The sequence below is a fragment of the Mercenaria mercenaria genome, chromosome 11 (assembly GCF_021730395.1).
Source record: "Mercenaria mercenaria strain notata chromosome 11, MADL_Memer_1, whole genome shotgun sequence".
NCBI classification, from domain to species: Eukaryota; Metazoa; Mollusca; class Bivalvia; order Venerida; family Veneridae; genus Mercenaria; species Mercenaria mercenaria.
In genome coordinates, this window is record NC_069371.1 from 62,601,507 (window position 1) to 62,673,595 (window position 72,089).

The window sequence follows — 72,089 nt, forward strand, 5'->3', positions numbered from 1 at the left end:
ATTAGTAATTACCAATGCTGCTCGAAAGTTATACAATCCGAAACCCTGAAACAATATAGCTCTTGTACATGTAATAATAATGTCTCAGACTGTAAAATACCATTTGAAACTGCGAACCAATGCAAACCTCGTATATGCACAAATGACGTCATATATGCTAGAACAAATGAAGCCAGTGCATTGAGCACTCACATTTCTAATAAACAGTCGAATAATATAAGTTATCACCGTGATTCCGTAAATTTGGACGATAAAGCCGATCCTGATAGTAGTTCATCACCTCGCAATAGTGACTATAACATGGGCTCTCTCACTCATACAGAAAATCAAATTAAAATGCTATCTTTAAATGTCTGCGGTCTCCAAAGTAAACTATATTGCCCGGAATTTCTAGATTTAATTAACCAATACAGTTTGGTAGGAATACAAGAATCAAAACTTAATGATTTAGACTCAGTAGAGGTTAAAAATTTTGTTATACATGTTAAAAACCGTAAATCAATCTCCAGACGAAAGTCAGGGGGACTAGCGCTACTAATAAAGAATGAACTGTCCAAATATATAACTATTTTGAATACAGAGAGTACACTCGTGCTATGGTTTACAATATCAAAACTGTTAACGAAAACTGAAACAGATTTACTCTGCGGTGTAGTATATATACCACCAGAAAATTCTGAATATGCATCTTCTGACCCTTTTCTGGAAATTCAAACCGATTTTAATAGTTTTGTTAACAAATACTCTGCTTATTGTATTTTTGGAGACTTTAACTCGAGGACTAAATCCCTTAATGACTATATTATATTCGACAATGAATTAAGTGAGATATTGCATTTAGATGAAATTTCCGATGAATATAATTTAGAAATGTCGAAATTTGATATCGCGCCAAACATAAATAAAATACGATGCAATAGCGACAATTCAGTTAATAATTACGGATATCGATTAATAGAATTTCTGCAAACTAATAATTTGTATATAATGAATGGAAGAATAAACGGTGACAAGAATGGCTTAACAACATGTAAAAGTGTAAGTACGATAGACTATGTCATTTGTAATTCACTTCTTTTTAAAGATATTTGTTCAGTTAGTGTACTCGACTTTTGTCCGCTCTTTTCTGATGCCCACAACCCGGTTGAGTTTTGTTTTAGTTTTGAAAATAGTCCGGCAGTGAAACCCAAAATAAATAAAAATCCATCAATAAAGCTGTGGGATAAATCTAAACAAAACGACTACATTAATACATTAGATAATAACAAAATACGTGAAATCAATGAAAAACTTTTAACATTCACACTTGTAAATGACTTTAATCAAACTGAAGCTAATGAGATCGTTAACGATATAGCTTCTTTATTCATAGACACTTCTGTCAAGGTATTTGGATATCGAAATAAATCAATAACTGAAAATAAGCAAAATAATAACCAAAACGCACCGAAATGGTTCGGATTCAAATGCAAAAAGGCTAGAAGAGATTTCCATCGAGCCAAATACCTATATAAACTAAGAAAATCAGAAGTAAACAAAACTAATCTGAAAACAAAAAGCAAAACATATAAAGATACATTAAAATTATTTCATAACAAATCAAAATCTAAAAATATTAGAAAACTGAAACGACTTAAAACTAATGATCCCAGACAATTTTGGAAAATATTGAATGAGAAGAAAGCAACTGCTACTGAAGCACCCATCGACGATTTATATAATTTCTTTAGAGATGTGAACTACGCTGACAATATTGAAAATAATGATTTAAATATGCATTCAGATAATACAAATAACCATGAAACTGAAGAGATATTAAATGTAGAAATAAATAGAATAATTACAGAAGATGAAATTGAAAAATCAATAATGGCTCTTAAATCAAACAAAGCTAGCGGATATGATAAAATAGTCAATGAACACATTAAACATACGTATTCCCAAATGAAAAATATTTATGTAAAATTATTTAATCTCGTTTTAGATACCGGTGTTATTCCAGAATCATGGACCATTGGAATTATCAATCCTATTTACAAAAATAAAGGTGATATAAGTAAACCAGAAAATTACAGACCCATTACATTACTGAGTTGTTTAGGAAAACTTTTTACGTGTATATTGAACGAAAGAATCACAAAATATGTTGAAAGCAATAATCTTTTGCATAACACACAAGCAGGATTCCGGAAAGGCTACTCTACATCAGATAACATGTTTATTCTACATCAACTTATACAGTCACTAAATAATAACAAAAAGAAACTGTTTTGTGCTTTTATAGACCTAAAACAAGCTTTTGATATAGTTTGGAGAGATGGATTATGGTTCAAAATTGCAAATTTAAATATAAATGGAAAATGTCTTAACTTAATTAAAAATTTGTATAAGAATATAAAGTCTTGCGTAAGGGTAAATTCTGAACTATCAATTTTTTTCCCAAGTAACATAGGCGTACGTCAAGGCGAAAATTTATCGCCCTTATTATTTTCTATGTTTCTAAACGACTTACATGAATACTTTAGTACTAATGGAAGTACTAACGGCGTAAATATACCAATAGCACATGAAGATGGAACAATAGATCTAATAAAATTATTTATACTTTTATACGCCGATGACACAGTCATTATGTCAGATTCAGAAACTGAACTGCAAAATGCACTTAACACATATGCAGAATACTGTAACCATTGGAAACTTACTGTAAATACTTCGAAGTCAAAAGTTCTTATATTCTCAAAAGGTCGACAGCGAAACTTTAATTTTACTTATCATAATCAACCAATTGAAATCGTTAATGAATATAAATACCTAGGTATATATTTCAGTAGAAGCGGGTCTTTCTATAAATGTAAGAAACATATTGCATCGCAAGCAACAAGAGCTATGTACAGTCTATTGAGAAATTCAAATCGTTTACAACTGCCAATAGATATGCAAATTGAACTATTCCAAAAAACAATCAAGCCAGTTCTACTGTATGGTACTGAAATTTGGGGATTTGGGAACATAGATGTTATAGAAAGGGTTCAGTAAAAATTTTTGAAACACATTCTTAAAATGAAACAGTCAACTCCGAGTTATATGGTCTATGGTGAAACTGGATGCCCCCGTTACGTTTAGATATTGAAGAACGAATAATTAGTTTTTGGCGCGAATATGTAACAGTGACAACAATAACCCAATGTCCAAGTTATCTTCAAAAGTATACCAAGGTATTATATCAACATCAAAAACACTAAATGATGACAATTTCAAAAAACAATACCCATGGTTATATAATATTAAGCAAATCTTTATAAAGTGTGGTACATTTAATATATGGAACGATCACACATTCCCGAACATTAAATGGCTTAAATTGACAATAAGACAAAAGCTTAAAGATCTTTTTATAAACGAATGGCACTCCAGCATTGAAAATTCATCCAAAAGTTCATTTTATAGAATATTCAAGACAGAATTTGGATTTGAAAAGTACCTAGCAAAATACTCAATTTCTTCATGTTTAACCTTTGCAAAGTTTAGAACTAGGAACCACCGAATGCCAATAGAAACAGGTAACTGGGCAAGAATTCCTCAAGTGACAGAAAGTGTATATCATGTGATAAAATAGGAGATGAATTTCATTATTTGCTAGAATGTCAAGATCTTAGACAAGAACGAATTAGATATATTAAACCTTACTATTACAGAAGACCAAATACTCTTAAACTGTCCCAACTAATGACATCTGAAAACAAATCTGAACAAACGAAACTGAGTAAGTTTATGAAATGCATCCTTTCTAAGTTTGTACGTTGATTAAATTATATCTTCTATGTAAGATTATAGACTATACTTTTACTTGTTTTTGTCCATTAATTTAATGAATTGCATTTGATCAGTCTTCTGTTTCGTTTCGTGGGCTTTTAAATAATGATCTATCTGAAATTCCACTTTATTTCCCAATTTCAATCCGAATCATATTACAAATAGTTTGACCACACATGCCACCTATATCAATTAATTTGACTTACCTATACCATACTGTCAAACTTAACAGACTATCAAATGCTGACAGATGTTTTGTTTGTTTATTTTTCTGTGTGGCCCTCCACAATTATATTATATTTTACTATTTTATTTAAAAAAAAAATGATATCAAGGTATTTCATCATGCCTGATATAAATTATACTTCGATAAAGTAGATCGTTGGAAACCAATTTATAGATGTAGATTTTGTTTAGTGAGTATAATCATTGTTGTAGTGAATATTTTCTTTACTTAAATACACATAAATATAACTGTTTATATAAAGAGCCTCGATTATAAAATGTTATATGTTTTACCTCATGTTTTCATGTATGCCATGAATTGAGAGAATAAAAGAGTTTGAGTTTGAGTTTGCGAGTACTTTAATTTTCAATTTATGAAAACGTGATGAATTAAATACTTCAAGTATGAAATACCTTCATAATGTTTGAATGAAAGAAAGATCGATGTTTTAATTGATTTAGTAACACCGAGTAAACTATGCGTCATAAACATCAATTAAATATTGACAACTCGGGACTTCAATGATGATAAAATGTGTGTGAATAATATTTGATTAAATGCTATTATTATAGATATGTTTGGGTATTTCTTATGTATGTATTTTTACACATACTTGATAATCCTAAATGTTTGTAATTTATTCATTAATATATTAATTAATTATTTTATACAACTTGTACAATTATCATAAAGGATAATAATCTCTTTCATCCTATGTGTAAGAAACCATAACTTAAGTACACCTTGTCCATTTTGCCTGCAAATTTTCAAACTTCTAAATTCCGGAAACTTCCAAATACCGAACTTTTATGCTGGTCCGGAGGTCGTTCGGTTTTCAGAAGTTACACTGTATATGAATATCATATGGCAGCGTGTGTGACATTGATATTGTCAACCCGAGGGCAGAATGTCACCTGAGGCGAAAGCCGAGTGGTGGCGTTCTGTTTCGAGGACTGACAACATCAATGTCACACACGCTGTCATATGATATTTATTTTATTATACCGAGCAAAATTCAGCACATAAAAAGTTTAAAAAATGTTTTTAATTCATTTAATTCAACAGTTTCATCTTTTTCGCGGCAATTGGCCTTTGTAAACATTTAATAGTGACGTCATCACTATACATTTTGTATGTGTACAAGGGAGGCAATCATTTTGCTAAAACATTGAAGCAGTTATTTGCCCTTATAAGACATTCAAAATATCAGCTCGGTAACATGACCTGACAGTCACTTTCGCTCGGTGACGTGTCAGAAAGGTTGAAAATGTTTCTGATAGTCAAAATATCTCTTTTTCGGGTAATGGGATTTTACCATTGTAGCCAAAAGTGAGGTATAATAATATGTATTATAATGAAAAGGTCAACCATCGGGGTCAAGCTGCGTCCACTATAATCCTATGGGAATAGATTGTGCATACCTTGTCGCAAAGTTGTTTTTATGTTGTTTTGAAAAAGGTTTTTATTCATCAACACCGATTGATAATCAATACATAATCTTATTTTTATATTTAACGTAATTTTGACGATCATTTTCTTCAAGTACAATAGAACACAATTGTCTTCACAAAATCAAAATTTATAAGTTCAATACATTCAATGATATAAAATACACAATCAATGAATAATATAAAACACAAGGCATTTGGAGATAGATTGTTCGTTTCTCTTTCACAATTTTACTAATTTTTGTTTCAGTCCTACATGTTGTAAAATATCCATTTTGTTCTCGTTTTTGTTTGTTTTAGTCTTAGATTGCTTTTCTCACGTTTTGAAGTCAAAACCCAATTTAGTTACTCTAAACAGTTCATATAAAAAAACACAGCATTACTAGCGAAACACAATTTCACATTTTTTTTCTATTCTTAATATTTAAACAAAAGTCCAGAGCTAGAATGCAGCTTTTCCTCTCTTGCCCACAGGGGATGAACAAACTCCGTCATAGGTCCACAATGTAAAATGTTTTAGTAATGTAGCTAGTAAAAAAGCTTTATCGAAATTGCAAGCAGAACATTTATTAATGTAGCATTCCCCTTGGCAAAAGCGTTTTGATTTAGGGCTGTTAGTTTGTCATTTATTGAATTATTTGATTAAGTGGTATACAAAGTTGAAAAATCGTTTGCACTGACTGAAGATACCCAGTAATTGTTAATTACGAAATTATCCAGGATTTCGCTAGAAACCACGTATATTGTTTTTTCACACTTTATTCATAATGGGTGAGGAAGCAATCAAACTGACTTACTGATGGTAGGTGGTTCGACCCAGGTGCCCGCTTGTGGTGAAATAATGCCTGAAGGCGCACTCACGGGTTCTTCCAGCATCAAAAATTAGAAAATTGCAACAAAAACCTATAACTGAGTCGGCGTGACGTTAAACAAACATATACACACACACTCACACACACACGCGCGCGCACTTGAATACAAAATGAATTTGATATAGCTAGCTATCTCCAAAATGATTGATTGTAATACAACAATACGGATATAGACACAAGAGAAAAATGAAGGCGATCCATCTAGATTACATTAATTTTTTGGTTTGTCCAGATTATGTCCGGTAACATATACACGGTGGGGAAACCACGTGACTAAATCGGATAACGTGCACGCAAAAGTGCTAAAAATAGGCCCGCTTCAGGTATGTTTTCTCACTATAACTTTTTTGATCCGCAATTGTTTTAAACGAGATAACGTGTATAAACCCCGCAATCAAAAACTCTTTCAGCGGATATATGTAACTTAAAACTCCCTCCCGTTTTTTACGTAAGCCTTGCCCAACCGATTCGAAAGATGCAAAATATTTTGGTAACGAACACGTCTGTTCACAAGTTAAAAACCTAGCACAGATTCTGCAGAGAATTTTCGCTGGAATTAGGTTTAAAATAAAGCTTGTCATTGTCAAAAGTCCTGTACCAAATATTTAACATGAATATTAAAGATATCGCAAAACAAAGGGTGCGGTAACGTAGACGTTGCGTTTTTTCAGGAGGTGATGTACACGTCATTTTTCCCAGAGGGTAACGTACACGTCAAAGACTATTAATCATGCATGTAGAACATCTTTGTCTTTAAATGACTGAAATGTAAACATTTTGATATTATTGAAAAAGATGCAGATGCTGGGAATAGGCTGTTTTTCTTTCGGTAGGTTAGTATATACAGAAATGCTACAGTGAAAATGAGTAGCGTCAGTCCTCATCCTAACTTGGAAATAATGACACGTTTACTGCTCTTTAAACGTTCTTGTATATCTATACATAAATAGGTCAAATGATAAAATTTTAAAATTATTTTGCTCTAAATCCATCATATGCGCAACCGACCATGTATCTTTGAGTGAAAAAGTTGACAGTTGCTTACGGGGGATGGAAGCCTAGTACTTGGCCTTTCCAGTTAGTTGTCCGCACCATATGATTCTGACTTTTGAAAGAGGACGTAAATCAAAGACAAACAAAAAGATTTTATTTTATTTATTTTGTTGGGTTTAACGTCGCACCGACACAATTTTAGGTCACATGGCGACTTTCCAGCTTTAATGGTGGAGGAAGACCCCAGGTGCCCCTCCGTGCACTATTTCATCACGAGCGGGCACCTGGGTAGAACCACCGACCTTCCGCAAGCCAGCTGGATGGCTTCCTCACGTGAAGAATTCTACGCCCCAAATGAGGTTTCGAACCCACATCGATGAGGGGCAAATGGTTTGAAGTCAACGACTCTAACCACTCGGCCACGGAGGCCCCTACAAACAAAAAGAAGTATTAAATACGTATATAGGTATCATTGTTGCACCGAGAGTAACAGCAGTAAAACTATTATCTATTTATAGCATGAACAATGAATATATGTGCGAGGAGTGCGGAATGTCTTTTCGGAGAAAAAAGTAATTTAAAGGCGCACGAGAAGAGACATAGTGGAGCGTGTCCCTACACCTGTTTTGGGAAAAACTTTTTTGGACGACTCATTGTCTGAAAACAACAACAGAAAAAATTTGTTACTTTTCTTTTTGACATGTTTGTATTTTGTATATCATGTCCAATAAAAGTCAGCGTAATAGAACTTATAGCCGCAGTGTAAATTTATTGTCCAAAAATTATTGCGCTTCAGTATGAATAGCAAGATCGCACGTGTCGTCTGCTTGGGACGAATGCTAGAGTAGTACACATAAGAGAAGAAGAATGACCTCTATTAAGTATCAAGTCAATCCTTTATATTGTTCTTACTTGGAGTCCAGACAAGTTTCTTATATATACAGGGAGGTAATTAAAAAATGATGTCAGTAAGAGTTATGATTCCTTATCACTGCACTTCCTTTCATTGACCTGTATTAATGTGCAAAGTATCAAATCAATCCTTCATATAGTTTTTGGCTTGGGCTTCAGTCAAGCTTCTTGCTTTTCCTTTTCATGCATAAAGAGAGGTGATTAAAAATGGGGTCAGCTGAAGTGATGGTTCTTTGACATTGCACTTTGCTTCACTGACCTCTATCAATGTATCAAGTATCAAGACAATCCTTTGTATGGTTTTGACATTGGCTCCAGACAAGTTTTTTCATACATAAAGGGAGGTTATTCAAAAATAAGGTCAGTTAGAGTTATGGTTCTTTGACACTGTACTTCCTTTCATCTGACCTCTATTTATGTGCAAAGTATCATTACAAGTCAATCCTTTATATAATTTTGGCTTGGGTTTCAGACAAGCTTTCTATATAACGATAAAGGGAGATTATTAAAAAATGTGACCATCACACTGCACTTCCTCTGTCAATGTGTAAAGTATCAAGTCAATTCTTCAAATAGTTTTTGACTTGGGCTCTCGACAAGTCTTTTTTATAAGGATAAGTGGAGATAATTGAAAAAATGGGACCACTTAGAGTTATGGTTCTTCGGTACTGCACATCCTCTCTCTGTGATCGATCATTGTGTGAAGTAACAAATTAGCATCATTATTACTTCTTGAGTTATGCTCCGGACAAGAAACGTGACGGACGCCAGTCAGTCGCCAGACGGACAGACAGACAGACGACGGAAAAGTGTTCCCTATATGTCGCAGCTACTTTGTAGCAGGCGACACAAAGCTATCTAAGTCATCTGTACTTGTTTAAAAAAAAAACTCACATGTTTTACGACATTTTCTAACTTTAAAATGGCAAATGTAAAGTCGCAATCCAATATAGATTACTTTAGTTTAATAGTTAATTATAATCTCGTTAATGTTTATACCTGTACAATAAATTATATAATAATGAAATCATTATCAAAATATATAAGGTGTTTGAATTTGTGAATGAACAACCTAAACTTAACCGAGGCTGTTATTTTAAAGCTTTGGATGTAATTGGCGCATTTATAGATTTATATTATCAGAATATGTCAGCATTTATAATTTAATCCATCATGGAATGGCTATAGTCCTTAGATATGCAAACTTTAGGTCAATACTGATATGTTGTTTCAGTAAGGAGCTCTAAATGAATAACTAGCTGACCAACAAACTGTCACTAACCTACAGAAAGAATAACATATTACTCCCGCACGATAATTTAAACGACAGCGTGTTTATATTATTGGTTGATTGTTATTGTCCCATGCATGACTGAACTCACAAAGGTTGTCAGTGATACAAATTAAGTGCATGCTGTCATATAATACAAAAATATTTTCTGTATTGTAACGTTTTAATGAAGAAAAATCATGGTTATCAAACATGCTATCGTTCGAGTTAGCGTTATATACAATATAAAAAATGTTTACAGTTCAACGGGTCATCATGACGATTTGAACATATGGATTTGATTAAACCCTGATGACAGACAGAACTACATGGTTTATTCCCAGAAACATAATTGACTTTTGATATTTGGAGAAAAAAAGTCGACATTTAAAATGGAAATTGCTAACAATGTCTACTTGTCAAAATAACATACACGTTTAGACCATAAAATTCCAACTGCTACTCATTTTCACTGTAGCATTTCTGTATATACTAACTTACCGAAAGAAAAACAGCCTATTCTCAGCATCTGCATCTTTTTAACAATATCAAAATGTTTATAATTCAGTCATTTAAAGACAAAGATGTTCTACATGCATGATAAATAGTGTTTGACGTGTACATTACCCTCTGGGGAAAAATGACGTGTCCGTCACCTCCTGAAAAAACGCAACGTGTACGTTACCGCACCCTTTGTCCTACAATATCTTCAATATTCCTGAATAGTCATGTTAAATATTTGATACAGGACTTTGGACAATGAAAACCTTAATTTTAAACCCTACATTTCAGCGAAAATTCTCTGCAGAATCTGTGCTAGGTGTGTAACTTGTGAACAGACGTGTTCGTTACCAAAATATTTTATATCTTTCGAATCGGTTGGGCAAGGCTTACGTAAAAACGGGAGGGAGTTTCATCAAGTTACATATATCCGCTGAAAGAGCTTTTTATTGCGGGGTTTATGCACGCTACCTCGTTTAAAACAATTGCGGATCAAAAAAGTTATAATGAGAAAACATACCTGAAGCGGGCCTATTTTTAGCACTTTTGCGTGCACGTTATCCGATTTAGTCACGTGGTTTCCCCACCGTGATATAGAAGAAAACAACAAGTTTTACAGCTGGAGTGATAGTGACGTCAATAACGTCGCATGGGAATGACTAAGGTCTAAAAGAAGTAAGGTTACTCTTAGCTAGCTATTTGTGTTAGTTGATTATGTGTTGAATAAAGCTCTGGTTGATGTATATTAATAAAAAAACTATTCTTTTCTTTTTCTTAAAATCGCGTTTACAGACTGCTGTTCATATTATAATGGAAAAACAGTAAATGGTTGCTGCGAGTAAAGTTCCATAAATATTATGTGTCCGTACGTGCCAGTGATAAGGTTATTCGAGAAAAATTGTGTGACTAAAAAGGATCTTGAATAATTAAGAGATGGGAGAAATTGTTTTCGAGTCTTTGATGAATAAAATTATGAAGGTAGCGAGATTTTGCTAACATCTTTCTGCCAGTATATCTATGCATCTACCTGAATATCACACAACAACTATTAGAAAGGTTAGTCCTACACGGAAAAATGCATTGTTTTCATTTCTGAGGTGAAAGGCGGTTGCTTCCATGGTCTAAAACGAATAAAAATCCACATACGACTGTCTGTCACCAGATCAGTGCGTTACAACATTATGTATGTTAAAGTAAACATTTTTACATATTTTTGAATATTGTTTATAAGAAAATATATGCTGATTACATTTTACAGAATCATAGAGAAAAGACAATATGAAAATCATGTGAGTTCGTTTATATAGTTCCAGATGTACTAAGATTCTAAATCGTGTTAGCCCCTTGCCAGTATATAATGAAATCGCTCATGCATTCCGGAAGATTCCACATCACCCGGTGTATGTACTTTGCATCATTTCCAACCAGGTATCTGTAAGATATATAAAATAAAGTGTTGAAACATATAGCTTATAGGACAGAATACAAAAATAACTGTATGAAAATAGTGCTGCGCATAGCGGAAAATATAGTTATACATGTATTAACTTTATTCAAATCAATATGAATCAAGTCACCAAAAATAATATTGTTCATTTCGCCGCGTCTATGGACAATCTGACTGTAGGTTTGAAGGGAAGCGAGTTGGTGTGTCTGAAAATTGTTTAGTCAGACGGGAAAGTTAGTAAAGGCGGCAACAGTTTGATGTAGACAGAATATTCTAAATAACACAATACAGATAATAAAATGGATCAACAGTCTTGCAACATTTTGGACATTTGATAGATGGTCAAGGCATTCAATCGTTTATAACAATGAACATTTTTATCAGCTGTCTTAAGGATGTACGAGCGTTTTTTAGGATATCCGCCATTTTGAAAAATGTTTCTTCGAATATTGTTTTCCAACAAAAGCTTTGCCAAAAATTAATGCTATATAATTAAAATATAGCTAATACTGTACCATTAAACCAAATAGATTCTACTTTTGGCGAAAAAAAAAAATGTTCACCCTTATTATTGGCTGGCATTTGCCTAAAATTAACGTTAGATTTACAATGGGGTAAAGGTAGGTAATTTCAAATATCTATTAAAGTAGATCCTGTTTGGTTTTGATATTTTTTTTTGTAGATCTAAATACGTTTTTTTTTTCATTGTAAATAAAATGGGTGGGATAATTATATCAACATGTAAAAATGAAAGAGATTTGTTTGTGATATTTATGCTTATATAATGCTAATTTCACCTTGTATTCACATTAACCTGTAAGACTTGAAATCCCTATAACATTAAGTGGGATATTACATGTTTAATAAAGTACCACCATTTTTTCAATTTTACAAATTTTCAGAAATGCTTAAACAGTGAGTGAAGAAAATGCCCTATAAAATTAAAACGAGTTTGGTGACCTATGTTTTTTCTTCTCTTGTATGTCTTGGAAACTAATGTTCTTCAAGCTCACAGAATATGAAAAAAATCTTAACGTTAGAAAAAATTCGTTCCTACGTCCTTAAGTATTTTTAGAGTAAGACTCATGACCTTGTGTTTACAAAATTTATGGAACAAGATAAAAAAATAGTGAAGCTATCTGTTTAGATATACCCTCAGGTTAATTAATTTTCATGCATAAATACATCATATAATTACGCATTTCGCCATTTAGATAATACATGCAAACAAATGGAAATGGTTGGCACTAGGCGGACGCAGGCAAGATAAATAAGCTTAATGTAAATACCAGAGGACACTAGCCTTTAGGTGGTTCATTTGCCATTACTAGTAATCTAATATTTGTACATTTCCAGTGAACAAATAACGACTCAGAAATACGACGTTTTAAAATGTGTGAAAAACTTCAAACTGCTTGGATGCAAGATTGCTTATCAGTTGCACCCAAGTGCTGAAATTGACAAGGAACAGGATGGATATACAATGGTCTGGATCCTTGCTTGTCGATAACTTCGTACAGCGCCGGCCACTTGTAAAATTATACATTATTCTTTATGTGTAATGTATGACGTTTTAAGATTCTATAATGGATGTGATAGTTTGTCGAAATAAAGAAAAACTCCTACCTCTTTTTAGGGAATTTAGATGTGATGGCATGTAAATAGGCATCTACAACAAGATGAACCTTTGTTGACGCAAATTTAGCGAGCATATCACCTGCTCTTGTGACTACAACATGAAATAAAATCGTCCTGGCATTAGAACGTATCACAATATACAAATATTTAGCACTTACTCATATTTACCAATACATACTTTTCACTATTTTAACTTTAAAATATTATAGTTCCTATTTTGTCGCACAAACTTATAAAACTCTTTCTTCTTTCATGCGATAATACTGAACATATTACAGAGGTTAGGGATTTATATCTGGCTATGGCGGATCTGGACCCTAGACGGCGAACTTTTGATTTGTTATTGAAGTAGGTTGCATATACATGAAGGCCATATCTATTTTTAACAACATTTTAATTTTGATCAAATTGTCTTTGTGATGGATTTCTTGTTTGATATTTTTTTTGTTTTGAAGAATAATTTCAATATAATTAAGAGATCCAACATCGACAAAAAGGGTTAATTGTGTGTATTTTTATTACATTTTAAATAAAAACAAGTAAATGGTTTATTGTTTGTAATTGCGTCTCTTTATAAAGTTTTAGTTATTTTCACCCTGACCTTGCCAAGCGAAAAAAACAACAACGTTTGGGGTGGGAGTAGTTTGGGGCGTTGGGGGGTGGGGGGGGGCGCGAAAAACACAACGTTTAAGGGGTGGGGCTTGTGGGGAGGCGAAGAGCAAAGACTCACTAAACAGCAGGGTCGTAGAATGAAACTCCACATATTTGCGGGGTCGTGGGTATTAAAACGCTAAAAAGCGTCTTTTCGCTGTGCGATCCCGTCAAGATGTTAAAATGCCTTTGTTCACCGCCCCCAGCTTCGCTATTCAGAAAGTTTTCACCTTGTGTCCCGGTCCCTCCGTTATAAATCTAGACTTTTGGCCCGCCTTTCAAACGTCTTAGATATTGTGTTTTTGCCTTGCGACCCCGGCGTGCGAAGAAAAAGTAATTAAATAGCTCTGCAAAATCATGATGGTTAGTTGTTAGTAGATGGTAAGTAAGATGGGCAAAGGTAATTCGTCAAAAAGAGAGCGCTTATTAGCGACTCCGCCATTATGTCTCTTAAATTTCACCCCACCCCGCTAGTCTTTTTAGTCCCACGCCCTGACTATAGCAAGTACCTTGCTATTTGCTAAGGCAATTAATTCAAACCTGTTTCAAAGTTTAATTACTATTTTCTCTCCTCAAGTTTAACCAAAACAAAATAATTGTAATTTTACCTGTGTTGATATACCATCCGACAACAAAGATAAACAAAGGGTGGTCTTATCAGAAAGGCTTGACTGCACATATATATCCAGATACCCAACAAAAAATGAATTGCATTTAATTACCAAAAGTTATTATTAAACTACTCCTTATTTCCTACATAGTTTGTGCTGTTTCCTGTTCTAATAGCTCAACACTTCCTTTTTTTCTGGACTAAAGGCAAGAAAAATATGGCACTTTATCACCGATGTCATAAAAGTAAACACTTAATACTAGTAAATGGTTTCCTGCATGGCATGTCAAACGTTGCTAGATTATATATGTATGTTATTATTATTGTATGTTTGTTATTGTTATTCAATGTCGTGTCATTCATATTCTAAAATTTGCTATTGCTATTGTATATGTCGTTATTTTAATTGTATGTTCGATATTCTTATGGTAAAGGTCATTATTGTTATTCTATGTTTCGTTATTGTTATTGTATCTTTGATATTGTTATTCAATGTCGTGTCATTCATATTCTAATTCTTACCATTGTTATTGATATTGACATTGAATAACAATAACAAATATACAATAATAATAACATACATATATAATTTAGCAACGTTTGACATGCCATATTCCTGGTCAATAGTCAAAACTAATGTTCCTCTGTGCTTTTAATTATTTTGTATCAACTTTGTTTCACTAATGACCGGCAAGTCATTCAATAAGTGAACTGTTGTACTGGAATGAAGTGCATCATTGAATATACTGAATATACCAACATGTACGAATGAAAATGACAAGTTCATACAAAAGAACTCACGTTGGGCTAAGGCATCATCAGGAAGTTGCGATCTGACTTCGGCTGGTAAACCCAAACCCTTTGCTTTGTTTTCAGCCAACTGCTTACTAGATCCCCAGATTGGCGTAATGAAAAATCCAGGCTCGATAATCTGTACTTTTACCCCTGTGCTATAAAGATCTCGTCTACACAGGAATAAAACAAAATGACTACAATTACTAGGGCATTTACAAATTCTGTCAATAATGAATTTCGACGTGCGGAGAATGTATAGTAAACAGAACTTAGTACAGTAAACATTTACCAGCATTACAGAAAAAGGATCTTGTTTCCTAGTTTCACATACTAAACTTGTGTTCTTTACATTTCCTTTTAGATACACAATGCCAACACTGATATAAACCTTCATTTTAAAAGACTTATAGGTAGTATATATTGCAGAACAGTATTAACGTGCTTTTGCCGTTTTCTCACTTTGTGCACTATTGCAATGTAGGTATGGTGTTGCACATTATGTCTTGAAACTGGCCACCATGATTTTTTTATCAGGGAACCAACTGCTTTTTCTTTGCGCTGGAGAGTCAGAAATGCACGTTATTCAGAATGTGCATTGTATGATACTGAGCCATAATAAGTTCAACAATGGCAGATGACGTTCTTTACATGTTCACATGTCACCGAAAGTTAAAAAATGAACATTAGTCCAGAATTTATCAGAACTAAACCAGAAAAGCACATTCTTGCACACCCTATTGGCGTTTACGGTGATTTTCCGCATGCTGGCTAAATCTATCTGGTTTTCAAATGTCATATGACTTTCGTTTTGTTTATGACAACTAACAGTTCATGCATGATTATGTCTTTGTTTGAAATGCGATAAAAGTCATATATAGTTCGATTTCGGGGTATGCGATGTTTTTGTACTTTTAATAATGGAATGGCCCGTTATTTAGGTAGTGTTATTCAGTACAATAATGGTGGTTCTTACCTAAATATTGCAGAGGAAATTATGCTGATTTCCCTAATCGGCTTACGAGTCTATAAATTTAACTTTCAAACGTCAAAATCAAACTATACATTGGTAGTTGCTCTTTATTCATTAAAGTATACTTCTGGATTCAAAACAAATTATTTTAAGGGGAAAAAAACGACATAACGTTACCCTGCAAAAGATAAAACTGAAACGAAACTTTGTTTTTGTGCGTGAATGAAACGCCATGACGTCCCTTTTGTTTATGGATTTCAATTTTAAGCGTTTTTCTTAAACACTCTACTAAAAGAAAGACTGTTACATTGAAAGAGTTTCGTTTTGCTTTATTTATTGTATAATTTGTAAAATACGGTATGCAAGGAGAATAATCTACCAATTGTTGTAGAAGCTGGTGGGAATAGCTGGCTTTCGGTTTACTGCTCACTGACAGACAGTTACTCGGCAGACCTCGTTACCGCCGTTATCGTCGAACCGGATTTTCCCATACCTGCATCTACAACTAGTGTATTGATTTTCAAATGTGTACTTTTATCAAAGTTTCTTACAATACATCTAATGCTAATAAATGTTTAGGAAACAAATAAACAAACATTGTAAATAAATAAATAAACATTGTATCCGTGAGCTAAACTCTCTGAATATTTTCAAACAAAGTCGCTTCTTATTTCCTTTTCAAATGCTCTGCCAGAATGTTATAAAGGCGTACCTGACAATGTGATAGATAGTTACCTAAGTACATCAGAAAAGGCCTCTATGCCATATTTGGAAATGGCGTATGACGAGCTTAAGAATGCAATTCTTCCAACAATACTTGATGTATTAACAAAACGCCCCCTTTCTTTCAAAACTAATGGCATGCATGCTTTTGTTACCATTATACAGCCGTACAGATTTACAGCAAATGTGTTTTCGTAGTCCTGTCTTGTATGCAGTTTAATGGATCCAATTCCGCCCAAAATACCAGCATTGTTTACAACTGCCCAAAGTCCTGTCAATATGAAATCAGAAAAAAATAAAAAAGTTGATGGTGCTTAATAGAGATTTTCAGCTTACTTCGACGCGTACTGCGGACCACGGACTACGGACTTACTATAGGGGTTTTCTCAAACTGTATATGAGGAAGTTATGCATAACTGAACAGTTGCATATTTAGCATCCAGTTCTAATGCCGTAATACTGTTTTCATTCAAAATATCTGAGAAAAGATAGCTATAAGATTTATCAATATCCGTTTTATTGTATATGAATTACCAATATATTTTGTCTTACAAACCTTTTTAACAGTGTGGGCGCAATTTTAAATTTTTTCACACTTTTACTATTTATATCGCTTTTTGATTAATGTCTTTCGACTACCGTATTAATGAACAAGAAGCTAGAGGATCTGTATTGCAAACTTGTTCTTTTTTATTTGAAGTGCTGCAACTTATTTATATGATGTTCTGGCAAGTATTCTCTAGCAGTAAAAACGGCGGTTGATTCAACGATCAACATGCCCTATAAACCAGAATTTGAACCAATGACCTTCTGGTGAGGAGACAGACAATCTCCCCCTGCGCCACAAGATGTTCACCCGACCCATATGCGTAGGGGATCACAACAACATTTTTGGTATCTAAAATGTATATAGTGTATATTGAGCATGGGGTTTCGTATTGTAGCACGCGCTACGCTGAAATGCTATTGTACGACGCACATTTTGGAATATGCACGATACGATGCGTGACATTGTAATACACCGCGGTAAAAAAAATGCCGCGCGTGGTATTATATATTCTTAACTATTTCAAGTCCTACAAATTCAGTTTTATACGATACTGAATTCATTCAGTATTCCCGGTCACCCTGTCATATATACGTGATTGCTACATTATGAATTTTTAAACCAATATAGACCTTGGGTTTTCATAAGTTTAAATCTTTGTTCAAGTTCCCTGAAGACAAGTATCTACATGTACACATACCATTTTTGCATGTGTTCGACTTAAAAGGCTTTGTCAATAATGATAAAAGGCTAGTCTCGACTTCTAAGCTTGTTGTATCAAATGAGCACACAGAATTGCTCAAATGGCGTCATAGGAGTTGATTAAGTCAAAAATATAACTTTGTTGACAATTCTATGCATTTACTGGCCATAAAACATTTTTGGAATATTATCGGAATTTTGACCTTGGACGCTTCCCAGGCTCTTTCTTCACGAAACAATTTTAGTACTCAGCTGGGTTTTAGATTGAATTGTTGACAGCTAGTTTTAATGGTACATAAAGATTAAATTCCAGTTGAGACTGACAATCCATACTGAAAAGTCACTTGAAAATAGTCATGAATTTAAATATTAAATTGTAACATGCAATATTTATATCAATGACAATGTTTCATTATCAAACTCGGCTGGGAATCAAAATGTTTTGAAAACAGAAGCCCAGGAATTCAGTCTTTGCGTGATCTCGGTCATCAAGATCGAGCCTGCCTCGATCATTTTTCAAAATCTGATATCAGATTATGTTTATATAAGATGATATTCTTTTTTCTTTTAATTTTCAAACATCCTGTAGTTTTGATGTTACTTTATTTTCATTTTTATATTATAGTCAATTTTATTTATTTATTTATATTTTTTGTAGACATAGCAAAAAAACGTTTTCCAATAATGCATATTCGGGGCTGATTTTTTAACCTTAACAGTTCGCTTTCTGCCCAACGCTCGACCCTCTGCACCGGCCCCTCGGCGTCTATCTGTGGCACTCTTCCTAGCGGTATCTATCGTGAGACCTTCCTCCTCCACATAGCTTTAAACTGTTTCAATGTATTCCGGTTGCCACTTTTCAAACGTTTGGTCTATAATGATACTCCACGGGTGCTCTGTTTTATTTGCCTCACAACTACACAGTCTTCCCTCACAAACTATAAAAGCTTCCCTCACGTCTCCCTCACAACGATGTCTCCGACGACGACGACGAAACAGAGCACCCGTGGAGTATCATTATAGACCAAACGTTTGAAAAGTGGCAACCGGTATACATTGAAAGAGTTTAAAGTTATGTGGAGGAGGAAGGTCTCACAATAGATACCGCTAGGAATCGCGTTTTTCGCGACATGAGAGACAAATATAGGAAAACGATAGCGAAAGCCTTTGCTAACGCTATGCTATGGTACCGTGCTCTTAAAGAAGATCCTAATTATAGAGCCATTAAGGAAAAGGCATCGGATCTGGAGTTGATGGATGGATACCCTATTGAAGATGCGTGGAAGTACGCGATTAACAAAAAGTTTTATCTTTTTGAAAATGTTCTAAAACGATACGAACATCCAGAAATAAGGGAAACAGCACCAGTTCAACAGGATGGAGCTGGAGTTGGAGCTGGAAGAGTGCCACAGATAGACGCCGAGGGGCCGGTGCAGAGGGTCGAGCGTTGGGCAGAAAGCGAACTATTAAGGTTAAAAAATCAACCCCGAATATGCATTATTGGAAAACGTTATTAATTTAAAAGTGGTTGAAAAAAAGAGACAATTAAACTGTAAACATGACTTTGTTTTATCTAGCGATTACTATTATTGAATGAGGAGGGTATTTATTGCTATGTCTACAAAAAAAAAATATAAATTAATAAATAAAATTGACTATAATATAAAAAATGAAAATAAAGTAACATCAAAATTACAAAGTTTGTTGACTTTTTTCCACCAGGTATTTAAAAAGATATCAATTTGGGTTGTGCTCTGTTGTAGGGCATTGACCGAGGTGACCTTGACCCGATGAGTCATCCGAAGATCAGGTTGCTCCTTTTCTTCAATATTAGGGTTGGGCTCTGACGTCACCGAATGTGTCTGAACTCGTTAGGATCCGATTGTTTGGCTGGAGATACTGGCATTGTTTACGTAACAATAGATTTACTGTTATTTTGGAATGTTGGGTGCGCTATTGTCGTATATTAGGGTCGGGCTATGACGTCATGGGTTTTTCCCGCGTTAACCACGCCCCCACATGATGACGTCATAGGTCACGTGATTGGCTCCAGGACTCCAGGCAAATTCCGAAATCGATTGTTATATACTACTGCACTGCGACTAGATTTGCATCATGTTCTGCTCTTGTTTTACCAAAGACTAAAATGTCATCGAATATGACAGAATTGAGAACTTCATATATCTCATAATCTTTCTTTGAAAAAAAGATCCATGTCTGCGGAAATCCCCATTGGTAACATCAAATATCTGTATCTCCAGAATATGGAATTGAAGGTAGTGAGGAGCGAGGATTTTCCGTCGAACCTTTTCTTTTTTTTTTTTTCGAAATAATAGCGCCATTTAACTGACCCGGGACGGTATGTCAATATACACACTTTTGCTGCCAGAATCTCATAACTTAGACAGATGTGGAATCAAGTCTCTGAAAATGTATGAATCTTTCCCGTTAAATTATCAGCGCTACCTGACCTGATTCAAACCACCGAACGTTTTATTCAGCGCAAACATAAAATATCATGAATATTGATCATTATCTAAAATCAAATGATTTTGAGTATGTTTTTATAATTTACTCTGTGATAAGCAAATCGACTGATTGAGTTTTTAGATATTTCCTTTTTCTACTCACGAAAGAAGATGCCTAGATGCAAAAGGGTAACCACTTTTGTTTGGCCTAAATAAATACCTAGCCATAACAGCGTGTTACAAACATAAATTACTAATAAACTTTGATAATATGGCAGTTGAGTCCAATATGTCCAGGGATGTTCAAAGATAATCCATCATAGATCTATTGTAAAGCAAATATTGGATTTACCTGTATTGGAAAATATTCAGTGTCGATTGGATTTAGGTCAATTGCCACATTATCAAAGTTTATTAGTATGTATGCAGTGTTTATCGTTGATCGTAAACAAATGTATTTCAGTAAACCATCTGGCCGTCATTTTACACCGTCCGTATACAAATGCGTCAGATCGTTTGCATTCATATCAAATATAAAGAATATGAAAAAAAAACATTAACATGCGGATATTACAAAATGTCTGAATTCCGAAGTAGAATATTTTTCTCATTCAACTGGGTTCTTATCAATTAATTCAGCATGTAGCTAGTAGGATGGTTTGGGGTAAACCTGTGTTACAGGTGTGATAATAATATTGTTGCGTGTAGCAAGATATACATATCCCGTGATGATGATAAGCGTATATACTGATGTATGTAAAATGCATATGTACAGGCATAAGAATTTTCCTATGTTTAAAAGAATTTTGAGAGTATAAATGACCATTGATATTCTTAAAGTCCAATAACAGTTGAGCAATGGTGACTTATGTGACAATCGGTAAATAAACCGTGCATTCTCAATGAGTAACACACTTTTAAGCGTACGTACAGAATGCAGTCAATGCAAGTGCATACATCAAATAAATTATGAATAACGAGCCTTACCTTTTCCATCTGGTAATGCCCTCTTTACTATTTCCATTGCCTTTTCAATACTAGCATCCTTTGAGACGTCCATTTCAACACCTTTCAATTTCTTGGAACTCGTCGCATTGAAGTTTTCAACAGCAGTTTTTGTCAAACAACAAGCAAACACATTAAAGTTTAATTTGTCAAGCTTTCTTGCTAATTCATGTCCGAAACCTGTATCGCATCCGGTAATAAGTACATAGCGCAATTCATAGTCGTCAATTTTCAATTGCCTCAACAGCCATTCAAAGAAGAAAGCAAAAACCAAAACAAAAGCAAGCAGCAGCAGAATCTCCATACTGACGTCTAAAACCTTAAACACTTTTGAGTAAAATGCATGCAGATAATAGATGCAGACATATATTGGCCAACCAGCTAGATCATTTTACATTATTTAGTATCCAAACGTGATAACGATAATATAAACAACGATTTAAATGTCAGCATCTTGTTAAATTAGATATTTTGATAGCCAACTTTTTGAACTTGAATATCTTGATTTACATGCATATGTAATTTTATCTTTAAGACTATAATGGTTTACTTTAAGCTTGTGTTTAAATTCAACCGAACATTAGGAGGAAACCATTGTTTGTTATACAAGTTTGCAGCATTAGTGAGATTGAGGGATTTATGAAGTGCATATACTGGTGAATACCGCATGACTGTATTTATAGTTTATGATTAGTGGACTTCCCATAATGCAACAACGACCCATGCATAATTATACTTAAATCCACATTCCACTGTCTAGTGCGAATGCAAACAGAATAATATTTCATTGGCATTTTTATCTTAAACACTACTTAGAGTCGGCGCTGGAATAATACGGATGTCCACTCTGAACACGGTATAGTAGATGATTCTAAATACAGTTTACAACTTGAAAAGGAACCTATAGTAATTACCCATCAAAGAGTGACACTTTGACATTCTAGGTCTGACTACTAGGTAAAAATCCCAAATCTATCAATTTAATGTATAACTGTTAGATATATTGTTCAAACTTATACGAGCTTTTTATACGAAATCATTGTAAACTAATCCTACTAGGCCATTTATCATGTTTTAATAAATTGTGTCTTAGACAACAACAAACTCAGAGTATGTGCACTCTCCTTTTCAGTTTCGAGTACTATTTTAAAAAAATATCCCCACTTACAATCCGAACAACAATTTCTATTTTATAATCAAATGAGTCGAACAAGATGCACTGTACCTCTTTTTGTTCTAGTTTTATGTTCATTTTTTTTATTTTCTTTGATCAAAACTGGCATTCTCTGAAATCACACCAGCCTTGAAAATTTATCCTGGATTTTGGATTTATTTTAATTCCCATTCTTTTGTCGTAAAATCATGATACAATGTACAACCGGAGTTAAACATATCATATACATATTTTTCTTAGAGTTTGAACGGGCAATAAAAGCAATTGTAATTTCGGTCATTCGAGTACAAACGAAACAACATTACCATTGTCAAAAGCTTTTCAGTGGCCTGCTTGTTATACAAGTTTGCAGCATTAGTGAGATTGGGGGATTTATGAAGTGCATATACTGGTGAACCATTGGGACGTGAAGCAAAAAGTAAACAACATTCATTTAGGACGGGTCACTTTTGGCTAATATATGGTAATAGCTTGCTTTCAGTTTTGCCAAACTATTTGTCATTAAACGTAAAAATCCTCATGGGAGTTGAAGTCTTTTTCGATGTTGTTGGACAAAAATCATAGGGTACAACCGACGTGGAAAGGAATTCATCTGAAGAAAATTTCGTCATTTGCTTACTGGAAAAAAACTTTTTAAAAGATGCATATGGTATTTAATTATAAACGTTAAATCAATTTTTTCACTAATTTTTAAATAAAGGCACTGCCTTAGCAAGCGGCTAAATTTTACAAAGGCAAAAGGAAGATGTGGATGTTGAGCAAACTAGAATAGATGGTAAAGTTATTGCGCCGACGAGGGAAAATAATCTATTTTCGTCACTGCTATGAAAGTATTTCAGGCGACTTTTCACATTCAAACCCCTTGACCGGCTAGGGATAATTTTCAATCTAAAATGTCATATATAAGTTATAATCGGTGTCTCCAGCTTACATGCTACGAGGGCCTTGCAAAAAGTTCTGTCACCAATGGGCTTACGTAGTTTTATCCCAAGATGTTTTTAAACGCTTCATTGCACTTGAATGGTGTTTCCAGTAGCAGACGTCATCCGTGTATTTCGTACAAGTTGCATTTCAAATGACCGAGTTTACACTGACAAATTTACTATTCGAATTGTACATGGACGAAAAGACGAAATTCGTAGCAATATTAAATGCTACATTAGGCTGAATATAGATTTAAAGCAGATACTTGATGAATTGTGTGGTATTTATGGACCCCAGGTCATTTCAATGCGCAAAGTGGGTTAAAGCTTTTCAAGATGAGAAATTATCTGTCGTAGATGATATTCCTTCTGGTAGCTTGTGGTCAAACTGGATGCGCCGTTGTCGGTGAAAGAAATAGCCAGTTGTACTGGCATATCAGAAGGAAGTGTGCAAACTATTCTGAAAAATGGTTCGGACCTGAAAAAGGATTGCCTAAGGCTGTAATAGTCGGATTGTTTCTATCTTGCTAAAAGGTGACAAAAACTGGGTGCAGATGTCTGAGCCACAGAGAAGGGCTGATAATAAGCAATATAAGCGAAAAGATAAATAACGTCCCTGTATTGCCAAGCCGGACCGGTTTTCTTTGTTGCAAGTTCAGGATAATCTTACTGCATCTGTATTTTTCGCTGAATCTGAAACAGTTTAACAAGTTCATGTGGTGAAACAATTTAACTAGTCCAGGTGGTGATTCTTTACATTGTTATACATGTTTTATCACATTTCATTCATTTTTATAATTAAAATCATTCAGACAACATATGAATACATGGTGTTAAACAAATCTTCCTGTTTTGTATAGAAGTTAAATCTGATTTGTCCTTAATATTATCATTTTAGATAATGTTTATCGTGCCTAGTGGCACTTCATAAGATGACGATTTTTAAGACTGCTTGACAGGAGAAATCTTAGCCGTTTTGAAACTTTTACTCTGATACGAATCTTACCAAGTGTTTCCTTTAAAACATGTTTACCACGTAAGTTAACAATCATTATAAAATCCTGAATCAAAATTTAAACTTAACTTTGCAAAAATAATCGTATAAAACTACTATCAAAATACAGCTTAACAATGGGTGTTCGGATTTCATTACTATTTCACGCGAGTATATTTTGCAGCGTCATTTAAATATATAAGTGATTCGTAATTGTGCACGAATGTTAGAAAAAGACAGTCGCCTTAATGCCGTAGATTATTCAATAGCTTTCAGATATGAAGTTCAGGAGGCTAAAAAACTAACACTTTTATCTAAATGTGTCTTAAAATGGAATTATATAATCCAGTTTGCATCCACACACAGTATGTATCAGTATGTGTATTATTTGAAGGTCAAGAGGATTAAAAAATAATGTTACAATAAAATTTCCTGCAGAAGTAGATTTAATGTTACATTAAAAATTAATATACATTTATTTTACTAGTGTAAACACACATTTGGAATATTATTGTTTTGAAATCTATTAATGGCTCAATTTGGCTAGAGAATACTGCATGGCTATATTAAGTGATAATGAACAATGGACGCAATGGCTGTAAATTATCTTCTTCTTATATCTGCACGCCTCCTTCTTTGTTTTCTGTTTTGTTTATTACAAATTATTCAACAGAAAAAACATGTTTCTACATTCATATTTACTTCCCATAATGCAACAACGACTCTTGCATAATTATTCTTAAATCCACATTCCACTGTCTAGTGTAAATGCAAACTGGGTTATATTTCAATGGCAATTTTATCTTAAACACTACTTAGAGCCGGCGCTGGAATAATACGGATGTCCAGTCGGAACACGGTATAGCAGATGATTCTAAATACAGTTTTTAACTTGAAAAGGAACCTATACTAATTATCCATTACAATGTGACACGGTGACATTCTAGGTCTGACTACTAGGTAAAAATCCCAGATCTATCGATTTAATGTTATAACTGTTAGATGAATAGTATTGTTCAAACTTACACGAGCATTTTATACGAAATCATTGTAAACTAATCCTACTGGGTAATTTATCATGCTTTTAATAAATTGTATCTTAGACAACAATCTCAGAAGAATGTGCACTCTCCTTTTCAATGTCGATAACTATTTAACAAAATATCCCCACTTTCAATCCGAACAACAATTTCTATTTTTTAAGCAAATGAGTCGAACAAGATGCACTGTGTCTTTTTTTAGTTTTATCTTCATTTTTTTTCTTTGATCAAAACTGGTATTCTCTGAAATCATACCAGCCTTGAAAATTTATCCTGGATATTTTAATTCCCTTTTTTGTCGTAAAATCGTGATACAGTGTACAACCTGAGTTAGGTCGTACGCCAAGTTACAGCCCTGACATTAAAAAAAATGAAGTGTTGTTTTCATTGCTCTCAAAGGTAAAATCAAATTGCAAGGAGGATTTACTGAAAATCTTCTCGATTTCTTATCACATACTTTTAATAATAAACTAACAGAAAGAGATTATACCCAAAATAGATTTAAATCTCTCCTGGATAACATACTTTTGTTCTATTTTGGTTCCGGATATGTTTATTGTAAATATTTTGGTATCTCATATATTTGTTTAAATCCATTTTTTTTTTTGTTCCCTATATTCAGTAAAATATTTCACCTGATGCAACAGGCTTTAGAAAAATGTTGTCATTGCCTGTTAAAGTGTAGTAAAACATTTTACATAAAACATAGATTTAACATGAGAATTATACCCAGTGTTTTATGTTGACGATTGCGCTGGTGTATTCTCTTAGAGGGTCTTTTTGTTGTTGTTGTTGTTGTTTCACCTCCTCCGTTGGAGAACAGCGTATGAATATACAGCAGTGAATAAAATGTTTGATGGAGTTGCCTACTCCTGTAAACAGATTGCGGTCATGTTGGTAAACATGTAATCAAAATATCTGAGCAATATTTCATTGGACTTTGAATATATTTTTAGTTGTTAAAAAGCTTGAACATTTTGAGACGTGAACGCATACGACGCTGAAAAGTGACGGATAGCTCCACTAGTCGAGCTAAAAAAAAACAAATATCCATCAATCCAGACAAGACACACCAGCATTATGTCTCTCTGAGGTGGGGAGATATAATTAAAGAATGCAGAGTTTAAAAGCTGTAAACAAACAGTCAAATACATCAAAAATATACTTCCATTCAAACCGATGATAGACGTACCGCCATACAAGACAAAATCCCCTACTAATAATGGTCATTACCTTAGGGTAGGCAGTCATTTTACATAAAAATCAAAGAGGAGGTAGTTTTATATCCACAATGGGAAAATCAGCCTTGCCCCCCTGTCGATCATGTTTCTGAGAAAATAGAATAATTTGAAGGAATTTGGTAGAGGGTAATTTGAGAAATATTTCAGTTTGTGAAATTATTTCAAAATCAGACATGTGGTTCCTGACGAGAAGATATTTTTCTTTTGGCTATTACGGCAACCAGTTTTCAACAAGGAAAAAATAGATTTGTTTGGATCTGAAAGGGGATTTCACAAGGAACTTTCCTGTGAAGTTTAGTTGAAATTGCCGTAGATATCAAAAAAATTGTGATCGGCTGGCGGACGGACGGACGGATGGAAGGACATGGAATGAACGTTAGGCTAAAAGCTCCACATAAGATAATAAAGAGTGAAATGTTACTGGCATGCTTGCCCACACAAGAATAGCAATTACAACATAATATATACGGCCAAACCGGTATTAAGCAGCCCAAAACAGGAATGATCCCATGCGGCTGGCAAAGGCAGATTTCTACCTAAGTCATTTCGCTGTGAGGACAAAACAATTTTCCAACGACTAAGTTGCTTAAGAATACAAAATAATGAGTAAATAAAACAACACAAATAACTTTTCGGCCATGACTTTATTTCTCTAATCATTGATATGTACATGTAGAAAGTAGTATGTTTAAATTTATAGAAACGAAAACCAGAGGTGAAATGTCATAGCGGCTTATAGGCAACACAAAATAGATAACTCTCATGCTGTAGATGGCGTATAACGGACTGCCTGTATCTACCACCTTCTTGTAGTAATAATTATTTTTTATTTAAAACCGAATAGAAATCAAATACTCTATTATTTATAAAACATTACATGCTGAATATCACTGAGACTCTGCTTGTATTAATAATATAGTCAAATCATGAAAGATAATTTAGTTATAACGTACGTGATATTGATATTCCGAGCGCTTTCAAACTTGTTTGTTTGTTTTGTTGGGTTTAACATCGCACTGACACAATTATAGGTCATATGGCGACTTTCCAGCTTTGATGGTGTAGAAAGACCATAGGTGCCACTCCGTGCATTATTTCATCATAGGTGGGAATATATCTCCTCCGAATACAGTAAGATTACAAAAATGAAGCCAGCACTAGGTTTTTGTACACTTCTATTAAATTATTTACGTGGAGGTTCAAACTTTCCGATACGTTTATTCCTATAGTTTACAAATTTCAAAGACATTCCGTTCTACATGTTCTGGATCAAAGAAGAAGCATGTTGTTTATATTTAAAAAGTTTTGAAAAAATGTGAATCCTTATTGTAATATTCTGTGCTGGATATCTATTACCTTTACTATAGTCTCAGATGTCTGCCTAATAAATCAAAAAGAAAATAAAGTTCTAGCTTTCATTCGAAAATTGTTGCAAACAATACTAGTAAAGGTAACAGATGTAACACATTTATCAACATGAAATAACTTTTATGTTTCAATATTGAATATCATTGTATCATACGCTCAATTTGAAAGCCCCTTATTAACCTTCAGCCTGCTGGTGGCGAGCGATTCTGCCTTTGCGACCACTGTAGTCTGATATGGTCTGCACTGTTCGCTATTCAGTCAGTAAATTTTCAGTGAATACCCCTTTGAATAATAAGTGGTATTGGTCAAACTGAATGATTCACCTGTTTATATCAAAACAGATCAGCAGGGTAAAGGTTAAAATGCACAGGTAACTCAGTATATGAATAACGTTCACAGATTCCATAACTATGTACACCGACCAGTCATTCATGCGCTGTTACGCAGTGTAAATTTGTATACTGTACAATGCTGCTTGACACTTATTAATTAAATACTTGATTCAGAGTAAGTTAAGGATGTAGGAGCGAATTTTTTCTAACGTTAAGAATTTTTTCATACTCTGTGAGCTTGAAGAACATTTGTTTCCAAGACAATCAAGAGAAGAAAAAACATAGGTCACCGAACTCGTTTTAATTTTATAGGGCATTTTCCTCACCCACTGCTTTAGCATTTCTGAAATTTTGTAAAATTGGAAAAATGGTGGTACGTTATAAAACATATAATATCCCACTTAATGTTATAGGGATTTCAGGTGTTACAGGTTAATATGAATACAAGGTGATGTCAGTATTATATAACCTTAAATGTCACTAACAATTCTCTTTCATTTTTACATATTGACATAATTATTCCATCCACTTTATTGTCAATGAAAAATACGTATTTAGATCTACAAAATAATTCTGACGTTAAGATTTTCAAAATATTTTGCAGTGAGGTATCAGTATGAAATTTGAGATTTTGACACGAAGATCGTTATACGATGTGTGCTTTATGTCGAAACTTTAACCACTATAGGACTGTCACAGGTTCAAGCATCAAACAAGTCCTTTGACAAGTTGCCTGGCTTGTTCTGTCATGTACAGTGGATGATTCAGGACATTTCGTTACGTCGCGTTGGCGTTTTATGCAGCAATTTTCGTTGTGTTGTTTCGGCTCGCGCGCCAGCGCGCCATAACGTTACTAAATGTGTTGTGTTGTTAAACACTCGCAACTTTTATAAAGCTTTCATTTTGGTGTGTTGACATATTGAAATGAAATATGTCGTTGTTTCGTGCTGGCACGCGCGCCATTAAGATATTTCTTGTTAGCGTGTTTGAGTGCGCCTCAAGACGAAAAAAAAATGTTTCGTTGTCTCGCGTTCTAGCATGCATTAGGATTACACAACAAAATATGCTACAGCTGCGCCAACACGCCATAACGCAATCATTGTTTATGGCGCGTACACAGACTTGAAGTTCTGTGGCGTTCTACTTTCCGTTACATCATGTTGTAAGTTTCGTTTCATGAAAACGACACACAAAAGTTCCGTTTTGCGTTGGCGCGCGTGCAAGAACGACACAACGACAATTGCTACATAAATCGCGCGCACACCAACACGACATAACGGATTGTGCTAAACATCCAACATAGTCACGTGTGAAATCTTCTACATATAAGATTCATTTTCCTGGAAACATTCCTGTAACTTAAGTTTCATACATTAAAAATGCACAGTAACTTTGGTTCTCAATAGAGAAACAACAAAATAAAGATCAAACAGTAGAAAATGAGCAATTTGTCTCCAACATAACAAACTGAATTGTTTTCGCGTTTGATAAATCCCGAACCATCTACACATATCCTCGCACGGGTCGTCGGAATACCTCCATTTTGGTCATCCGAGAACGTTGTTGTAAATTCTCCAAGATACAACATCCGGTTTGTTATTTTGTTGTGTAGAGCATGGTGATCATACAATGCAAATTCCGATGTGTTCAACTCTATCTGGTCGCAGAAATATAGTTTTGTTATGGGCGTTGGCTTCTTGATGGTTTTGTCTGAATGGTATATATATTCGTATTTCGGAAAGATAACTCTAGTATTTTCTGTTGTGGGACTGCTGGAAATCGAAGGATGAACGTGAAAGCGATCAGTTATGTGTGACCAATCTGCAGACATTGATATCGAAGTTCCATTGCTCACTTTTAACATCCATGACCGTTTAAGAAACAACTGGATGTTATATAAGAGTTGTTTTGGATCATTTATTGGAAACGAATTAATCATTTTAACAGTCAGTGTATTGTGCATCTTTTCATCAATCAGTTTCTTAGATATGCTCCCTATTAACCAGTTCCTTGGCCATATATGAGAGAGAGGCAAACTGTCTTCTAAATTCAATGTAGTGTTCTTGAACGTTACATCTACGTCAAAGGGTTCGTTTGCTGTCAGTTGTATATACACTATACATTGTTCGATGAACCATACTTTTCCCGGAAGTACGCATTTGCCACTTTTGTCTCGAAGTTGACCGGATGGACAGTATGTTATTCGACAAAAGTCAATTTCCTGAAAAATTGGATAAGAAAATAACAGCTGCAGATGTTTCAAGTTGGACAGTTCTGTTCAATTTTCCAAATAATTGTGAAACATGGGCACACCACAGTTTTCTTACAAAACACCGATTAACAATTCGGAATGCCTATGACATTCACTGATTAAAAACTATTAATTACTAGAATGGAATCGTACAAAAAGATTTGTAATCCAGATGTGATAAGGTAAGTTCTTTTTCATTATATTGTTCTTCAATTGCATAGGATCCTCGAAGATTGTGCGTATAAACAAATAAATGGTACCTCCTAAAGAGCATATTAAGTAGACTAACTTTTAATTGACCAACAACCTGAAGCCAACATAAGTTTAAATCTTTAAAGCTGTAAATATATTTAATACACATCCATATGGATTGCTTTTCATAGCTTTTATTATCACTCTTTGCGACAACGTTTCGGCCCAGGACCTTTATCAAATCACATGCAAAAGTCAGAAGAATTGCAGAATATGTAAATTAATCTATGACTTTGGCATGTGGCATGATAAAGGCCCTGGGCCGAAACGTTGTCGCAAAGAAAGCTGTAATAAAAAGTGTAGGAAAATCTATCAAAATCAATTCGGAAATAAGGCAAAGCGAAGGTTTAATTTAAAGTATTACAAAGGAACTATTTACTGCTCCAGAGGAAAAGTGAAAATTCACGAGAACCTATTCAACTGAAAATTTTACATTAAGTGCCACCCACTGGCACCAGACCAGAAAGAAAATGCCTCTGTATATGTTATACCCTACCCCTAGGTATCATATAAGAACCATGGTCGTGAACGGGAAAATAAAATTATACTATCCCATTTCAATCGCGTATTTCATACCTAAAAGACGCAGTTCTGTAAATGTGTACTATTGATATTAAACAAGTGGTAATTTATCTTCCGTTGTGTACCTGTCACATTTTTTCAATACTTCTTATCTTAGAAAAACAACGTGTAGTTTATAGTTTTTTCAACGGCACACAAAAAAACTTGCTTGAACTTCCCTGGTGAAGTTCTGGTCTAGATTACAGACACACTCTGATTGGCTGATATCCCGTCGTCATTTTACTACACGTGTACGCTTAAATATTTATATGCAGCATAAATGTGCAAAATGAATTAAAAAAACAGAATAGATGTATACCAATGTATGATTTCAAATTCAAAATCATATACAAGATGAATTTCATTCATCATTTCGAGTCTTATCGTAACACTGTGAATATATTGCATTCTGATTTTGTTTGTTTACATTTCGCTTAACATATGCACACTGCCTTGACCTCTAGACCGGATGTTCATTAGGGGAGTTCAAGCAAGTTTTTTCTGTAACGTTGACCAAAGCATAAAATACGTGGAACATCTCTGCAATATGTAATACTGAGACAATGTGACTCGTGCACGAATAAAGATAAATTATCACTTGTTTAATATCAATAGTACACATTTACTGAACTGCGTCTTTTAGGTATGAAATACGCGATTGAAATGGGTTAGTAAATTTTCCCGTTCACGACCATGGTTCTTATAGTATACCTAGGGGTAGGGTATAACATGTACAGAGGCGTTTTCGTTCTGGTCAGGTGCCAGTGGTGCCACCATACCTGTTACGGCGAATATTGTACTTTGCAAATTTTCCAAAATTATACCTTTGTAACCACAAAAAGCTCGATTCTCGAGCTCACTATAATAAATTACCAGTGCAGGACAAAAAGAAAAAAATAATACAAATATCTAATCCTTTCCACATCAACAACTGCCCTTATTAGAATGAGAAACTTTGACTTATGCATAAAGTATTCATAATGAACTGGCAGTAAACTATTCTTCAGCCATATTGATCTTTCATTTGTACGTATTAAGGTAGAAGAAAAATATATTATCCATCAAATCAAAACTTACGTTTGTATGGACATTTCATAACATAATCTGACAAATCGTAAATCCAGTCGCAATTAGCTTCCATAATAATATCATTAAAATCGAACATAAAAATGAAAAGTTTAATCAAGGGTAGTTAAAATAAGCATTTCATTTCCTTTAATGGATTTTAGAAATTTTTTTTTTATTTAATTAAAAACCTAAAGATTTTTATGGAGTTACAGATTAATCCCATCTGGTGTACCACCTCCACCCCCAATTTAACAAAGGGTGCCTCAATCCCCCTACCAACACCATTGTTATATCAAAAATCGTAATCAATTCATTCCGTATACGAATAGATAATTATCATCTTAAAATTGCTATCTCTATTTCAGTTAATTTCTTATTAATATCAAAGTTTTCATTTATTAATATCAGAGGAGTTGGGATGGAGATGGGCGTAGTGACCGCAGCAGTGAGAATTGGAGGGGTCGGTGGTCCGAGTAGGTAGGGAGGTGGATGTTCTAAATTCACATTCTTTATCCTATGTTAAAACATGATCTATAATATTTGTTGAATTTAAGTTTATCTTTATTATTCTATTACCTGAAGGTTGCTGATTTTTGCGCATGGTGTATGTTCTGTTACGATAAGAGTATAGAAATTATATAGAATATTAACACGAGATGGAGATATATTAGGTAGGCACTTTAAATAAATAAATGCCAGTAGTAATTTAAATTCTTGATACGACGCTGATCTTACGAATTTATGGGTTTATTTTGTATGAACATCATTCTAAAACGAAATTTTCATCAAATTTCAAAGGATCTTCTTATAGATTTAATTTTCAATTTTAGGAATGCGTGATATAGTTATATTGGATGTAAGATAAAGCCCCGCGACAAAACTTATTTGCCCGAGTGCGTGCTAATGATGGCACTGAAAGTCAGTAAGTCGCATCAGATTAATATTATACTCTTGAGACTATGTCTAATTAGATGACATCCTTGAAATCACAAGCAAGTCGAATGTTATGTTCTTGATCATCAAGTTGACCTCAGTTGCATAATAATTAAGTAACAGTTTCCGTTAATAACTTAAAACAGCAACTTCAGTGACAAAGAGCCGTACTGTAGCTTAATAATTTATAATATCATTCAAGTCGGAGAAAACAATATATACTACTGTTATTTGAGTGTTATTGTGCTTAGTGGGTGGATCTTGAAAATGCTTGCGGACGAAAGAAAGGGGTATTATTAAAAACATAATTATCTATCTTAAATCAAGGCATTCTGTTCAATAAATTGTGTCATCAAAATCTTTTTTTGTTGTGACAATACAATTCGTAATATAACGATGATTTAATATACGTTTACTTATTGTTGAGAGGTCTTTTTGCCACACTTTAAGAGCGTATGCAGGTTAAAATAAAAATATCCGGTTAAACAACAGGGCAACAAAAGGCGTTGTAAAGTCGTCTATAGAAATCCATACCAATTTACAGCTTACATAAATCTCAGTATTTTAAAGAGATTTTCTTTGAGGGCTCTTATTTAGGGGTACATCCAGACAATACATTAAAACAATTATCTCCTGCTATGTGTGAATTTATGAGTGGAAAACAATTTATAGTAAAATGCAATATGTGGTTTGTTACATTGTTACTTTTAATACTTCTTTCAGATTAAGTTGTCATGGTTCTGGACAGTTCACAATAAAGAGCACATGATTCTTTTTCGCTCGTAATGTTTTCTGAGTTTTAGATTCTCGGCTAGTCTTGGACTTTCAGCTCATTAAAAGTCAAAGGACAGTTTAAAATAGACACTTTCAAAGTGAAAAAAGACAGATACTATTGATTTATTTACCTGTGGAGACGTTTGATATAGACCATAATTGGCGAAAACCAAACATCAATGAGAAACTGCCAATACGAGGTTGTCCATTTTGCTTCAGATATCTTAGATGGTCATTTTGTAAATTGCAAATAGTTCTGTTTTACAAGGAGGTAAAAAAAACTCTAATAGTGGTAAATAACCGTTGAGGTCTTAAGCTATTATTGTATTTTGAAAATAAAGCCTGAAAGGTCCACCTTGATATGTTTAGGTACCATCTTTATGTTACAGTTAAATTAATTATAGCTAAGATATCCTAACACATATTTACGTATTAACTAAGCTGGTAAAATGCATTACAAGCATATACATAATGTAATCTGAAAACATTATGGTAAAATAATATAGAAAAATATGATGTTAAAATACATCGATTAAATAGTTCCTACCAACCTTGCCACTTTTGAATATAGGACACACCTTCGGAATGTACGAATCTGACTGCTTGTTTGACATTAAGACACCGTCGAGAAGTATAAGCAATTTGTTAGAATGTGGAGAACGACCTGTCTTAGACAGGCATGTAGATGTCTTGCCTAAAACTATGCCGTTGCAGATATGACAAAATACGTTCGCATACATGTCGTTCTTTCTATAAGGCGAGACAAGCCCGCTAGTACAAGCCGCTCTGATTTCGGCCCTTGATAAAGGCAGTGTTCTTGGAATTTCGAATTTGGTCTCTAGACAAGTGCTTATCAAGTCTGTAAAACATGTTTCTGATCTCAAGTCCGTGTTATCACCTGGATAGTTAAACTCAAGTTGACAATTCTGAGGTAACGATGTTAAAAACAGGCTTGACATATAAGTAGCAACATCTGTCATTGCCTCAACGTCGCTCGTATATTTACAGGAAAGGGAAAGGTCCCATAGTTTACCATCTGTTACATTTGCTGCAGCGGCGCATGCTGGGTTTTTGTATATCTTTCGTGTTTCCTTTGAAAACACCGGTAACAAGGTTCCCCAGGGTGCTACTTTTTCATCTCCGCACTTTGCCTTTGATATGCTAGGAATGTCCTTATTGCCGTGAAGTGGGACATCAGAAATCATCTTGTAAGACTGATAATACCGCCGATCTTTTTCTTGTGGCTGTGGTAGCATCGGAAAAAGGCAAACATTGTCCGATTGATTATTATTCGGTTGAGCTTGGAAACTACGTGGAAAGCAGCAGTCCCCCTTTTCGTTACAGTCTGGTTCACAAGAGCAGTCTGAAAAATACAGAACTTCTTGATGGTTTTTTTTTTTTCTTTTTTTTTTTTTTTCTTTTTTTTTGCTTTCAACAAGTCGAAATCGCCCTTGAGCTTATTAGAATATTATTTGGATTTTCTCGATTTCTAAAATAGTACACCATTGAATATATACAGTCTGTGCAGTCTGTGCTAGGGTGAAATAACAAACTATATTGCCATGTACACATGTAAAAAAAAAGTTACGTTTGAACTGTTCCGAGCGGATTTAGACTTTTTGAGCAACCGATAGACCTGCAACAACGTACATGGTCACATTACCGGCGTAAACCGGCTTTAGACGTTTTGTTGCATTGGATCTATCACAGTACTTTTACCTGATTTCAACTTTGCTTATCATATCGGGGATCTGGGCTGATTTGTTCCGGCTGCTAAAACTGTCTGCAACAAAAGTGTTTGCTCCACTTCCGGAACTTGAACATGTTGAAACACTTAGTATGCGCTGGAATATGTCTTCTTGAAATTGACATAAGAGCAAGGATGCATCTTACTGGTGTTTATGACGTCGAAATGAAGTGAAAAGAAAGGCTTTCTTATAATGTTTTATCTCTGAAAAGGATATGAACGATGGCCATTACTAAGTAAAGGCCGTCTAAGGCTTACTTGTACAACAAGAAGTCGCATCTTGTTGCAGTATGGTTCCAGGCATCGCATGAGAGGTCTGGTTTCCATGACAAACACTGGCTCCTGGACAAAGCTCGTGCAGATATCTACGTGCTATATTCTCTGGTGAAAGGCTGTCGCCGTTTGTACTTCCGACAACAGCATCTGAGCTGCTTACCAAGAGCAGGACTAACAGTATTATATTTTGCTAAAAAGTAAATGCTCAATATGTATATATATGTTTATGTGTATATATATGATGTGAATAGAGCTGGCAATTACATTGAAGGCATGACCTCCAGAGATTTTGGCTAAAAATGATCTTTTCTTTAAACTGAAATTTGGTCATAGTATGAACATTAGAAAATGACTTTTTTTGTTTCTAAACTATCTTTAAAATGCGAAATCAAGGACAAAATGCCCGAGTCGGGGATAGAACCCGGGTCACCGCGGCACGTGAACTTTTCCTGCGGTCTTGACAAATAAACTGTGGAAGAATAGTTATATCACGTTAGTTAATAAAGCTTTATCATTAATGCAGTGTACCTCCGGTAACACGTTACAAACGCTTTTCAATTTCGATGGAAAAAAGTAGGAAAAACAACTTAGTCTTATGTCTTTCCATAACATATAATCTGCCAGTAATTCAGTTTCAAAGCCTTCTTAACAATAGCAGTATTTTTCTGATATCTAAAAATCTCCTTTTTTTGTTATTTCAGTGCTTTTAACAAATTACCAACTACCTTCCAGAAAGCAGTTGGATATTCGTGCGAAATGAAAACTGATCAACCTATACATCCAAATTGATAACGTTTGCTAAACTTTGTTTGGTTTAAAGTTAAAGAAGTAAGCGAACGTGCCAGTAAATTTTGAATAACAAATTGGCAACAGTATGTAGTTTGTTATTCGAATTTCAACTACCTACTAACTTTAACCTCATATTGTGGAAAGGCGTACCGCAAACAAAACATGTTGTGTCCCTAATTAACAAGTAAAATGATAGAAATATATTGCCTTTACTATAGAGGAATATCAGACATTCTAGCGAAGGGATACTGCTTTTGCAGATTCGTTAATGTAATTAACAGCTCTAATAAACAGAATAGAATATGTCTAAATAAATATTCAGCTCTGTTCTGTTCTGTTCTGTTCTAAGACTAACAAAGCTCAACTGCTTGTTGCATAAATATGAACATTCATTATTATTTTGAGGCTGAAAACATAGACTCTTTGCGATTGAAATACAACGCTGAAATAATTAAAAATGCTTGTTTTGCACATATTAGTTATATAGAAGCGAAATTTTGCAGTTCATTTTTGTAATGAAATGTGCAACATGCCTATAAAGCCCCACTAGAACCGGCAGAAGCAAAACTTTATTACAATAAAATTGAACGTACTCCATGACAATAAAATATGACAAAACTGAACCAAAGTAAGGAGAGACGTTTTACTATCAATACAAGACACTTGTAGACTGCTATTGTAATAGTTAATAAAGTCTGTGAGAAGATCCTTCGGAAGCATAGAGCGCAACCAAGCAACATAATAGCAGACTCGGTAGAATATTTAGAAAAAAAATGTCAAAGATACTGCTTTTCATTAATCTATACAAAGTTGTGAGCTAAATGACGAGCTGTTGAATTCTGGGGAAAAAATCAAAATACCGTTTCGTCAAACTCGACCAAATATATGCAATTTAATCATTATATGTTTACATGCATATAAAAATGGCTCAATGCATATTACTTACTTACATTTTAAAGTGTGTATTCCTATATTTAGAATATATATATCAAGAATTCCTTCCTGTATGCGATATTAACATTTAATTATTATGTTTTAATACATTTCAGTAAGCCGAATTCTGCAACACCTACACAAGTTCTTCTTTATGTCATTTAGTTTTTGTATACAAACATAGGCGTAGAAAGCAGATTTTTCTCAGAAATAACAATAGATAAAGAAAGAAAGTCCATCTTAAAGATCGTATGAATGTACTAATAAGTGTGTAAGGTGATGTATGTTTGCTTATAAGTTAAAGAATGCTTTATGTTTTGCTTAACCAAAGATTGTCAGGGAAATATGGGCAGTTACAGTCAGTCGTCCCTCCTCCCATTTCTTCCCTCACCCCAACTTTGAGATCGCTCCCACGGCAATGATTAAAAGAAGGTTTAAAATAAATACAATATCTCTGTTATATATACAATGACTATCATAATTAACTGTAAATTGTTTAATATGCACCCGCAAGAACTATATACTCTGTACTGCATGTAAATATTCAGCCTAAAGAACATCCTTTTTAAAACCTTTAATTTGAGAATAACTAAAACATACTTTTCACAAAAAAAAGCAATTTTCTGTTAATAAATAATTATGTCATTGATTTGAATAATATTCTTAACAATTAGTGCAAATGATATGTAAGGACATACAAAAAACAGCAATAACTTTGTTATCCCGCTTTCTTCAACTGATGTTATTACATTAGTTCATCAGACTCTATGAATTACGAACTCAGTTATTGTATAATAGCAAGTATTTACGCGCCTTAAATTTAAAATGTCTTTGTTCATTACTGGTCCACTACCGTGAAACGTTATTTATACGTGACACCAGTTAATAACGTATACGTTGTTAGATCTACATAGAAATTATTACTCGTATTAGATGTTCTTAAATTACCCTTTCGCGTTAAATTAGCATTAATTATATCATATGAAAGGTATTTTCGAAACGCAGATATTATGATTTTTAAGAAAATGACAAGCATTTCAAATGTAAAAGTAAAACTTATCTTGATATAATTACTTTGATTGGAAGTCCTGATTTTTGTTACATATGCTTATATTACGTATTCCTTTTTACTCGTACATCTCAGCTTTTTAATATTATCTCTTATCTATCTGAAAACTGTAACAAACGTGTGTTTTTTGTAGATTATGTAAATACCTCACAGAATTTAAGAATACATAACACTGTAAGATTTTATAGTATAATAACGACCATTAACGCATACTTAAACATATATAACATTAAGACAGGAAGACGCACTAATATATGATAAGAATTCAGTTAACAGAAAACACTTATTTGGATAAATATTAATTTATAAGTTGTTAATAGTAATAGTTTTCTCTGAACAATTAAAGAATGTTCAACGGTTACACTTATAAAGTATACCATTATATAAACAACACATTGTCAAAATAAAGAGAATGACAGTCTTACAATATGTGATATTATAAAATCTTTCACTGATTGAAGGTGCGGAAGGAAATATCTGGCTGGAATTAAACTGTTTAAGCGGTAACGAGGCGTTGCCGAGTTACCGTGAAACAGTTATCCGAGAGCCAGATATTTTCATCTGGACCTACTACTAGTGATAGATTCTTTTTCTTGCATACATTCTTCGGTTAACAGAAGAAATAAAATAAAACATTGCTTTTCTTTTAATCACGTGAGACATCTCACACCACGGGGTGTTAGCCGTCAAAAACACGGGAAAATTCTACTAAAGAAATAGTTTTCAATGTCGTAGATAAAGTACTGTTATAGTATGAATAAGATTTAAGCAAATTAATTGCGAAACCGTAACAGAAAAAGCATGTCATTTATATAGCATTGACCTTGTTTAACTTACATCATCCCCGAGTCGCTCTGCATTAAAAACGCTTACAACGCGTTGACAATATTTGCTTTCTAAAAATAAATCATAAAAATAAAAACCGAAATTGTAAAAATTTCTTAGCTCTTTCTTATAACACTAAAATTTGCTGTTATTTTGTAAACTGGAATAATGACTTCCTGAATGTAGTTTAACTGTTCCGTATATAGATATGACAATTTGTGATCGTTTTAAACAGCTTTTAACATAAAATCGCTTGCGGTAAAGTATCATCATGTCGAAGCAATATTTTAAGAAGAGCATAATCAATTAAAAGTGCTAAAAAACTTACATTTCGTCCCTGAAAACGTGGATCTATAAACATCATTTTTTTTTTGACAGCAGACGGTATTCATACAAAAAAAAACAAGTTTAAATACTATCCCCTGGTATTCTATTAAATAGTGCAGGATATGAAATAAATGGTCAAATGGGAATACCATGTCGCTCCTATTTTGCTGATATTATTACATTTTCATATTTATTAGTTTACCGGCGTCCGGTTGTATTAAATAGTGTGATTTAATCTAGAATATCTGTCAATTCACTCTTAAAGCTGATAACTATACGTTGTTTGGCAGTTATTCTATATCTGTTACTTAATACTTGTTACAACGTCTATGTTGTCGTGTCATCACCAGTCATAACGTGACAAGATTGTGTCAGTAATGACATTTTAGAACATAACAGAACAAACATTATATAAATTGGTTTTTGCCAATGTGCTGTTAAAGCAAGTGTTAATGCAGTGACATTATTATGTTCTGTTCTGTCCAAATAAAAAAGAAGCTGATTATGAGTTTTACTTCCGTTTCGTATATAAAGTTTATTCAAAAATTTAAATGCGGAAACGTTTTCCTCGGTATTACAACGACAGAAGTCTCCCGAAGACACTTTCACAGTTTTTCACTAGCGGTCAGAATTTTGATGTGTTTTCAGGAAGTTTCTACTAAATTAGAGCATGCAAGCTCAACTTTAAAATTTTTTTAAAAGATTTCTAAACAGTACTGGTATAGCTTGGCACTCAGTATTTAAACGGGTTGTACCAAGAGGTAGAATAAGCACAGTTAAGTATCTGTTACTGGAAACATTGTTGGCCGCACAAGACATTTGGAGTTCAAAATATAGCTGACATTAACCTTCGTTACTTGCACCTAAATAAAATTCAACACCTTAGTATTTTTACGATAAACAACAAATTATTAAACAAATTATAAAGAATTTTATTTCTCTGATCAATTAGGCAACTAGCATGAAGCGAATCTTCACGTACCATCTATAACTAATATAAGTAGGGTGTAGACTTTTTGTTTCAATTCAGATCTGCCAAAACACAAGACTGCACATCGCGAAGATCGATTCTGCATCAGAAATATCTTTTTTGTTTCTTATTTGAGTTTTCTTCTTAAAAACTATATTATTATAAATCAGAATAAGTTAGACAGTGATATATTTTGTATGAATATTATATATAGAGCTTTGTTTACGATTTTCTGAAGACAGTACGCCTTTTTCTAATTAATAAAGTATTTGAGAACAGTCTCATTATGCGCATTTTATTAAATTTCTGTCTGCCGCTTTCTTCATCTTCAAATCGCAATGATATCTAAATGTAATACGACCCATCTTTGCAATCTCTGTTATCGATGTATTTTTTTCGGTTTTTTTTCGAAGTGGCATAAGACATGATTACAATGCATGAAAACCTGTGTCTTCCTGCGACCCAAATATTCGTCCATGTTAGTGATCAGTCTGAAGGAATCAGCGACTTTGTCTAATCTGCAAGCATGGTACTGCAATACTTCAATTGAAAAGGTTGATTTTGTCATTAAATACCATATTAAGAAATAAGTGAAATAGAAACTCTCATAAGTCTGTCTAAAGTATCAAACACATTAGTCGGTATGTAGAGAAATGTCTTTTAATGTGTGTTTTTGGTGTTCTGCGCTTCCGAAAACTCTACCCTTACCCATTATCTTTAGTAGATACGATTATGCCATTTAATGCTTATATGACAATTGCATGCACGTGCACAGCGCTGCAAACGTTCCGTTAGGGATGTTGTATTTTTATATTTACACTACCTCTATGCTTTAACTCTCCGCAAAGTTCATAGCGAAGAATAAATTTTTCAATTTTGAAACATTTTTCCTTTCCCCTTGCCGACATTTGTTTTAAATTTATGGCATAAACGGGTGGTGGTTTCAATTTTAATGTTCGGTGGTTACAGGCTACAATCATTCAACACTGTCCAGTCACAGTTAATTCTGCCAATCCAGTACTGACCTGTCACGACTCAGACTGTTGATCAAACAGTGACAAGTCACAGTTCATTCTATCCGTCCAACATTGACTTACAGCATATCTGGTTCTGTTGGTCCAACACCGACCAGTCACGGCTCGTTTTGCTGGTTCAACACTGTCCAGTCACGGCCAACTCTGATTGTACAACAAGCCGCGGTTTATTCTGCTGGTCCAACACTGACCAGTCACGTCTCATCCTGCCTTCTCCCTGACTATGAGCGGACATTGTCAAAACAGCGGCCGGTTATCACTAAGCAGTGATGACGTAACTTCCGCGCCTTTCCTTTTGCTGATCATATGAAATTAAAGTTATTATTTTAGCGAATTTAAATACTGTGAAATCATTAATATTCGTGGGGGAAAAATTTTCGTGGATTTCGTGGTTGAGTCAATCAACGAAATTTAATCCCAACGAACAAGGAAATTTCCCATTCATTTTATGTTCAAAAGTTGAAATCCACGAATTCATATCTCCACGAATTGCCGTTTTGACCAAAACCACGAAATTTCATGCCCACGAAATTAAATGATTTTACAGTTTAAGGTTTAGGAGTATATCACCAAAACACAGAAATATTTTATAAACGAACAATATTTTACCTGACCATTACATGTTCTGCCGTACTGTCCCGTACTGAAAATATTCTGAAAAAGTTGTCCCCCTGAAAATGAATGCCATTTGTAAAGAAATAAAAATAAACAATCGTTGAAAACTGTGTTTCACCTAGTTATGTGAAATTTCAACACTCGCACGCTATTACAAATGCATCAAAACAAACATGTGTAACAGTTCCTTGAAAATGGTGAGTTTTTAAAAGCGCTTGACTGTCTGGAAGTGGGGCCTGTTTAAACAGCTCTTTTTTTCGGAATTCAATGCTTATATCAGTATACTGACACTTGTTTTGTAGAGTAATATAAGTAATATACACGCTATCATTACAGAAACAACAAAACAATTGTCAGTATACTAATATAAACATTGAATTCCGAAAACAGGACTGCCTAAATGGGACCCACTTCCTGGCAGTCAAACGCCTTCAAAAACTCATCATTTTCAAAGAACTGTTACACATTTTGGTTTTGATTCATTTGCAATCGCATGCGAGTGTTGAAATTTCACATAATTTAGTGGAAAACAGTTTTCAGCAATTGTTTATTTTTATTTCTTTACAAATGGCTTTCATTTTCAAAAGGGGGACAACTTTTTCAGAATATTTTCAGTACGGGACAGTACGGCAGAACATGTAAAGGTTAAGTAAAATATTGGTAACGATGTTATTCGTTTATAAAATATTTCTGTGTTTTGGTGATATACTCCTAAACCATAAAGATGCACAGGTAAAAATATGATATAAAATTAAAATCGTTTAAAATATTGTAGAAACGAATTTTATTACATTTTCTGGAATTCTCTGTTTCAACAATTACAAGTTTATGATTTCTAGATGTGGGTGCATGATATTCATGCTTTTACAAATATGACATAGTTTGAAGATCTATTTTTCATATTTTTCCGATTTCACATATAGTCATATAGCGACTACCATAGCGAGGTTTAATTCAACAAACCCGTCGCTTCAGTTTCTTTTAAATTACTTACTTTAATAAAATAGAAAAAAAAAAATTCAAGGATTTAAAACAAAATATATAAAATAAAAGACACCTGTTCATCAATTTAAACAATATTTCAGAAATAAACATATAGCTATATTAATTTCTTTTTGTAAAGAAAAAGAATCAAACATGTTTCATGTCAGTTTTTGGTAATTTGACCAATAAGAATCCCTTTTATAAAAATGGTTCGGTTAATGAAAAATTGCCTGCATTCACATTGGTAAACGACTTGTTTACAGACTGCGGGGAATTGATCGCCTGAAAACCATGACGCAGTTTATGCTTTATGTGTACATTATTTGGCATCGTTGGCGTAAAATATGTCAAGTTATATTATTTTCATTAAAAGAGATACACTTCAGTCTCGCGTTAGTACAAGGTAAACAAGGTATCTGACTCCGTGCATTTATCATTGCGATATAATAAATGGATGTTGTTCTGTGTACACATGCTACTGAACTGCAATATTTGTCTTCGTAAACGATTCGCAGCAGATTGAATTTCAAATTGCCGTCCTTTACAATATTCTTTTTGTACTTCGTAATTTTCTTGACGAAAGTTATCAATGGCGGTACAATATTATTTTCTTTTGTCATATCATGTTGACCCTCTGATCCTGTGACGTTGTTTTTGTGCATGCGCATAAGCCAAATATCGAGCAAAAAAATGGCGGACGACATCGACACGCTGTGTTGCGCATAAGCGCCGAGAAGATAGCCATGGAAGTTAGGTGAAAATGTTTTTTCATATTTCAAATGATTATTCATAGAAGTCATTTCCTATTTGACTATATATTCCATGAAAAAAATGGAATAATAAACATTTAACCATTTTTAGCTTTATGGAGTACAACATTCTGATCCTTAAAGCATCTGCCTGTGGTTACCTTTTACGAGTAAAATAATTCTATTTTATCTTAAATATTTATTTATTATATTGAAGGCATTGTCATTTTCCACATTTATTGCATTTAATAAAAAGGTATAGGACTTTTATTCCTATCGTAGTTCCGGCTACTTCTTGTACATGCATGTAAAGTTAATTTATTTTAATTTTAAACTCACTTAATTGTGTTACGTTGATTGATATAGTATATAAGTTTGTTTAATACTACTGCTCCTGAATAAGCATTTGTTAAGAATTATTGTAAGTTGATTAATGTGTTGTAAAATGTCGGTGTTTATGAGCAGTAATTACTGGTGTGTATGGCGTTGTTTCCATGTATTAAATGTGTAATTCACTCTGCATCTCTAATGGCATAGCCACTGGACCAAAAAAAAAATTACATTATGGCATTTGGTTTCCCAGAAAGCAATTTATTCATTGTGATAAATATCAGTGTATATGGCTCATGAACCCATACTTTATCCTAGATACATAACTTCCACAAGAAATAAACTGGCCTTTAAACCAACATCAAACCAATGTGACTTGCATTTTAAAGTATATCCTTGCTCTATTATCTAAATGTAAGTTTCTAACAGACTGACCTTTAGCAATATCAGAACTTTTAAAATTGTTGTTCTTGGAATTGGCTGATTCAACACCATTGACTATTTGCCCTTCCAAAATACCAGTTGATCAGTATATGACTGTATATAGTGGTAAAGTTATTTAAATAGTAGTGAACGTTTTAGTTAATATTTGTTGCTGTGTATTCATAAGATGTTCTCCTACGGAGGAAGAGAAGAAAACAACAACAACAACTGCTACATTGCCCTCTAAGTAAATACACGAATTTGAAAGTAACAGTCAACATATAACACTTGGGTTGTAATTTTCTTGTTAAGATTATTAGGCACACTGTTCTTGTCGATTATCATAGGATTATTGCTGGGATTTTCGAAACATCTTATTGGCAAAACGCGTACAAAATTGTAATACAACTGTTAAGTATACAACTCCAGTAAATGTATTCTATGGAAAACAGAACGTAAATGAATTAAATGAACCATTATAACATATTACTACAAGTGCACATACGCTATGTAATAACTTCAGTAGCTGAACTATTTCATAAATATAAGTAATTAAGAAACATTCGTTGTACTAACAACAGGCGCAGAAAATGACAGTAATTTTTACAGACTGTTGTTAATCATATTATGACGTAAGAGTAAAGTGTTTTCATAAAGGCTGAAAATAGAACAAAACAATTTATTGCCTTGCTTTAAAGTAAACAGTACGTGCACGAAAACGTCAAATCTAAGAACTATAATTTATGATGCAATTAAATAACTGAAATGCCAAAGTCAAACGTGTATTTACCAAATAATGCTTCATCATCTTTGTAAGCTTTATAAGTAAACAGAAAAGTTGGGAATATGTTTTCACATCATTTTGTATATTGGTTACATTTTGATAAATCTATATTAATTTAGTTGGCAGATACTATGTCTTTTTCTTGATAACACTCTTCAAAATATATTTTAAGCTCAGCGTAAATACTACATGAAAATCCCTTCTTATGTTCTTCAGGATGATATTTAGATGTCTTGCACATGTAACTATCAAAATTCAAGGAATTATTGCGAGCTCGAGAAATCAGCTTTACGGTACAGCAAGTATACTTTCACACATAATAGTGGATTGATTAAAAAAAAAACTTTCGCCGGAAGCTAACAAGGGAACTTTAGCAGCGAAGAAGTAGATCTGTAGGGAATAGAGAACGTCGTCCGATTGCTGAAAATTATTTATTATGTTTATCACTCAAAACTCCTGAAAAAGAAATTTCATATAGATAGAAAATAAGATTCTTTTAAAAGAAAAAACATTTTGAATGAAACTAAAAATATTGTCATTGATTTTCCTAAAGCCATAAACAAAACGCGGCTTTTTACAGTTTATTCATAAGTACACGTACGGTGTGTGCATACATATTATAAAAATAAAATGTACAAGAATGAGCAAGATAATAGATAATACTTTGAATGGTTCTATCCAGCTTTACTAAATAGAGATCTAGAAACATTATCACAGGTTACTCTGAGGCACAATGCCAGCGGTCTGTACCGTACACAAGTCTCAACACAGGAGGTATATTAGAACGGCTAAATCGATTGATGACTAGATTTAAATTACACTTCAGCCCTGTTTTGGTCCAACATAGCATTGAGACATTTCTACAGTATTACAGTTTAAAAGATATTACATTAAATTGGTAAAAAATAGACACAGTTGTAGGTGTAATCGTGATCTATACTCCCTCACCCCATCCCCGTCCCCCTACTTATACCACACCACACAACACCCGGGTATTCCTTAAAGTGTCCAGATGTTATGCAACACAATTAACAATGCAGAAATACAGATCATAACAGTTCCTCCCCCACCCTACCAGTGTGTCCTTTTACTTTGGACAGCAAAAAATATAAATCACAATAATATCACAAAGATGTAAAATTAATTGAATTCCGTTTATAGGCAAATACTTCCTAAAAAGCTGTTAAAATTTAGTGCAATTTTACAGAATTTTGCTAATTTGAATAATGTTCTAAAGTTTTCAGTGTTAAACACTGCTTTCATTTTAGTAGTTTTATGATTTTCAATAATATCAATAGGAATGCATTTCTTTCTTTCTCTTTTAAAATAATAGCATTAAAAACACAGTGATCCTGATTATAAAATTTGTTTATACTACACAACTCCCACATACAGTCATCTCTTCCGATGCTAAAAAAGGGGTCCAGTGATTTCTTTTAGATATTCTATAATTAGAAACTTTGGCAAGAAATAGAGTTAACCCAACTTTGCTTGAACAGATCATACATGTACTAAGTATTGTTCACCAATTTTGCAAAATTACAATTTTAATGTAAATATCGGTGTAGTTCATGATTGAAAAAAAAAAACAATGATTCAGTTTTTTTTTCGATTTTTTATAGTCAGTTTGAGCGGAAAATATCAAAATACTGTGCATACAACAACAATTTATACAAAATGGCATTTATAATTATTTTCCAGAACAAAAACAGTCATTCGAGCTTTAGTAAGAATTTCAGCAGGTTCTACCTGGCTCGCTATACAGTATAGTTTTTTACGTGGTTTTCTTAAAATGGAGTATATATTTATAAAACTGAATGTATAAGGTCTCCGCAATATCATACTTAACAAATCTATACAAGGCTATTGGATCAACAATACTGTCAAATCACTTAAGGTGTATATCTTATAGTAGTGCCAATTTCCTGGCATTTTGTGTAACTCCAGCATTACCTTATTAGCTTGTTCTATCAATACATTTTTGCCTTATCGAAGCTACAGCTACTAGCAACGATCATACTGAAACACACAAAATCATCAACTACTGACAAATGTTCCCTTAAACTTAATACAGATTTGTTTCTTTGCTTCTTTGCTGAATTTTACCAGTATTATGCTGAAAATTGATCTTTCTTTATAACGAGTTTACCTGTAGTTGTATATTTGAAAGTAATCAATATCTCTCAAGTAATCAAGTAATTGTGTCCTAATTTGCGAGTAACACTTGAAAGGCGATAGGTGTAAACTGCGAGTTACGCTACACTTTTTTCATAACTGAAAGGCGACAGGTATATTTGCGGCAACCCTACACTTTTTCACAAATGAACTGTTAAGTAATGCCGCTTTGACAGATATGAATGTTACAGTTTGACACCTAGCCAATTTAACCCGCCACTTCAAGAATCATTAGGTAATTTTATTGTTTTAAATAACGCAGGTCATATCCTAACATACATGAATGTCTAAGGTGGAAAGGTGAAAGAAGAACACTTCTTCGTATCTTTTTTATAAATGAAAGAGAAAAATGATTTTTCTACAAAAAAAACATCATCAACTAAATAAATAAATAAAATAAAAAAAAGATATTCTGCAATATTTGGTGGCTGAATACAACAACTGAGAACAGAAATTAGTGTGTTGCATGTCATGTATTTTTCTTCCTCTTAAAATCACGGAATACGGTTCCTGCCACTTTGAATCTCCCTTCGCCAACACGCAACAATGCGAAAATTATTGCATCGTCTCTTGTCCAAAAACATAAGTCTATTTATTCAAAAACGAATAAATCAGTTTATGTACTCGGGGTCCTCTATCTTTCACACTTGCGAAATAAAATTTAGTACACTTAACCTACCACACAGTTATAATTTAGTTCTCTAAACCTTTAGCTTTGTATGATTTCTCACGCGTAGCTTTTATCATTACACCGTCTATAATTTATGCGATTACACAAAAAAACGTTAATTTTCTGTAACCCAAACCCTAGTTTTCCCGCCCTTATTTCGATTTTAGAATTTCATCAATAAACTAAAACTTGTTAGCCAATTTCATTTTCAATGCTACTTTTCTGGATATAATATTATGCAGGATGTCTTTTTACCCAGTCTTTTTTGATTCAGGCGTCGTTTTTGCCCCAACTTTGTTTAAATGTGTTTTTCTTAGTTGCATTTTTCTTGTTTATATTCTAGTCATTACTTTGTTCCGTAATTTTAGATAATAAATGACATTTTCAGTTCAGTTCGTGTTTCTTATTTTCTTTAAACAAATGAACTCGTCCTTGGCGACATTCCCCGGTGTACATAAATGTCCTTAGAACAGCGGACACATTTTTATACAACCTTGTCAGGCATACGTATGTTTTTAACAGCACAGAAAGTGGCGTCAGAAAAAAATTAAAGTAAACAGGCAAAACCAGAAAACAAAAAATCGCATTTGCATTGGTCTATTGTCAGGGGTAACGTGCAGGGGTCACCACATCTAAATGTATGTACGTGGACTTCATTTCGGTTTGCTAATAGGACGTCAATTTTAAGCATTTCGTTTAGCAAGTTGAAAAATGCCTGAGCTTTAGCACGACATGTCAGCTTTTCATTTACGAAAGGATATTTTAACTCGGAATAAAAACAAAACCCATAGGGGTCCGTAATTTCCCGGGTCAGGTCAGCTTAGTCTTGGCCAGCACCCGACCGAATATAACAAGTTTGGCCATTTTCTGATACCTGTCCTGAGCTCTGATGTCATCATATTGACTTATAAGTAGCTAAAATGTAAAGATAAATTTGACAAAAAATCGGCAGATATAGGCAAAATGACACCTTTAAAAGCTACAGCCGATGTTTTGTCAAAATTTTATAGCAGTGTCATATTAAACATGTTGTAATTTTGCAAGGGTACATTTTCCGAATAAAACAGAATTGTGTACACAGGCATTTATATATTCAATGGGTTAAAAAGGTGCTTATAGATCTTAATGAATATCTCTAATATTGATACTGGGCTGCATGTTGCCAGTCTGTTGCCGAATTCCATCATTTAAGCACAACATTGCAGTTTTCAATTCACGGCCATGATCATGAGCACGTTACACTCATGAGATTCTCCTGACCTTTTGCTTACGCATAGCGCCAAATCCAATACGTTTGTATGTATCCTTTAAACGCTTCCTATGGCTTATCCAACGGGACCTTTCACATTAACTTGCACATTTGCACGCATGAGCAGAGTCGCATTAAAAATAGCTTACTTTGGTCCGAGTATGTTTTACGAATAAAAAAAAAGATTTGTTTACATTTCAGTGGAATATAAAGATGTTCATAGATCTTAATGAATATCTCTTATATTAATACTGGGGTGAATGTTGTCAGTCTGTTGTCTGTTTTAGGCCTGTCTTTCTTTTAAAGGAGTTCATCACAATATTTTGTGCGCAGCTCAATCGCGCAGCAAGCGATAACCACTGTAAAGTTCAGGATTCGCCGCCGAAAATGCATAATTGTCGAATATGCAGCGCACTCGCTCAAAAAATATCGTATGTACTGACAATATAGGTCGTGCATCCATATTTTACCTGTAAAAGTGATGGTGTTTTATTGGAGGAGTAGTGGTAGGAAGTGCTCGAATGGAATACATTGTGGACAGCCAATTTGAAAGTAAACTATTTCGTCCAGTAATGTTGCAGCCGACTCCAAATCAAATAAAATTCCAGAAAATCTTAATGAGGTCTATCTCCTTCAAGTTCAAATGTGACTTCCTTAAAATGTTGTTATACCTTTTTTGTGCCCAATCCCGCATTTCACGTAGTAAGACAAGAGTTATGGCCCTTGACAGTCAAATTGTACATAAAGGGTCTAAACATTTGTGTCGCATATACCTCAAAAGTATATGCGCCAAGAGTCATGAAATCATACAAGAATTAAATTCAGCATGAAGTTGTGCACAAGTGCTTTTATTTGAGGTTTTACTCAGTAAAAAAGATTTATGTCCCTTGACGTGGACAAATATATACGTAAATGGCATGTGAAAGCTTGTGTAGCACGTTTCTCAAAAAGTATTTGACCTAGAGGCATGCAACCTTAAAGGAGCATTAGTCCGCATGTGAGTAAAAAAAATAGTTATGAAACTGATTATAACATTGTGCAATTTGTTTTGTAAGAAAAAAAATGTTCATAATTTTTAGGTGGGTGGGGTAATGAAAAAGTACTTTTGTGGGTGGAGTGAATATTTTTTAATTTTTCTTGAAAACAAGCACGGGTTGATACTATTTTTTTGGGGTTAGATTTTTTTGTCTTAGTTCTAGCTTACATTATATAAAATTTGGTAAAATTCTGTCCGCTAGATTTTTCATATCATTAAGAAATACTTCGTGTTTTTCTCAGTTTCAGATACCTTCGACATCTGTCAAGAGTAATTTTTCTGAGTTAATATATCTATATGTTGACATTTTATGCATATTTATAGTGGTTTCATTATTTGTGATGCATAAACAGTAACATCAGAGTGAAACTTTGAATAAATATATGTTTGCAGTAGTTTTATTATGACATGTATGTATTGTTTCTTCAGACAAAAATACCGATTTGGTGTTCTTAATAAACTTTGAATATTGAAAAAAGAAGCACGGGTACCTATCATTTTTATTTTTTATTTTAACTTGTCATACATCAATCTATAAATATGCAAAGTTACAAAAAATTCTGTCAGCTAGTAATAATTGTGAAAAACATCTTTAAGCCGTATGTTGCTTTATTTTACAGAAGGCCAAAATTCATCATATACAACTTTGAAATATCGTGTTGCTATGTTGCTAAACCAATGTCTTTCATGTTTTCTCCCGTTTTTACAATATATCATGTTATAACAAAACATTTCCTTTAAAGATTATAATAAAAAATGGGCTCATCCCACAAAGTCTTGATACCTTGATATGTAAGTACATTTTTACTTAGTTGCGTTTTAACTAGTGACGAATTCCAACTAACTACTTCTCCAAAAGCATGGTTGAGACAACGGATATCAATCTTCTCTACAGTCAAACCTGTGGTAAAGAAAAGCTCCGAATAAAGGTCATAAAGCCTGCTTATTTTCTCTTCCCGTTTTGCCAAAAATAATTCCTTTTCCTGTGTTGAGAGACCTCCTATCATCAAAGGCCACCATTTTCATTTCCTAAGTGAGGTTTTTAAAGACGAGTTTGACTGTGTATTAATTTTCCAGGCCAACCAATAAACTAAATACTATTAAAGTAGAGAAAGTAGTAAAATTTGCATCAAAATTTATTAAACATCACTGAGTACTACAACGTGTGTAAAATATACAGCTGCGCATTAAAATTTAGGAAAATATTTGTCATATAATAAAGATTGTATATATAAGTGCAACATATCACTTGTTCGGTCCAAGTAATCTAATGCGGAAATAAAAGTCACACCATGACTAATGATTAATTAGCAACATTTTGAATATTTGTCTCCTTGTGATGCACATTTCGTACAAGCACTATTAATATATTCAAAGTGAACACCGTAGCCAATTCTATTAATAGACATGTTAATTTATCATGTATGCCTACTGGAACTAACAGTCTTTGGATGATAACTTTGTAAGCATTAGCAAATATAGTAGACTCGTTTTGAATAAGATTGTTCGCAAGGTGTAATATAACGTGCAAACACGTATCGTCGAGAGAGAACTTCATTATAATTTCCCATGTATATTTGCAACAATACTTGTCGATGAAGAGTCTATAAGCCTCGGTCTAAGCATACAATTATATTTTTAGCCGAAGTATAGACTGTTTCTTCCGACCATGAATTTTCCTCTAAAACGTGTGTATATTTAGGAAAGCTATAGATTATACAAAACCAGCTTTTAATAAGTGTTTGTATTACAGGTAAATTTTTAGAGTTTTAAGACTAGGCAAAATGTTCACATATATATAAGCTTATTCATTTGGTATCTTACTTGAAGAAACTAAGGTATATATGAACAATTAAAATCAAATTAGTACATCTACTTGTTCTTTGTTTTAAATCAAGTTATGCTGCAAAAAAACTTTAAAGACATGCAGTATATGTACAACAGAATAGCGAGACGAACAATATACAGAACTGAGTACTACTATTAAGTGTATCATATATTATTTAAAAGTTTATCAACAGAGGATACGATGCAAAAATCGTGAAGCAAAATGCATTTTTAGTGATTGACCCCTCTACAGTTAATCGCTACGCTTTCCTATTTGATGGTGTGATGACTAATAAACTGTAAGACTCCATGATGCTTTTCTCCTAAATCCTACATGCATCGGACGGAGGGAGTTGAATTTTGTCTTGCAGCTTTCTTAGTCGTGCCCTTAAAAGTTAGGCTCTTGGTGCTCTGACTTCAGTCAAGTTGTTGAGTACATTGGTGTAATTATACCTTAGATTCACCTTAATTTTATGTTTTACTTAATTATTTTTGCGCTAATGTTAGAGTCTTTCTCAGCGCGGATTTTATTTACATTGTGTTATCTAACTTGTTGAAAATAGGGTAAGTGCGAGGTTAGCATGCCCTAAACGCGTTTAAACCCCCAGTTTCCATTATATAGGTTACTGACCGTTCCAAGGCGGTGCCCCTATTTTCAACTGGTTTTCTGTCTGTCTTGTATTGTCTGTTGCGTATGTTGTCTTGTTTGTTGTAAGCGTTTTTTCCTCCTCCTCACTATCGCCCCCACCCCCGCCTTTTCCCCTCGCATTTGCGCTCCTTTCTGCACCCCCCTCCCTCTTTACTTTGAGTTAGTTTTCGTGGCTCCCCTTAGTTTGGCTGCCGGAATCCTAAGGCGGTACACGATTGTTTTTTCCTGCTTATAGGGGTGTGTTTGTGCTTGTGAGTCTAAAGCGATGCCCTACTGTGTTCTTGTATCTTACTTGTCTGTTTTTCTATGTTAGTTAGTTGGGTGTGGTTGTGTTTATCTTTGGTACATGAATGTCTGCGCTATTGTGGTTTACGTTGTCCTGTAACTGTGATTAAGGAACGTAGCATTCCCTTTGTATATTCATCCTTGTTCTACTTTCCCCTTCAACTTCCTCCCCCACCCCAGTGGCCCACCCCCAACTTTTTTATCCCTTACCACCCCCCGCAACCCCCTCTACCTATATTTGGCATAAATATATTGTACGAGGGTTGTTCGATATGTAATGTGTATTGTACTACAACACGATCAAAATGAGCACGATTTCAGCGATACTGATACACATCGATAGCTCTATTCAATACGTTTACAATAGTATATACATGAATCTTTAGTTAAACACAGTTTTAAAATAATCTTCATTTCAATAGAGCCAGTCGATGACCACTGTTGTAAAAATGATTGGAAAACGTGTTGAGAATATTGAAGAAATTAGAACTTACATAAAAGTTCGCACAAAACTCGGTCATTCGGTAAAGTAGACTTTTACTGAATTGGGTTTATGGGTCCCATAACGTATCTTATGTGACAGTTCGTAGGTGGAGAAAGAAATCTTATAGTGGCTGTTTAAAGATGCTACAAAGTCAGGACGACCGGTGACCGCAACAGGTAAGACCATTCTCAAAAATTTAGGGAAATAATTGAAAAAGATGGCAGATATACGATTCGCGATATTGCAAAAGCTGGCATATCACTATCGAGAGTACATTTCATTCTGAAGCGTATTTTGAAAGTAAGAAAGATTTCTGCCAGATGGATACCTCATCTATTGACAGATGAACAAAAAGGGTACGCGTACAAACGGCCAAACAATTGATCAAACAGCTTCCAAAGTTCAACCAAAGGCAATTTGCAAACATTGTTACTGGTGACGAGACATGGGTGCACTAATTCGAACCAATTAGGAAAATTGGAAACAAGATATGTCTAACCAAACACGGTAGACGGCCTGTAGTTGCTAAAATGACAATGAACACAAATAAGGTCCTCTATGCTATATTCTTAGATATAGCCATACAAGTTCCGGTGCCGAAGGGCAAAAGTGTCACTGGTCGGTATTACCGTGATGCTGTACTAAAAAAGCTCAAGAGATATTATCCGAAAAGACGTTCAGTGACAGGATTTCAACATGTTTGTCTATTGCATGATAATGCTCTAGCACATACATCTGAAATTGTAAAGCAATTTCTGAAGTCGGAGAAGGTAACCGTTTTGCCACACCCACCGTACTCTCCAGATCTAGCCCCATGCGACATTTTCCTTTTTCCAAAACTGAAAAAGTTCTTATCTGGTCATCGATATAACTCCAGGCAAGCCCTTGGCTCAGCCGTCAGCCAGTGTCTCGGAGGTATACCCAAAACAGCCTACCGTGACACATTTCAGAAGTTGATTCACAGACTGAAGTTATGTATTTCCAACCGCGTAGAATACTTTGAAAGAATGTAAAGCTTCTTTTTTGTTGTGGGCCTACTTTGCAAATGAATGGCTCTAAGGCTGTGTGTTTTGGTGCTCTTTGCTTCCGAGAAATCTACCCTTACCTATTATCTTTTGTCTATATAGAAAGACATAAGAAAGAAAGAAGGACATACATTTTTATCACTCTTCCCCTTCATGATTCTTTCATAAAGGTCACAGACAGCGAAGAATATGGAAATCAGAAATTTGAATAAAGCGAAAGCTTGTATTATTTCACAAAGATAATTTTCATACAAATTTAGAAGTAAAAAGTGTTAGCTCGAAAAGATAAATTATACATTGCCCTAAAATAATTTTTCAAGTGTACCTGAATATTACTGACAATGACGGGAACTCGTATTGTATCCAGCTGTATCGACTTGACGTGCGATATCTATAACAAACTGATATGACAGTTTACATTTCTAACGTATAGTTCTTCAGACCTTTAGTAACACACAATAAATACGGCTATGGTGCCTAAAAATTATCTTTTAAAATTTAGAATAATGTAATTTACAAGAGCAAAGCTTTTCTTGTCCGTATGGTAAATATCATACTACTATGTGCACAAATAACGTATCACATTTTGGATCCAAGGGAACAAAGGAAAAACATTGTTAAAGAAAACATGACACCTTACTGATGTATCGCGATAATTGTCTATTTTGTGCACAGGAACATGCCTTTAAACGACTGAGGTTAAAGTGTTGTTAATTATCTTTTTTTTTAAACTCGGGTTAAATTACACACTGTAATTCTCTTGTAAGAAACATCTAAAAGCCTTACATTTGTATTATTTTTATTTTTGCTTTTTGTTATTTAAACCATTGACGGAAAAATCTTGCCTCGTTCATATAATAGCGTTATAAATCAAAACCATTGCATTTCAAACGGACAGGTATGCTTGTTACATTTGCTTTTATTGCGGTCTTTGTTAAGTAAATAAGACAGAATTTGTTTTAATTTAGAAAGATGTCCTAATTAACTAAATTATTCAACACCTTTTTGTCGCGATTTAAAAATTCTAGCGTTCAAAAAATATATCATACGTTAATGATACACGGAGAGTAGCGTAGGTTTTCTGCAGGTATGTATCGTCTCTTAGCTTTTCTAGTTGAAAATTGATACTAACGCTGATAAACCTATAAAACAAATGATTAAACACTAGAATGATAGTTTTTGTTATAAGACAATGCCTTCTATTAAAATCTTCAGGAGATGTTTTTAATATTCGATTATTTCGTTCCTTGATACATTTATAAAAGGGTAAATTATATTCGCTCCTCAGGATTCTGCATTAATTTGTTACTTATTTTGTTTTGTTGTTTTTTACGTCACACCGTCCTATGGCGACTTTCGAACCTGTGATGGTAGACCCCGGGTTCCCCTCCGTATATTTTTCATCATGGGCGTGCACCTGGGTACAACCGCCGACCCGCTGGCTTACTAACATGAATAATTCACCTCCACCCCACCCCCACCCCCCTCACTAGTGAGACTCGAACCAACATCGGGGAGATTCTGCTTTTGAAGCTTTCATTGAATGTGAACGACTTTCCTTTCATGTCATTTCACTGAGATGTATCGAATGAGAGGGTTATTCTGGTTTAATTTTGAAAAAAAATCTTTAGACATTTTAATAGAAGGTTTCCCGATTTGTAACCATTTTGGAATTTTGCAAGTTACAAATTTACTGATCAGATTGTCGCTAATTACTAAATTCTGTATGCACACAGACAAGTCTGACGACTGTCGCACTGTATGGAATGTTTAAATTTTTACTGTTAAGTACTGTCGATGATTGTAAGATTATTTACTGGAATCAATGGACGGCTCTTATAGGCAAAAGACGTGAGATGTGCTCGAGTATGCTTTGTAATGAGTGCAGCCATGTAAAGGAGTTATTGGGGCTCACTACTAGCTTTAATAGTTTAGTAAGAAAGAAAAGTGTTTGCCTGAATGTTTATATAATTATATATATAAATTTTTAGACAATAAGTTATCGACTGTTTTTGAACAATATATGCTTTTTAAGTAATTGTAATGATCAATTAAAATTTATGGAAGAGCGTATTAATGTATGTGCACGTCGAATAACGTAAATACGATAACTGATATATTTCACAAATATCAATTAGAAATATAATCTTACTGCAGAAGACGGCAGGTGGTAAATCATAATATTACGTCAGAGTATATAGTGTTTGAAGATAAGATTAACAAGAAAATTACTGCCTTGTCTTACAGAAAATGATGCGCACATGCAATTGCCCAACCGAACACCATTTTATTTATCGCACAACGTCAAGGTCACATATAAGTCAAAATCGACGTCAACAACATAACCGTTCAAGATAGAATGACATACCCCGTAGAGAGTTTTTTATATTCTGGACACATTTCTTTTCAGAACTGCAACAATTACTTTTGATAGGTAGAAAGTGACGTATAAATATGACGGTGATACTTTTCCTTATGGTAGCGATCCTTCCATTTGCTCTAGTGGACGGTTTGCCAGGTTGCTGGGCTGGTCCAACTCCACCGGGGAGGGTGTGCATGTAAGTTTTAATCGGATATCAAATTCAATCTATTATCTACCAATGCATTTTGAGTTCAAAATGCTAAATTTATTGGCAGGTTAGGAAATGAAAATATCACTAGACTAGTGTATTGATCGCGGCATTTTGTTTCACATTACGCTGGTTGTGTTCCTGTTCAGAAGACCATCGTCCTTCGTCCTCGGAATGTGCGAAAATAGCACAACGAATCCAACGTGATACAAAAAGCACTAGGAAATATGTCAAATATCTGACAAATTTCATACTAGACTGATCTAGTAGCTTACATATTAGGATCACTGGATGTCCATTATCTGTCTGTTGTCAACACCTTATTTAAATAACACTCCAAAACAACCAAACCATTTTCAAACATATTTACTGAAAATCTTATAATAGTTCTTTGACTGACTTATTCCACTCTTGACCATCCTTGTAAAATTCCGGTTGTCATGACAAATAATTATTGAAACAAAGGTCAGTGACCACTGGTAAGACTTCAGAATTACTTTATTGGTAAACAATGTTTCAATTTTCTCCTGACCATTCTGCCGCATTATAAAAAAGAAGGTCAATAGGGAGAGGCAAGTTTTCCGTCATTGGGATGGGGAATTAGAGAGACTAGTTTTCCTTATACAGCTGCAAGGGAAATTTTGAAAATCATGTGTTTTCAGCCAATGGCATGATCACAAAATCTTTCTTTGTTGACTGTCAACCTAACCGCTTAAGATCATTAGGTCACTTTTGATAGCACTAGGCGGCCATTGTGCGGCGTTTCCATATATGACTGAGAATATCCTTATGAGAAACTGGTGGCTTTACTTTGCAATAATTTTACAGAAATGATCCTTTGGTGACAAGACCATAAAGTCTGTTCAGATTATTTCGTTTAGATGAATGACAATGTTCAATTAAACAGCGATGGCGATAACTTTTAAATTTATCATGTTAGAAACTGCTGTCATGATTTCAAAATAATTAAACCGAAATTTTCACGAGTGACTGTCTACATATCATTTCGCATCATATAAAAGCCTGCCTGACACGGAAGCGTAGTCCCTTTTCCCAGTTTGGCTATATATTATACTATACTAGCAGAAAAATAAATGCTTTGCGCTCTTATGTAGCATTTCGTAATTCAGATTTATCAATATTGTAAGAAAATATATGGTATTTTCTCTTTTTTATCCGTCCATAGCCCTATCAAAGTGTTAGAAATAAGGAAATAAGGAAAGCTGAGATTAATAATAGATTGATAATTAAAATCTAGTTAAATATAAAGGAAACTGCCTTGTACTTTACCTTGATGTCCATTTGCATCAGGACGGATCACAGGTAAGACAAGGTTACAAGAACAATAATAATTAGCAGCTTCTTTTCCGTTAAGGTGATACGCATGTAAGTTAATGTATGTAGATATATAAATGAATTAGAGAAACGCAGGATATGACAAAGCCTATTTTGGCGCTCACTTGCAAACAGCGTTATACCAAATTGAACATTTACATACCAGTATGTGAGTACAACATTTGTTTTTACACGACATTTGATTTCACTTTCAGAGATAAGAAGATATTAAATGGACAACAATCGCTCGATGTAAGGTATAAAATCCTCTCTAATTATACAGATGTTTGCTGTGATGCGCTGGCATGTACAGACTTTCGTGGCTGCCATTTGAAGGATATTGGATGTGGTCACGGCACAATGACGTCTCAACGTCTACCCTGGGAATTAAAAGAAATAAACCCTCTTGTAAGATGTTATTCCACCGACGCAACAAATCCTGATTTTTACGACTTTTCAGTAATAATCGCCTAGACCAACACAACTATCAAATATAGGAATAAAATGCATTATGCAATATTTTTGATATGATTAAAATAAGTTGCCTTTTAGCTTGACCGTTTATGTGACAAAATAAAAATTAAATTTGTTTTGCCGTTTTGTGTCTTTTCTGACTTGTCGGAATGCATCTTCTTCTTGAATACTCGCAAGAAGTAAACTCAGCCGCATTTAACCCTAATTATAACTATGGTCATATAACGATATGGCATACTTTGTCCATTTGTGAATACATGTAGTTTTTTTAATGTTTTCGTCCACAATAAAAACAATAATTACTTATTAAGTTGTTTTATGAATAACAAATTTACTTAAGTAAAATAAAGTTCTAATCATAGTAATACTTAAGTAAATAATCAGTTTCTTAAACTTATACTTAAGATGCTTTATGAATACGGTATTTGTTGTTAAAACAACAACATTAATTTCAGACAGATACAACATGCACAATTATGTTTAAGTGCTTTTATCTGAAAAACAACACTTTAATCGTACTCACGATGCCATTTTTTTTTCTTACTTAAGTCATTTCTTACGTATCTTAAGTTTAAGCTGTTTTATGAATATGACTTAAGTTTTTACTTAAACTTAAGTTGAAATCACCACAAACTTAAGTAAAATCTTCAACTTAAGTCAGAACTTATACTTAAGATGCTTCATGAATACGGCCCCTGGTCTTAGTTTTAAATTGTTTCTATTCAACACGATGTCGTGATAGATAATAAAGGTAAAAAATAACGGAATTACAAATAGCGATGACGTACATGTAGGTACCTGGGGCCGTATTCATTAGGCATCTTAAGTATAAGAAATTGATTATTTACTTAAGTATTACTCAACACTTTAATCATACACACGACGCCATTTTGTTTTCTGACTTAAGTCATTTCTTATGTATCTTAAGTTTAAGTTTTTTATTTAGACTTAAGCTGGAATCACCACAAACTTAAGTAAAATCTTCAACTTAAGACACAACCTATACTTAAGATGCTTTATGAATACGGCCCCTGGACTGAAAATATGTAGGAGAAATCGACCGTCAGAACCAGTGATAGGATTCAGAAATGTGTAGTTGAATTAAACACTGGGAACCAGCAATAAGACTAAGCTATGTAAGAAGCTTAATATCTTTTCACTGGCTGGTACAATTAGCTGATCACATAACAAATGCAAATATCTGCGCACAAAACAATCGTGCAAATGAAAATAAGTCCATAACTGGTTGATGCTGATCTGGTGTAATAAGCCTAGGTTGATTAATGTGCACTGGCATAATGAACTGTCACATGTCTGTGTTAGACAGTCCGAATCAACCATAACTGGTCAGTGTTGGACCCATAGAATCAGCTTCGGCTAGCCAAAGTAGGACTTTCAGAATGAGCCCTGATGGTCAACAATGATGATATGGTTGTCGTCTGTGTTTACAGTATATCTACCACACATGTTTCCAGGACAATAATATTCCGGACAAACATCAGTCAACCGGTCATTTCTTTGTAAAATTGCAAGTGGGGGGAAGTTTATATCATCGGTTGTTATTAATTAAACTTCCACAATACATACTTCATGGTGACATCATGTGCAACTATTTTCGTAACACCTGTATGTGGAGGTTTTAATGCATACGTTTCATACAGTGTTGCAGAGGGCTGTGACAATTCTTTTCTGATACCTTAACTCTGGTCCTGCGACGTTCAGCTGATAACCTGAACTTACTTTTAAATGCTGAGCCTCTTTCTTTAAAAACTTCTACCATGTTCAGATGATAACCTAAACATACTCTTAATGTATGTAAAACCAGGCCTTCTCTGTTCCGACTACGTTCAGACGATAACTATAACATACCTAATATTTTTCAAAACCAGGCTCTTTCAAGCAGCGCAATGATAGCATTACAAATTCTATTTTGTATAATTACAAAGAGACTGTGATAGGATATAAAAACATCTGCCACAAACAGGGTATTGTTATATGATTCTATAACTTGGGTATCTTCAGTTTGATTTTAAAGAATTAAATATACTGAAATCTAGTAAAAAATCAAATAAGTAATTTACAGTAAATAGACATACGTGCGCATATTTCTTTTAAAAATTAGTTTGCGTGTAAGCAATAATCCAGTTAGACTGCAAACACCCTTGCTGACAGAGCAGAAAAAAGTTTTCCACATATGAACAATATACAACACTGAGTACTACTACGTGTGTAACATTCATAACTTCGCATTAAGAGTCAAGAAATCGTATGAAGAAATGAAAGTCACAACATGACACTTTAATGATTAATCAACAAGTTTGTTGAAACAAACTCCGGTGATGCACATTTTGTATTAATACTGACACCATAGTCCATTCTATTTATAGACATGTTAATGTATTATGTATGCTTACTGTCAAATAACATGTCTTATAACAATTAATGTGAAATTATTTTCTGTTAACAGCATTATCATAAAAATCATCATATTTCAGTGTATTCGTACAGTACCATATTCCAGAACGAACAAAACTCATAATGCTAAATTTGTTCGTGTTTAAGGAAAATTTAATATAACTGCCAAAAGTGAAGTACAATATATTTTGCAAACTAGAAAGGCTACACCTGTCACAATGAAAACAATAGCACACTCGTTTTGACTGAGTCTGTTCGCATGAGGTTATAAAACATGTAATACGCTGAATATATTATTATATCTGTATAAAATGCTTTATAAAGTCTTATTAGTATCCAGTAACCACATTTTTGAGGAATGTAATTATTTTCGTATAACAATTAATTCTCCTATAAAATTTGTATATGTTTATGGAAGTTGCACTTACAAGTAGTTGCTTGAATATGTAAAATATGAAAATCACTAATTTGAATAAATCACCAGCTTATTGGGGTTTTTTTTGTTTATTTATATATATGTATATATATTTTATAATATGTAGTCATTTTATTTATTTGATTTATAGACTTCCATCTTGTGCCGAGTCTTTTCATTGTCAAGTGTATATATATACATTACCATAAAATTTTAGGAAAGATAAGTTTTAGTTAAAAGTTAATTGCCTCCCAAAAGTACGTTTTACAGTTACCTGAATATTACTGACTATGGTGGGAACTCGTGCTATTTTTTATCCAACTTTATCCATGTGACGCGGATTTACAAAATGATACTGCAGTCAAAGTATTGTAATTTCCTAGATAAAGCTTCTCTTGTCCGTATGTTAAATATCATATACGCATAAATAAGATGATACTTTTTGAATCCAAGGAAAAACTTTATTAATAACATTAAAATTTACTAATCATATTTAGCTAAACGTAAGTGACATGAAGAATTGTCTAGCTGTGTTGCATATTTCGTGCAGATATGAGCACTATTTATATACACATCTTGAACAATAATCCCAGTTTATGGACATGGCAATTTATTATATAGGCATTGAAAATAACAGTTATTTTCAAGGAACAGTCTTTGAACAATTAAGGTTAAAATGTTTTAAATAATTTACTACTTTAACTGTGTCTCAATCACATTCTGAAAGCCTTTTGTAAGAAACATCTAAAGGAAACTTCAGTAAAAAGTGCATTTGTATTTTTTTTAAGCTTTATTATTTCTACTTCCATTTTCTGTTTTTAAAACAAATGAAAGAACATTCTTGCCTCATTCATATAATAACGTTATAAATTTGTTGGTACGCATTAGATATTTCGCTTTTTAGGTGGACAGGTATGTCTCATGATTGTTACATTTGCTTCTATTGTGGTCTTTGTTAATCAAATAAGATGGACTTTCTGTTTATTTCAAAGTGATGTCTTAATAATGTAAAATATTCAACACTAGAAATAATTCTAACATATAGTTAAAGGAAATATTCGTACATACTTTTATAACACATGGATTTTGCGTAAGTTTTCTGCAGGTATGTTTCGGCTCTCTTGTTGAAGATTAAAATTTGCACTGATAAACCGAAAGATGAAAGACTACCAGAATATTTCTTGTACCTAAATTAATGCATTCAAGTAAGCATTTAAAGAAATATTTTTAAAGTTCGATTATTTCGTTCCTCGATACATTTTGGGGTTATCAATTTTCTTTTTTCTTTTTTTTAATGAATACATTGAATGAAGCAATGCCTGCGTATTGATGCTCTACTTCTGAGTTTTTTAGGTGTCATTTGGACAAGAAACATCGGAAGAAAAAGTTATATCTTTTTTTTTTTTTAATTCGATCAAAGTTTTAAAATGTTATTTTTCATCATAGAGTAGAGTACCCGCATGAAATTAAATAATAAATAAATGAAACATATGAACAGATGTTTTAATATAAAATACATACTTCGTAATTCTGACTTTTGAAGCTTTCATCCGATGTGGTAACACACCCTTCCTGTCATTTCACTGAGATGCAATAGAATTAGGGTGCTTTATTTGTTTTCTGAAAATGTTTAGTCCTTGCAATAACAAAGTGTGTATTGAAAAGTTTCCAGAGACACTTTGCCAAATACAAATGTTCGAGCCAGATTATCGGTAGCTATTCAATTTGAAATTCACAGACAGACAAGTCTGACTGCCATTTGCATCGGCTGTTGTTTTGTTGATTATCGAAAGATTATTATGTAAGATCGTAGTCTGCTTGCTACTTTGTATGTTTCTTTTTTAATATCAAAGGTGATTTTCACCAAGTTACTTTTGTCTTGTCGATTGTCGTAGGATTTTTTTAAATCAACAGTTGGATCTTTCTGGTGGCAAACAAACGCAGAAATGTGTTCGCATGACAGGAGAAATTGGCATTGAATTCTTTACTGACTAAAATACAAACATTTAGTAAGATGGAAAAGATTGAATGTCATTTTGCATGTTTTCTTATTTTAAATTTTAAAACGATAAGGCAGTGACTGGTGTTTTTTCCATTATATGAAACAATCGACTGGAATAAACACGTCAAACTTATTCGCGTGCTAAGCTATATGAGTGAGACATTTGTGCTCATCACTAGCTTTGATATGCAGACATTTTCTAAGAGCGAAACGTCTGCCTGAGATTTTGTATGTTTTTTCTTTATTTCAAAACTATAAGTCACCGGCGGATTTTGTAGATTGTCGTAAGATTATTGCAGGAATCAATTGAATCTTCTTACTTTGAAACTAAAGCTGTGGCAGTGAAAGTGTATCCTGCAAGCCCCTATTTTCATAATGGACACGTAAACAGTCTTGTCGCGAAATTGTATTATTTCTGAAAACGCATGGAAACTAACAGACTTTTGTTAAAATGGTAGAATCTATACAAAATGTAACTAAGTAACTATGAGTATTTATTTTATTTTAATGAAAGAAATAAACTAAATGAATATGTCTCAAAATATACTCAGTTCATTCACTTTTTAATGAAGTCTAATAGAAGGCCTGAAATACTAGACATGTTGGACATGCAAAAAACTAAATAAGTTAAAATATGTTTAAAAGAATCAATTCTCAGAAATTTTATACTATTTTGTGGATCATTTCATTTTTTTTTTTTTTGATATGGCAACAGTGTACACATGCTGTGTAATTAATACAAAAATATTCTCTCTTTTTTCAGAACTGCCGGCTTAGCTTTCTCTTTGGTAGAACGTGACTCAAAAATATAAATATGACTGTGATACTTTTTCTGGTGTTAGCGATCCTTCAATTTGCTTTGGTTGAAGGTAAAACAGGTTGTTGGGCAGCTTCAACTGCACCAGGAAAGATATGCATGTGAGTATTAATCGAATGTTCATTTATTTCCTACTTTCCTGTTTTATCTCCTCAATTAAATTCCTTCAGATCCGTTCGCTGCGTTAAATAACATAGTCACCGAATGGCGTGACGGGCTTTTGTTGCGTAGCAATAGAGGAAGCTTTAAGAATTATCTTGCCAGAACCTGCAAAAATGATTTCAAAGTACCTTTATACAAACTTTCATGATTGAAAGTCCACCAGACGATTTCCAGTATCTCCGCGTTGTCAAAAACATGCTTGCCAGGGCGTTTTAAGTATGGAAGGGAGACATCCCCATTTCCTAAATGTATAAAAGTAGGAAAATATTTGCAGTGGTCTTAACCAACTAGATCAATCGCTCTATGTGATAAACTTTTGGCGCTCTTATCTTATTTTGAGCAATTTATATATATATCCAACATGTGAGGATATATGCAACATTTGTAAATTTTCATCCATTCCTAGTCCAATCAAATGATTAAGAATAAGGAAAATTGATTCTGATAATATACTGATAAATCAAGTCAAATGTAGCGGATATTGTGTTATGCTATATCTTTTTTACCCAGACGCATAGAGAGAGGAGTTAAAGACTGCTATTTATAAGCCATTTTCTCCACTGTAATACTTATACAATTCGCCTACTAATGAATGAATGAATGAATCAACCAATCAATCAATCAACGATACATAGGAAACGGACAGACATACAGCGGCGTTTACTTTGAACACGGTTATACTAAAATGAACATACTGGTATGAATATGCAACTGACATATTTTTTTATTCGATTTTCCTTATCGATTTCAGAGAAGATGATGTATTAAATGGACAGATATCAATGGACATAAGATATACAATCACCTCTAGGTTTACACAAGTTTGCTGTGAAGCGCTAGCTTGTACTGACTTTCGTGGCTGTCGTTTAACGGATATTGGATGCGGTCAGGGCACAATGACGTCTCAACGTCTCCCCTGGGAATTAAGAGATATCAACCCTGCCGTGAGGTGTTTTGCGACCGACGCAACAAATCCTAATTATTACGCCTTTGAAGTAAGGGTCGCTTAAACCAACTCAAATATCAAATACAGAGGAATAAATAACAAACGTAAATGTTAAAAAGTGATTTCAGTATGTTATGATACAATTTTCTCTTTTACTTTTATCATTTTATCTGAAAAAATAAAAATGATAACTCAAATTTGGCGTCTTAGTATCATTTTTTTACATTTGGGAAAGCAACCGAGTCTAAATACTAAGCTGATAAGTTAATTTGGATTAGAAAATAGCCACAGAAGTTGACCAAAAAAAAATGACCTAATAGACATTATGGTCATATAACGACTCGCCAGATTTTATACATGTGTGAAAAATCTCAACATTAATAAAGTTTTAAACTTATTTGTCTAAACTTGGCATCCACTGATTACTTACGTTAGACATGATATTTTAGCACAAAAAAAAGAACAAATGGAAGTATGTAAACAATTACAGAAAAGATATATATTTCTGACTTCGAAATGCATACCATTTTTACAATTACAGTCAAACCTGTGTTAAAGACCACCTATGAACAGAGACCACCTGGCTCTAAAGACCACATGTTTTGTTTCCCATTTTAACATTTACAGTGTATTTTAACCTGTGAATAAAGACAACCTTCCAAAAAAGACCATATTTTGGCTCGCCCAAGGGTGGTCTTTATAGACAGGTTTGACTGTATAGTAATGTTTGACTGTATGGTAATGCACTTGCTTGCTGGAGAAGACGTTACATAACAGAACAGAACAGAACAGACAGAATCAATCATAAAACATTATTGGATTCAATAACGACGCTGTATTGTACGCCCATTAATGCTTTGTCACGACACATATCTATATTAAGGATATAACACAACTATTTACTATAATATAGTATGAAAGTCTTAATTTATAATTGTTCTGCAATACAATTCAAATAAAAACACAGTTATACATAATATGTTAAGTTGATGAGTACCGGCAATTATCTTACCACAATCTACAAAAACCGCTTGTGTAAATAATGTCGATGTCTGTGTACCATACCATCATGCAAATAATAACGCGTCAATAACTGGTTTGTAATATACCGGTAGAAATTGCCAGGATTGGTAAGTGGTGCATCAATAGAATGAGCCATGGATGGTCAGTGTTTGACTGACAGAATTAGCGGTGACTGGTCAGTGTCGGACCGGAAGAATGGGTCATGACGGTTAAAATATTGCTATGGAAGTCGTCCATAGACATCAAATACCTATCGCACAATTTACCAAGACAATGAAATTTAAACAGTAATATTTACAAATCCCAACCTGGTATATTGTTAAGTGCAAGTTGCAACACGTTTATACCATTGATAATTGTTAATTTAATTTTACACAAAATATGCTTCGTGATGACATTATGCAGCTATTTTTGTAACATATATATGTGGAGTTCTTAATTGCACATGATTCATAAAGTTGCAGAATTTTGAGGCAACTATTCTTTATGATACCCAAGCGCTGATCCTACCACGGTTAGATGATAACCTAAACATACTCTTAATGTGTACCATGCCCTTTCAAGCAGCACAATGGCAACATAAGAAATTAAATTTCGTTTAATTGCAAACAGATAGTGATATGATGCAAAAATATCTGCCACAAACTGAGTATTTTTAGATGATTTTTAAACTTGAGTATCTTCAGTTTGATTTCAAAAGGATTGAAGAAATTAAAATGTGTGAAAAAGATCCAATCAGTAATTTACAATAAATAGACATGTACGCGCATATTTCTTTTTAATCAATTTGGACTGTAAACACATTTGTTGACTGACAGACGGAACAGACAAAACATTTACAAAGATGAACAATATCACTTGTTGGGTCCAATAAATCAAAGTTATTCTATTTCAAACATGACACTTTAATGATTTATTATCAAATTTGTGAAAATTTGTCTCATTGTGATGCACATTTCGTACAAGCACTATAATTTATATATACACAAAGTGTACAATAAATACTGAGACCATAGCCCATTTTATTAATAGACATGATAATTTATTATGTATTCTGTCAAATAACTGGTGTCTTTAAACAATTAAAATCATCTCACTGTGTATTATTAAAGCGCCATATTCCAGAACAAACCTCAAAATGCTAAATTTGTTCGTGTTTAAGGAAATCAATTGTCTAAAGTGAGGTAAAAGTAAAATGGCTTAAACAATACAAGTAATTATAGCACACTCGTTTTGACTGAGTCTACTCGCATGAGGTAATAAAACGTGCAACACCTCTCACACGCCCTAGCACCGTCTGAATATTTCATTATATTTGCAGAAAAAATGCTTTAGAAAGGCCTATTATAACAATAACAATTTTATCAGGATTATAATTATTTTCGTCTGACCATTATTTCTCCTCTAAAATTTGTATATGATTTTTAAAGGTGCGCTTGGTTGCTTAATATGTAAAATATGTAAAAAAACATGGAAATCACAAATTTGAAAAAAAATCGCATACTTATTTTATTTCACAAAGAGTATTAATTACAACACAAATTTAGAAGAAACAGTTTTAAGTCGAAAAACTAATAATTAATTGCCATTAAAAATTACGTTTCAAATGTACATGAATATTACTGACAGGAACTCGTACTATTTTGTATCCAGTTGTATCTACGTGACGCTCGATATATAACGAATGAAATTGCAGATAACCTTTCTTAGTACATGAAATTCTACAGATTTAAGGGAATCAAATACCGTAAATTTGTATTGTTCAACAAAAACAGTAATTTCCTAGAGTAAAGCTTTTCTTGCACATATGGTTATTATAACATCATATGTGCACAAATAGCGTGACACGTCGTTTTGAAGTCCAGGAAACAGAAGCAGAAAATTATTAAAAACATGACACTTTACTATTAAATTAGCAAAATGTATCATGAATAATTATCTGCCCGCTTTGCACATTTCGTGCAGAACTATGCACTATTTATACACAGCTTAAACAATTATCCCAGTTAACAAACAAGGCAATACATTACATAGGCAACGAAAATAGCGGTTATTTTCAAGAAACAGGCCTTAAACGAATGTGGTTAAACTATTGTTTATTATATATTTTAGATATGTATGAATTGTGTTCTGATATCCTCTTGTAAGAAACATCTAATAGATATTTCAATAAAACGTATATTTGCATTTTTGAAGTTTATTTATTTCCATTTTAACTTTCTTTTTGTAAAACCAACGAAGGAACAACCTTGCCTTATTCATTTAATAATGCTAATTTTTTGGTGCTCATTACGTACTTCGCCTTTCAAACGGACAGGTTAGTTTCATGTTTATAACATTTGCTTTTTGTGGTCTTTGTTTATAAATAAGATGGACTTTTCCTTTAATTCAAAAAGATGTCTAAATAATGTAAAATATTTAATACCTTCCTTTCTCAATTAAAAAATCTAATATTCAAGAAAATATATCGTTCATTTAAAATACATGGAAAGTGGCATACGTTTTTTGCAGATATGTATCGACTCTCTTGTTTAGATTAAGTTTTAACACTGATAAACCGAAAGATGAAATACTATTATGATATTTCTTGTACTTAATTAATGCATTCAAGTAAGCTCTTAAAGAAACAATTTAAAGTTCGATTATTTCGTTCGTCTCTACATTTTGCAGTCATTAATTTTGCTTTTATTATGCCCCCCTTCGAAGAAGGTGGGGTATATAGTTTTGCATATGTCGGTCGGTCTGTCAGTCGAAATGTAAACCAATCCGTTTCCGGATGATAACTCAAGAACGCTTGGGCCTAGGATCATGAAAGTTGATAGGGAGGTTGGTCATCACCAGCAGATGACCACTATTGAATTTGAGGTCATAATCAAAGTCAAAGTTCAAGGTCACATTGGCCAGAAACAATTAAACGGTTTTCGGACGATAAATGAAGAATGTTTGGGCCAAGGATCATGAAAGTTGATAGGGAGGTTGGTCATCACCAGCAGATGACCACTATTGAATTTGAGGTCATAGTCAAAGTCAAAGTCGAAGTCAAAGTTCAAGGTCACATTGGCCAGAAACAATTAAACGGTTTCCGGACGATAAATGAAGAATGTTTGGGCCAATGATCATGAAAGTTTATAGAGAGATCGATCATGACCAGCAAATGACCCCTATTGATTTTGAGGCCAGTAGGTCAAAGGTCAAGGTTACAGTAACCCGGAACAGTTAAACCATTTCCGGACGATCACTTGAGAGCGCTTTGGCCTAGGATCATGAAACTTGATAGGGAGGTTTGTCATGACCAGTAGATCACCCCTATTGATTTTGAGCTCAGTAGGCCAAAGGTGAAGGTCACATTGACCCGGAACACTTAAAACCTTTTTCGGACGATAACTTGAGAATACTTGGGCATAGGATCAAGAATCTTAATAGGGAGGTTGATTATGACCAGCAGATGACCCCTGTTGAATCTGAGGTCAATAGGTCAAAGGTCAAGGTCTCATTGAACCAGAACACTAGAAATTTTGCTTACAGTGAGCAAATAATTTCTGTTTCTTGTGTAATTACTGAATGTATCAAGAGGGGCATTTCGTGTTCTGCGAGCTCTTGTTTGTCATGAGTACATTGAATAAATCCATGAATGCGAATTACGCGTTTTAGGTGGCACGAGCACCAGAAACATCAGAAACAATGTATATGGGCCGTTCCATGAGAAAACCTGTATTAATGACATAAAAATCAAAACTGAGATAACAAAATATTCATGAGGAACATCCTTTGGCCTTTCAAATCTGAAAATTTGAAGTAATTATCTTCACTATTTCAAGAGTTACAATGCCTTTAAGCATTTTAAGACGTGACGCTAACAACGTCACGAAAACAGTATGACGTCGCTATGCATGTTGTGTATTTTTCAAGTCATTAATGCAACATATATATCATACGTATCACATATTAGATATCATGCATTTGAATATTTAGGAACAGTTTAAAATGATTTTTCTGAAAAATAACCTATCCGTATGTTTTTGGTTTCATGACGGACCTTTTATCTATAAACTTCCATATTTTGATGATGCATACGTGCTTTAAAATTATCGTTGCCACGGCAACACAAATAATATTTATTTGTAAAATATGGTAGAATTCGATTTGCCTTGGATAACTTTATTACAATAA

At 33.7% G+C, this 72,089-nt stretch overlaps 3 protein-coding genes and 1 long non-coding RNA gene across 8 annotated transcripts in view; 2 read left to right on the forward strand and 2 right to left on the reverse strand.

The window, feature by feature from the left end:
- Positions 1-7,164: 7,164 nt before the first annotated feature.
- Positions 7,165-21,993, reverse strand: LOC123532231 (17-beta-hydroxysteroid dehydrogenase type 6-like). Its single transcript, XM_045313618.2, has 5 exons — positions 21,577-21,993; positions 16,885-17,143; positions 15,186-15,349; positions 13,112-13,214; positions 7,165-11,470 (listed from the first exon to the last, which is right to left on the reverse strand). The coding sequence occupies exons 1-5, from the start codon at positions 21,896-21,898 to the stop codon at positions 11,365-11,367; spliced, it is 954 nt and encodes a 317-aa protein (XP_045169553.2). The 5' UTR covers positions 21,899-21,993; the 3' UTR covers positions 7,165-11,364.
- A 5,632-nt stretch (positions 21,994-27,625) lies between these two features.
- LOC123531030 (uncharacterized) lies at positions 27,626-42,710 on the reverse strand. Its single transcript, XM_045311809.2, has 4 exons — positions 42,612-42,710; positions 36,511-36,718; positions 35,057-35,868; positions 27,626-30,887 (listed from the first exon to the last, which is right to left on the reverse strand). Exons 1-4 carry the CDS (start codon positions 42,708-42,710, stop codon positions 30,066-30,068), a joined length of 1,941 nt encoding a protein of 646 aa, XP_045167744.2. The 3' UTR covers positions 27,626-30,065.
- A 13,973-nt stretch (positions 42,711-56,683) lies between these two features.
- LOC123532264 (uncharacterized) lies at positions 56,684-60,254 on the forward strand. The gene is made up of 3 exons (XR_006682608.2): positions 56,684-56,847; positions 58,171-58,318; positions 59,881-60,254. It is a non-coding gene; the product is annotated as an uncharacterized LOC123532264 (long non-coding RNA).
- A 3,270-nt stretch (positions 60,255-63,524) lies between these two features.
- LOC123532043 (insoluble matrix shell protein 3-like) overlaps positions 63,525-72,089 on the forward strand; it is a 13,018-nt gene continuing 4,453 nt past the window's right edge. The window contains exons 1-3 of one of the 5 annotated variants that reach the window (XR_006682561.2): positions 63,525-63,639; positions 65,735-65,889; positions 66,702-70,236. The gene's annotated coding sequence lies outside the window, so the exon portion shown is untranslated. The other 4 variants (XR_006682558.2, XR_006682557.2, XR_006682559.2 and 1 more) reach the window with 4 other exon arrangements.

Excerpts from the sequence above, each read along its gene's own strand:
- LOC123532231 (XM_045313618.2), bottom strand. The coding sequence starts at position 21,898 with ATGGAGATTCTGCTGCTGCTTGCTTTTGTTTTGGTTTTTGCTTTCTTC. Across the intron at positions 17,144-21,576 it reads GGCATTACCAGATGGAAAAG|GACTTTGGGCAGTTGTAAAC; the intron begins GTAAGGCTCGTT and ends TCATATTGACAG. Across the intron at positions 15,350-16,884 it reads GCCTTTTCTGATGTACTTAG|ACGAGATCTTTATAGCACAG; the intron begins GTAACTATCTAT and ends ATTCCTGTGTAG.
- LOC123531030 (XM_045311809.2), bottom strand. The coding sequence starts at position 42,710 with ATGTCCGCTCATAGTCAGGGAGAAGGCAGGATGAGACGTGACTGGTCA. Across the intron at positions 36,719-42,611 it reads TTGTACAATCAGAGTTGGCC|CAAAATATAATACTGTTAGT; the intron begins GTGACTGGACAG and ends TTTACTTTTTAG. Across the intron at positions 35,869-36,510 it reads TGCGACTTCTTGTTGTACAA|ACTGCTCTTGTGAACCAGAC; the intron begins GTAAGCCTTAGA and ends TGTATTTTTCAG.